General features: G+C 35.8%; 1 pseudogene across 1 annotated transcript; it reads left to right on the top strand.

Annotated features, from left to right (window-relative positions):
- Positions 1-41,101: 41,101 nt before the first annotated feature.
- LOC309845011 (UMP-CMP kinase-like) lies at positions 41,102-63,496 on the top strand (annotated as a pseudogene). Its single transcript has 4 exons — positions 41,102-41,152; positions 43,503-43,872; positions 61,150-61,225; positions 62,995-63,496. The product of its transcript is annotated as a UMP-CMP kinase-like (transcript).
- The last annotated feature ends 8,593 nt before the right edge of the window (positions 63,497-72,089 follow it).

Raw genomic sequence — 72,089 nt, 5'->3', positions numbered from 1 at the left:
ATATGGAAAATAAGTCCCCAATTACCTATGTTTTTGTCCTTTCTAACTGTCCTCCATTGTACAGCCATTTTGCTTTCATTGACATGCTTAATACCAGCCTCAGCTTTATTAATTATAATAACTGAAACTATTGCTTTGTCCCTTTTCAGCGTCAATTTTCTCCATATGCGCTGTGGTGTCATATCACTTTTTGTAACTTTGCAGGAAGTTTCATTTTTGTTGCTTTGTTTTTTGTTTTGTGTCTTTTTGTTTTTGCTTGTTTTTTGTTTTGCTTGTCTTTTGTTTTTGCTTGTTTGTGTCTTTTATTTTTTTCCCTTAGGAAGGTTCTTTAGCTTGTATGTTCTGAGTTTACCATATCTTTGCCTTCTGATGACTTTTTTCCTCAAGTAATATTTATCTGGTTTTAGAATTATAAAGCCACAACAATTTTCAAATCTCTGTGCAGGGATTTTAGTGCGATTTTTGTTAGACATATTATTTCTTAAGTTTAATTTTATTCACTCATACATTCAATAGACAAGTATTTATATTTATTGGGTGTCTACTATTGCCAGCCAGTATGCTCTGGCAATATGGGAGAGAACAAAACTGAAACTACATTTTCTAATAAGGTGTTCTTTTAAAGTTTTTTTTTTTTTTATTTTCATTCTTGAAATTGACAATTTTCACCAAGTTTTGTGTTTTATGATTAGTATACTTTTATTAATATTCACCATTCTTTTTCAAGTGTGAATAGCTTTTTCCTACTCTGTAAAGGTTGTACTTTTTCCATCTTTTAAAATTATATTTTATACAGATTAGCACTGCTTTATTTTCAGATATTTTCTGCCATTCTGCAGGTTTTCTTTTCAATTTCTTTATAATACCCAACAGCTTTTAATTTTTATGAAGTCCAACTTATCTATATTTTTCTTTTATTGTTCATTCATTTGATATCAAATTTAAGAATCCATTGACAAACCTGAGATCAAGATTTATTCTTATATTTTCTTTTAATAGATTTATAATCCTAGCTCTTAGATAGTGATCAATTTTGTGTTAATTTTTGTACATGAAGTGGAATTAAGAGATGTAAGGGGGGTGCCTGGGTGACTCAGCTGTTACGCATCTTTCTTCGGCTCAGGTCATGATTCCAGGATCCTGGGATGGAGCCCCGTATTAGGCTCCCTGCTCAGCAAGAAGCCTGCTTTTCCTCTCCTTGCTTATGTTCCCTCTCTTGCTGTGTTTCTCTGTCAAAAAAGTAAAATCTTTAAAAAAAAAAAAAAGGGTTCAGTTTCATCCTTTTGTATTCTATCTCCCACTGAATAGTCCTGGCACCCTTATGGAAAATCAGTTGACCATATATATGTGGTTTTATTTCTGCACTGTTCTATTTGAATGCCAGGCAATGCCTACCAATTGTTTCTTTTGTAGAAATTGGTAGCTCATTTATATGGAATTATAAGGGTTCTCAAATAGACAAAACAATATTGAAAAAGATAAAGCAGATGCCTAGAACTGAGAAAATATTTGAAAATCATGTAACTGATAAGGATTAGTATTAAAATAATTAAAGAACTTTTACAGCTCAACAACAAAAAGACAATTCTACTTAAGAAAGGACAAATGACTTGAATAAACATTCTGTAAAGAAAATATCCAAATGACTCACAAGCACAACAAAGGATGTTTAGCATCATTGATGAATAAGGAATTGCAAATCAAAACCAAAATCAGGCACCACCTCAACTTATTAAGATGGCTATAATCAAAAGAGTGTAAAATAGTAATAGTGACAAGAACGTGAAGAAATAAGAACCTTATGTATTGTTGTTGAGAATGCAAAATGGCTCAGTCACTAAGGAAGAGGCGGACAATTGTTCAAAAACTTAGATGTAGAATCACCTTATAACTCAGCAATTCCTCTCCAGGGTATATACCAATGAGAAATGAAAACTTCTGACCATACAGACACAAATAAATATACATATACACAAATGTTTAGAGCGGCATTAGCCGTAACAGCCAAACAGTTCTAGACATCCATGCACAGATGGATGGATCAACAAATTGTGTATACAAATGCAATGAAAAAGTATTCAGCCACAGAAAGGAATAAAGAACCGACTGATGCTACCACTTGGATAATCGTGGAAAACATTAAGCAAAGTGAAAGAAGATTTACCTAAAAGGTCCAATATTACATGATTCTGTTTATATAAGATATCCAGGGTAGGCAAACCCACAAAGACAAAAATCACATTATATTTTGCCAAGCAGTGGGGGGAGAGAGGACTGTGTGATCATTTAATGGATACAAGATATTTCTCCAGAGTGATGAAAGCATTTGAAACTCAAGAGAAGAGTCAATGCACTAAATGCCACTGAATTATAAATTTTAAAATGGTTAATTTTATGCTTTGTCAATTTTGTGTCACATTACAAAAAGTGTTAAGAGACCAAAAAAAATTTCAAAATTTTTCTTCTAATTTCCTTTGCTAAGTATATATGCTGACATATTGAACATGATTAGTTTTCAAAGACAAGCTAATTTCTTTCAATGTAATGACTATCATTACAAGAAAAAACTTTGCTATTAATAGTAATATAATTTTCAATCATTATTATTTTTTATTTTCAAATCACTTTAAAAGCAGCAAATTAGTTTGTTAACATAATTTCTTTCTCAAATAAGAGCTTTACTCTGTACAAATATTTCTGGTTGCTATGGCCTATCAATATCTGTAAATAGTTTTAATATGTGAGAAGCTTTAATGATGCAAAAGTAATAGTAAATTTTTCTCCTAAATGTTTACAATATAAAGTAAAATTAGAGACACCAAACTTTTAAAGTAATTTTAAATCAATGAAATCCTGATATAGAAGTGACCATTAATTACATCTAAAGATATTTTTGCCCACTAATAACCACAGTGAATATGTCAAGTAATATAAAATCATCTAATTGAATTATTCTTCTGAATCTGCCATACAATGTGGGAAGGCACTTGGAAGAGTGCAAAACAAAAATTAAAAAAATATATATGTTCATATTTTTTAGAGGATAAGAAAATTCATCTCTCTCAGCTCTGACTAGAGTTACTTCAAATATACACTGCCTAACAGAATATTCCTTTTGACAGAATTCTACTTACTCGGTCCTTTGCAATTCAGGGATTCTCCTGGTACTGAATCAAAGAGAAGGAACATAATGTACTCCTGTTACTTGCTATGGACGATTGGGAACTTAGCAGCTATGGGAAATTTCAGAAGGGAAGCTATTGTAGATGATCTCCTTTGTGGACTTATTTTGAACTGTGATTTTACTTAGAGTACATACATTATCTCCGATACAAATAAAACAAAGATATTCAAAATAATGAGGTGGAGTTTGAGTTATATTATTTACCTTTATTTCTTAAAAATAAGGTCAGGAAAAGTAGCTCTTTTCAAGGTTATTTTTGGAAACTTATTTACAAGTATATATGAGAGAACACTACTATAAAAATAAGAAATAAAGTATGCTATGGTCCTAAATGATTTAAAGTTTTTCTAGCAAAAGTGTGTACATTTTATAATTATCTTTTTTGGGAGGTTGGGAAAGTCCCTTCTTTATAGTGTTGGAAGTCTTTTGACCTTGAAAATAAAGTCACCTTATTGAAAGTAATTTAATCAACAGACATTGAAGCACTTGAAAATGAATTTCATCCTTTAATTTGTGAAACATTTCCCTTTTGCTATTAAATCTTATCATATGACATTTGCACAAAAATCAATTGTAGTGTTTTAGAGGTGACTTTGAACAAGTTTCATTTGAATAACTGTGTATCAGTATGTAATCCACAACCGTTATCTTCATCGAAACTTGTGTGTATTGAGAAAAAAAAAAACATATTGTTCTTAATTCTGAAAACAAATGTATCTTTTTTTTTTTTTTAGAAAGGACATCTGAAAAATTTAATAAAATTGCTCATACAAGTATTCCAGGATAATGACATATGGTACAAGTATTTTTACATAATCAGTCCTAAAATAGGATTAGCTAGTCATGTGTAACCAACAGATGTGTGCTTACAACAAACATACTTTGGGAACTATTGCCTCTCTGTTAGATGTGCACAGATTAAATATTTCTAGACACTTGGCTTGAATTCATAATGACAGTCAAGATTACAAACTTGGTAAATGGAATGTTTTTGAAGAACTTAATCTCTGTTAAATGTCAAACTTGCCTTTTTATACTTTTAGCAGATATATTCCTACTTAGTACAATATTTAAGTGGTTAAATAGAATTAAATAAGAACTAAGGTTCCAATGTAAAATTTGTTGTCAGGATCATAACCCTCTGCTTATTGGGAAGTGTTATCAATGTCTCCTCAGTTGTCAACTTTGACCTTAATCTAGCAGCAGTGGCAAATCCGACAGATACTTGAAACAAGCAATTGCTTGACAAATATTAGAGAAACATTTTGATTTGACAGAAAGGAACAAAAGACATTTTCCTTAATAATGTGAGCTGTCAGTGAACACAGGGTAATACTGACCCCCGAGGATTCATTATTCATTCGAGAAGGTTTAGGGCAGTTTCTGGGTTCTGGCAGAAGCTATACTTTTATAAGCCAACCACTTGGATTTAAATAATAGAACTGGTGTATTTGCTAGAAAAAATAAAAACTAGCATTGCCACATATAAAATGTTAGGTGAGTTGCTGATTGATGGATATTTCATGATGGCCCATACACACAAACTATGTCTGTGCGAAGTTACCAGTTTTACCTAATACAACAAATGAGCCGTGGCTACTTCTTTTCAAAGAGGCTAACCATCCTACCACTGCCCCTCACTGCCTCACCATGGGTAGCTGAGCACACAGGTAAAGCCCAGATGCCAAAGGCAAGGCAGTTTCCTGTGCTCTAGTCTTATATACAGATTGGTGGATCATAATCTAAATATTTCCTCCTTCATGAAGAAAAAACAGAATTACCTGACACTGTAAATAAGGGTCTTGACAGAAGTTAACTTCTATCCCAGTTTCATCTGAGGAACAAGAAAAGAAAGAAAGTTAGACTGAGCAAGATTCTAGCCACTGTATTGAAGAAATATCATTAGTCCTTTAATGAGAACGAACTAAAGGCACACATTTCAGTCTACTTTGAATCCTTTACAATTTGACTTATGAGTCTTTATAATAAATTGTCTGGAGTATTCATCACAGGATGTTCAGTCATTCTTTATTTGTTTTTATAGAATTCTAGTTTAAAGAACCCTCCTATGTTGTGTCAGTATATATGGATAGATACTGGACTAATATCCTATCTATCTATCTATCTATCTATCTAGATACATATATATATATTAATATATCATAATAGATGAAGTAGAATCACATTGTGCAAAATCAGGAAGTACCATTTCATTATTAATCATTTATGGTGGTCCCTGAGCCCAGTGACATTCTCATTTCACTGTGTATGTCAAGATGTCAAATTTGTTTATTTGTTTATTTCTCCACTTACTTGTGCTTTTTTGTTTTTGCTTTTTAGATTTATTTATTTATCTTGGGGAGTGCAGGGAGAAGGGCAGAGGGGAAGGGAGAGAAATCCTCAAGCAGACTCCCTGCTGAGCACAGACCACCCCTGTCCCCTGCAACGCGGGGCATGATCCCAGGACTCTGAGATCATGACCTGAGCTGAAACCATGAGTTGGATGCTTAACTGACCGAGCCACCCAGGTGCGCCTATCCACTTACTTGTTTTGATCAAACCTCTAATGAGTGGAGGGAAATACAGTAATTCCCTGCCCCCTTACCCAAGGTTTTACTTTCCAAAGTTTCAGTTACCCCTGCTCAAAAGTGGTCCAGAAGCATATTAGGTCATCAAGTCAGAAGTACTCTAACACTATGTCACGACCCCTAAATCAGTCACCTCTCTTCACCTCATCATACAGACATTTTATCACAAGAAGGTGAATACAGCACAAGATATTTTGACAGAGATCACATAGTCACCTTTTATAACAGTATATCATTGTTAACTGTTCTATTTTATTATTAGCCATCGTTAGTCTCTGACTGTGCCTAATTTATAAATTAAATTTCATCATAGATATGTATGTATAGGAAAAAACAGTATATAGGATTTGGTAGTATCCATGGTTTCAGGCATCCACTAGGGGTCTTGGACTGTATCCCCCACAGATAGGGGGAGGCTACTGTATCAGTGAGTACTTTCTTGTGTCTAAAAGTACCCTTCAATACACAGAATTGACTAAAATGAATATTATTTTTATCATACCATAAAGATAGCACTTATGTAGAGAGAAAAATGGATGATTCAAACAGTAGTTCTATATTGAAAGGCTGTTTAGAAAAAATTAAGCAAAAATAGTCAAGGGACTCCATGTTTCAAAATATAGAAAAGGAGTTAAAAGCATTTAGCAGTGAACCATACACAATGATGTAAGGTGCCAATAAATACTTTTGTGGGTTTGAAGCTAAAAAAGGCTTGCCTAAGAATATCAATAGCAAAACCATATATATTGTATGTCAGAAATTGCCATTAGCATGACATGGTCATGTGACAGCCTTGGGAGAATGCAGCAGGTATACAAAGATGGTGTCTTTAATATGATTCTCACGAACCACTGAAGAAGACAAATACCGCAACAAAACACAGGCAGGGACATTAGCAAGTTGTGCTCTAAAGAAGCACATTGGCTGGTAAATTGTTTTCAAGTAAGTATTCAAATTTCGTAGTAACTAAAGAAAATCCTTGAAGCTTTGCGAATTTTTCCGCAGTTACATTGTAACATGTACAAAAATCTTCTCATAAGTCACTTCTAAGAATTCATCTTAATGGGGGCACCTGGGTGGCTCAGTTGGTTAAAGCCTCTCCCTTCAGCTCAGGTCATGATCCCAGGATCCTGGGATCGAGCTCTGCATCAGGCTCTCTGCTCAGTAGGGAACCTGTTTCCTCCTCTCTCTCTGCCTGCCTCTCTGCCTGCTTGTGATCTCTGTCAAATAAATAAATAAAATCTTTTAAAAAAAGGAATTCATCTTCATATACTCTTGTAGGTATTTGTGGCTTAGTAAATCTGTGTACATCCAGATAATAGAAAAATTAGAATTACTGGAAACATGCATAAGATTATAATGGTAGTTGTTTTACAATGATAATAGCTGTTTGCATCTGGGACTAACAATAATATTTATCTTTTTTCTTTATCTATATCTAAGAATTTATCACAATAACCTGGATTATGAACGCAAGCTTCCATGTGAAAGTTTCAACTTTTTACAATACACTATTAATATAAAGTGTGTTCACTCATTCATGCACACATACTCACATTTAGATAAATATTATAAAGAGAAAGAGAGCTACCTGGGTGGCTCAGTTGGTTAATTGTTCCACTCTTGGTTTTGGCTCAGGTCTAGATCTCATGGCTCTGTGCTCACTAGGGAGTCAGCTTGAAGACCGTCTCTCTCTACCCCTGCCTCTCTAAAATAATGAACACAAACAAATACATCTTAAAAAAAAAAAAAAACAAACAAAAAAAGAAAGTCTGAAATATACAACACAGTTTTAGATGGGGATATTTTTGAGCCCATGAGTTGGGATGTTTTTTCAACATTTCTTTCTACTTTAAGTACTTTCTGAAATTCATACAATAAACCTTTATACCCAAAAATGTTATCGTTCCCCAAAAAAAGTGTCTACTTTTTTTAATGTTGCATTTAACATGCACACTATTAGGTTAGGTTTGAAAAACAGACCATAATTCTTTCTGTACAATATAATCAAATTTATATATAACTTAATATGAAGATTAAAATATAGCATAATTAGGGATGCCTGGGAGGCGCAGACAGTTAAATGGATGCCTTCAGATCAGGTCATGATCTCCTGGGATCAGCTCTGAGGCAGGATCCTTGCTCAGTGGGGAGTCTTCTCCCAGGACCTCTGCCCCTCCCCCCTATTTGTTCTCTCTTATCAAATACATAAATAAAATCTTTTTAAAAAGAAAAAAATATAACATAATTTTAAAAGATTAACTTCTTTATATTCTTTAATTTTCCACATTACTAACTTAAAATTAAGAAGATGCTATGAAATGAAATCCATCAGAAAAGTTTTTTTAATTACTTAGAGTTAAAAACTCAATGTAAATAGTCTATATTTTATCTGAGGTCCATAAAATATCTCACTGTCACCACATTAATTTGAAAGTAGATACATAAAGGATTTTGTGATGCTTTGGAAGCATTGCCAGATATTGATTTTTAGGGTCACATGATGACAAATCTTGCTGACATGATTTTTACTCTTTTATGACAAGAAGATCATTATTCAGATCCTTGACATTTAGAATTACTAACATTTATTGGACGGTCCACTACATATAGTGTTTCAGGGATTTGTTGAAAATATAAAGCAATGGAAACCAAACAGCATATTAGATCTGACAGTTTTACTTAATGGAAATAAAGCAAATAAATTTCAAACAAAATGTGACTCATGGCAACATACAGACTGGTCTGCCTTAGTTTACTCTAATTCTGTGATGTGTATAGTGCTAATGGAATAACCAGTTCCCAACTTAGTCACAAGGTCTTTGGTAGATTACAGCATTCTTGTGTCATTGGACAAATGAAATGATTAGGATTAAAATATTTATAGTAGTCATTATTCAGTCTTGACGATTTGGAGCAGGATTGCATATAGGTTCACTTGGAATAGCAATAAAGACTTCTTTTTCCCTGAAATTCTGAAGCAGAGATCTAATGATATGAAACTAAAAGAATACACTAAACTTTATTTTTTTGTAATTTTTTCTTAAACAATAGTGTTTTTTTTCGTTCTGCATTATTTTTTTCTGAGTTAACATAGATCAATTGTGGTGAGAAGTATATAAAACTTTAAAACAACAACGACAACTTTCCTTGCTTTCTTTGTTTTATTTCAGACTATATGATTTATTTATGTAATGATATTTTGTTTAGAAGATTTGATGATAACATATTCTTTGAAAAACATTTGACATGGATCATACAATTCTCGTAAGCTTTATGTAATTATCAGCAAAAGAAAGAAAGCAAAATTGTTATTTTTGAACTTTGAAACAAATATTTTTCTGTTCAGATTTTTTAGGGTTTTTAACAATTATTCATGCTTTTATTTAAAGTTAAGCTATTGGTAAATCTGCCAGTTTTTCTCATTAAAAAACCTCATTGGAAAGTCATTCAAATTTTTTCCATTTGGCATATATGTATTAAGATGTGTTGGTGAAGCATGAGGAAAAATAAGTTAAAATTATTTATATAAAGAGTATTATTTCCTGTGGGTTTGACTGTATGAGGAAGCAGGCTTTCTGTATAGACCGGTTTGGTTTATGTGACAATCATAACTGCTGGGAAGAGGGAGAGGAGGCAAGGCGTGTGGGGGAGGGGAGATTTGAGACCTTCCAACTTCACTGTGGTAATGAAACGCTGTGCTAATATTCAGCTCTTAAGAGATCAATACTTGTTTGAGTCAGCCAAATCTCAAACTTCTTATTTCAAAAACAGTTTCCTCTATTCAGTACCTGACTATTATTTAGTGGAAAATGTGGATTTTAAAAATAATTTTACCAAGATAGCTGGTTAATCAGGTGGGGAAAAATATGCCATTTCAATATTAGAATTTAGAATAAACTACAGATCAATTTTATTAACTTTAAAGAGTATTTGCTGATATAGGAAAATAGTTAATTTTTACATATTTATTCTATAATTACCACCTTAATGGACTCTTATCTATGGTTTTTTTTTAACTTTATTTTTTGGTATTTGGCTATGCAATCGTATCATGAGTAAAAAATGAAAAAAAAATGCTCCTCTGTTTTCAATTAAATTAAGTTCAATTAAATTTCAATCTCTTCTTTTTTTGTCATATTGCTTTGCTAGAACTCCCAGAAAAACATTAAAAAATATAAACAAATCCAGACATGCTTTCCTTAACCTTTATTTTAGGGAAAATCTTTGGGGGAATTTTGGAGTTAAATGTAAGGCCAACAGTAGTTTTAAATTTATGTTTTATAATTAAAGAACTAATTATTGGAAACTAAGTGTGCTTTGGTCAGAAATTGATTTGGACTTTTAGTTGTATATCAAAATTTTGAATAGTTAATTCTGTTCTATTCTTAACAAAACGCTTTTTTTTTTTCTAAGCTAAATTATAGAGATTTCTATAACCAACATAGGTTTCAAACTCATGACCCCAAGAATAAGAGTCCCATATTCTACTGACTAAGCCAGCTAAGCATGTCTTAACAAAATGCTTTCATTTCTGATTTTAACATTAGTTTGTATTCACTGGAGAACATAAAATATTACAAAAAAGTTAGGAGGAAGCAATACTACTTATAAGCTCACTTAAAAACAAATTGACATGATAATGTATGGATTTTAATTCTTTTCTATGAAATGTCCACCTACATAAGACTTTCTAAAAATGGGATTTTAATATTCAAGTTTTTTACACACTGCTGTTTTAATAACACTGTATATTATAGATCCATAGCCATACAAGTGAGATATACACTTACATCATAATTTAATTACTAAATAGTAATTTAGTAATAGTAATTCATTTATGTGGCTATAATCTGTTTATTTTTTAAGTCCCACATTTAAATATTTACGTGGTTTAACATCTGGCTTTGGTTCCTAGAAAATGTATTTATATTTCCTTTTCATGTTGTCTGTCTTTCTCCAGACAAGGCTGCAAGTGTGCATATGTACATACACACACAGAGTGAAAAGGAGATCCCCAAAGTTTAGAAAGAACACAAATAAGGGTAATAGTTTGATTGTCTACCCCACAGTGACCAGGGTGGTGGATAGAGGGGGCAGAGCCTAAGATTAACTATCCCCATAAACTGCAGGAAAAAAAACTCATGAATTCATGAGTCTCTCATAATAGACAATAATAGTTGAATTTGACCTAGAGCAAATGAGTATATTTAGCAATAATAAAATATAATTAATCACCCTAATGCCTGAGTTTCATTTCCACCTATATACATCTAAAAGACATAGGGTTGCCTTTTAAAATTATGGCTACAATCCCTCTATTTTTTGTACAGTAAAAAATATTGGCATGATCATAGATCTTAAATTCAACCTATTTGAACTAAACTTATTAGAAAAAGTATCAAAGGATTCAATAAGTTCTAGAACACAATATATATATTACGATCATCGTGTTGTGTAATTACTACTACATAACTAAAACAAATAAAAAAAAGCTGGATGATTAGGATCGGGGAGAAAAGGAAACAAGAAGAACTTTGTCACCAGGGGCGCCTGGGTGGCTCAGTCTGTTAAGTGTCTTCCTTCAGCTCAGGTCATGATCCCAGGGTCCTGGGATCGAGTCTCACACTGAGTTCTTTGCTCAGCGGGGAGCCTGCTTCTCTCTCTGCCTCTGCCTGATTATGCTCTCTTTCTCTCTGACAAATAAATAAATAAAATCTTAAAAAAAAAAACCAAAACCCAAAACTTTCCCACCAGATATTTGTTAAAACCAGTCTTAGATCATAGTGGTAAATGTAAAGAAATAATGGAAAATAAAATAACAAGACCATTAAAGAATAAAATTTGCGGATGAGCACAAAGCTATCAAAGAAAAATTAATTCCATGGTGCTATCATTGGATAGGAAGGAAGATAAAACAACGTGAGGCTGAGCTTATGATAATATAAACAGAAGAAAAAGTAAGGTTATGTAAAGAAAGAGAAATTCAACCGTTTATTATATAGACTGTTCTAGATTCCCTATAGCATTCAGGTGGATTCTACCCCTGATCAAGGACCCAACAATGAGCAAAACAGACAATAGACACAAAGTCTTCCCCACAGAACTTACAGTCTGGGTGAAGGAAATACACAGTTAGCACATATCCCACAACATATGCAGTGATAAGGCTACAGAGAGAAAAAAGCAAGGGAAAGGGTAGGGAGAGGTATTGGGCAGTGTATGAAGAGAAGGAGTGGCTACTTTTCACAGGATGGTCAGAGAAGTCTTCTGCTAAGGTGATGGCTGGGTAGGAATCTGAGGAAAGTAAGGGTCATGCTGACAGAGTTCAAGCAAAATGCAAAGAGCCTGGGATGGAAGAATGCTTGAAGTGTTTGAGACACAGTTGGGAGACCAGTGTGGCTAAATAGGAGTAGCCAATGGAGACAGGTTGGGAAATGTATCAGAGAGGTTGTGGCCCTTGAAAACCACTGGGTGTGGCAGATAAACAATGAATTTTGGAACACTGAAAATAAAATAAAATAAAATAAAATTAAGAAAAATAAAGGAAAAAAGAAAGAAAGAAAGAAAGAAACCCACTGGTGGTATCTCTGACATTCCTCCTCCTCACAGTGATTCCTAGCTTTAGCTACACACTGGAATCCTGTGCAGAGTTCATCAAACCACAGATGTCTTGGTCTCGCTTTCAGAAATGGGTCTTAGGTGTAGGTTGGACATTAAAAATAAAAGAAAAAGTCCCCAGATGATTATAATTTGCAGCCAATGAAGGATCACTGGTTGAAGGTAAGGAAAATGAAAGGGATCCAATAAAGTGAAGCATGGTGAAGTAAAAGAAAAATCAAGGGAGAGTGATGTTCTGGAAGTCAAGATAAGAAAGTGACTTGAAAAAGGAGAAAAATTCGTGTTTTGACAAGTGCTGACTTTCTTGGGTCCACAAAATAAAACCTGATTCACCTATTGGAACTGACATTTTAGGGATCATTAGAGATTCTAAGAGTTGTTTGAGTTATGGTGATGAAGTCTTGATTGGCATGGCTTCAAGGGACAAAATGAGGACAGAGAAAATGAACATGCTCAGTATATATAACTATTTCAGAGACTTTTCCTGTGGAGCTCAGCAGAAGAATGTACCATTTCTAAAGCAGGATTTGTGCTGGAGAAATGCTTATTGGAGATGAGGTCATGCTTTCTAATAGAAATAATTTAGTAGAGAAAAAAATCTGATAATTAAATGAGTTAATAATTGTAAAGCATTTTAGAACATTGCCTAGCTCATAGTAAATGCAATATAAATGTTTGTTTAATGGATGAAATATTCAAGAGAATGGATTGGTGGGGGATCTTAGCAGAGGAAAATCAGTGAGAAGCCTGAGACAGGTGACTTAGCTCAATGATGGGGAACTGTCTTTAAATGGTTGTTCAGTCTTCCTACTTGGTAGAGTGTTAGTTATGTGATTAGATTTGATGGAAAGAGTGTAGAGAAGTAATATTCAAAGTTTCTTAATCTAAGTGAAATAAAAAGCAATGTCATCTGTTGAAAGTAACGGGGTAGGAAGTTGAGTTTGGGGAGCCTAGAAACTGAGACAGAGAATGATTTGAGGTTCTGGTCTGGAAGTTAATGTGAGACCACCCAACAAGGTGCATACCTCTGTCTATTAGTTACTGATCTGTATGTTTTGTTTTTTGCAAATATATATATGGTGTTCTTCCCAGTTTCATCCTAATAAAGTATGTAACACTTCCCAATTTCATCCTAATAAAGTATGTAACACTTCAAGTTAACTTGTGTACACTTCATAATAAAAATGGATACCACTGTATCAAATGTAGATAATTGAGAACCTGTTTCCAGTATTTTGATATAAAAATATGTATAAAACTGATAATTTTATACATATTTCATATTTTCACTAGAATTTGAGAGCTTGTTGGGTCAAAGGATAAATGCATGTATCATTTTGCTCATTTGTTTTTATTGATATTTGTACTATAAAAGAAAATTAAGCACACTGTTTTAGAAACTCTCATAGAACTGAAGACAGGTATTTCCACAAATATACGATCATTAACTTCCTATATGTTCTCAGCCCTACCCAGCACTATTAACTTTCTCTGTCTCCCTTTAGACCTACTCTTCCCACTCCTTCCTGTCCCTCACTGGTCACACAGCATATTCTCCAGATGGGAAGTTCTTGCTACGGTACCTACAACCCACCTCCATCTCTAATCCCCTTTTCTTCTTTTTAAATTTAATAGGAGAGTCTGGTCTTTATTACCCCTTCTGCCTTATTGGAAACCACTCATTATTGATTATCTCTTCAGTATGTAGTAAACATGGTTCAGTGGAGTAAGTCTCATTAACATTTAAGTTTCTTGAGATTTTTACTTCTTAAATATACTCTCCATTTTTTACTTCTATGATCCCACATTCTTAGTGTTATCTTACCACTTCTTTGGGTCTGAAAGCTTCTCTTCCTCTGCTAGACCATTATTCTTAGAACTGACTCTCCTCTCTTTTCATTCTATGATTTCTCCCAGGGCAAATATATCTGTATCTGCCGCCTTATCATAAACACTCACTGTTAGTACCTAAGGCTGAAAATTCATGTTCCTAGCTCTGATGGCCTTCTTTTCACTCTACACACCTATATTTGTTGCTAAAGACCACTGCCCAAATCTTGGCCCCATTTTTCTATTTTCCAGGAGCTAAGAATGTTTTCTTTAATCTTTTTAACGAATTCCAGATATACAAAAAGCAAGTAAGTGAATAAACAGAAGAATATGTACTACGGACTATATGTGACCTGCAGAACCCCAAATATTTACTACTCTGTCCTTTACAGAAAAAATGTGTTAACTACTATTTTAGAAGATTCAAAGTCCTGTGAAATCCCATGAACTAAGACAGAATTCATAGTCTGGATATTCCACATTCTTAAACAATTTTTCTTCATCGAATGACGTCATTATTCACTGAAGCAGACTCATTTAAAACCTAGTGCTTATGCTTGTACACCTTTACCTCCCATATCCAGTCTGTTATTATGCTTTATATTCTAAAGCATTCTGAAGTCAATCTACTAACATTTATTTCAATATTATCATCCCAGTCCAATATATTATCATCTTGTACCTACCTACCCTCTCCTTTGTCCAGCCCACTCCTCCAACTGCCCTTCATACTCTTACTAGAATCACCTTTCCTTAGTGAATTGCTAATCATTCAACTCCTAATTAATATTCTTCAGTGATTTCTGAATGATTTTAGGATTATAAAGATTTATTACATTGTCCCGTAGGGTTCTGCGTGGTCTGATTCTCGTCCTATTCAAGCCTTACTCTGTATCACCCTGTCTTTCCCTTTCCCAGTCCAGTCACACTAGCTTTCTTTCTACAGTTTAGGGAGGCCAGCTCCCTCAGAATACAGGGCATTTCTACAGGTGGTTCCCTATGCTTGGTACCTTTATTTGTTTATTAAATCCAACCCTACTTCTCCACTAAACTGTACCTCAACATCACTTCTTTGGAGAAGATGTCCTTTATACATTATTTATGGCAGGTTCCATTTTAATATGTTCTCCTACAATAACCCTTTGTGTGATATTTGGCTAATACATCTTCTCCGCTCATGATGATAAGGATCATGAGAGGATATCTTTCTGTTGCTTGCTATTGTGTTTCCTGAACTTAAAACTGTGCCCGTTAACTATAGCACTGGAAATAAACATGTCATCAATGAATGGATTGAGACTCTATTATAAAAATTTGTTCTATAAAATCAGTGGAGAAATGACATATTAATTCAAGGAACAATTATATATACAATGGACCATTTTTAAAACTTATTTAGTTATTTACTTAAAAATTACTTTTAAAACCTTTACCCACATTATTAATAAAAACAAGTGCAGGAAGATAAGTTATTTTATGTGAAGGAAGCAATACATTTACGGAAAGACTTTTTAAGCAAAATTCCAAAGGTTGAAATGAAAAAGGAAAAAATGAAGAGATTGACTGCATTAAGGAATTAAAAAAGCCAACACATACCCACATTCAAAAATTCTCCATGGGAAAGATTATAACCAATGTTAAAAACGGAAATTAGAAAAATAATCTATAAAACAGATTGTTTCTAGTCTGCAATCGTGTGAAATTCACTCCATTGCCATTGTTTGTCACATACATTTCAGGTGAAATCCCAGTAAATATGTATTGCTATGTTTATTTGTATAGCTTTGTGCCTATCCAGCATTCATTTGGACCCATTTATAATACATTTATCAATGACTTGTTAAGAATCAATAATGACTGATAAACAGTAGTAGTCATTAATGTGACACAAATTTAAGGCTACTTCCTCTCACTCCAGCTCCCACTGGAGTGCATTATTATTATTATTATTATTTCTGAGAGAAAGCACTGGCTGCAGACAGAAAAAGAAAAATTGTACTCCACTCAGTCTACCAAGACGCCTTATGTGAATGGAATGCTTCAAGAGACACCTTATGGGGCCTTCGTGTTTTACTTCCTAAGAGACTCTTCTTTTCCTGTCAAGTAATGATCCCATCTTTTGGCTTTGGATCATTAAATTTTCTGTGTTCTGTATCTTAAATTCACTAAAGAATTTCTTTTCTTCCCCCTCCTTGTGTGTAAAGGACTCTATATTGATTGGTTGAAAAGTGAAAACTCCCATCATTCCTTTAAACATTTATCATGCAATTTAAACATGAATTGATGGTTCAGTATTCTATAAGAAAACACACTTTTTGAACATGAAATAACTGCATTATGAAGATGATGAAATACGTTATTCTGCTATCATAAATATAAGCAGATTTAGCATTAAGACAGTTTTTGAGAATAATCTTTCCTTGTGCAATAATATTTTTTTAAATGAATGATGGGGCTATATATATATATATTTAGTGATTGGCACTTCAATTTTATTATTATTATACTTATTTTTAGCATTTTACTTTTTAAAATTTTTAAAATCAAATCAAAACTGAATATAGTACCAAATACCATAAGGAAAGTCATGAGCATTGAAATAAATTTCTTGGAGTGTTTCCAAAATCTCAGATGATATTGAGACTTTGGAGATCTATGTTACAGCCTCTTCTTACCTGTGATTATTAAAACAAAAACAAAAACAAAACAAAACAAAAACAAAAACAAAAAAACTCAGGCCCTCTTGAACTGAGTCCATGTTTTGTTGGCTAGATTAGGTTTAGGAAACATGTCATAAGAGTCAAAACTTATCATCATTTCATTAAATTTATAATGTAACTGTAACTTGAAAACTATGGAATTGAATAAAATAGTCCAGAGGCAGATAGATGGACAAATCAGACCCAGCACAAAATTATGAAGCTTATTAGGAAAGATGCTTATTAAGAAGGAGAATCATCTTAGTATATTTGTTCTGTCCCCCACTTTAGGAAAATCAGCTACATGCATGATGAACCTAAACCACCTCACTTTTCTCTCAAGCCCATCATCGTATCTTCGAAAGGAAGGACATGAACACATGAAGGAAGACATGATGTCACTGATTAAGATCTGCAGAAAACTGAATTTTTGTTAAAGGAAAATACAGCCTCAAATTTCAACCTTTGGGGCACTCCGGAATTAAAAGTGTATTGGCCCAAAGGAGAAAATGGCTGACCTCAGCCTTCTCCATACCAGTAATCAATGCCAAAAATTGCTGGAACTGTATCTACAGAATTCTAATAAGAAAAATATATGGCCCAAGAAATATATCTTTTGGGGGTGCCGGGGTGGCTCAGTGGGTTAAGGCCTCTGCCTTCGGCTCGGGTCATGATCCCAGGATCCTGGGATCGAGCCCCATGTCGGGCTCTCTGCTCTGCGGGGAGCCTGCTTCCTCCACTCTCTCTCTCTGCCTGCCTCTCTGCCTACTTGTGGTTTCTCTCTCTCTGTCAAATAAATAAAATCTTTAAAAAAAAAAAAAAAAAAAGAAGGAGAATCAGCTCCTCTCATACCTTTCTTTCCTCTATTTCAATAAAAGCTTTATGGTTAAGAACCCCCACCTCATCAGAAATTTTATATGACTCAATGTAACAATAAAACAGTAATAAAAATTACATTCTAATTACTGCAAAAAACCCAGAGCAAACAGTCAGGGAAATGGCTCCTATTATTGCCTAATTTAAACCACAGAGCTTCAGTAGTTTCTGTGGTTCTAAGTTCAAATCCCAGTTCAGTGCATCATGGGAACATTAACAGGTTAAGGACTGTTGGGGTTGATTCCATGTTAAAACATGTTAACCCCCTAGGGCCTGCCTGGGCCTACTTAGCCATAGTGACTCCATGTTGCCTAGGTAGACATTTTGTTGTCTAGAGCAGTTACTGCTCTCCGTTCCAGGTAACTGTTACTAAAACACACACCTAAAACAAGGCCAGTTCCAGGTAACTATTACTAAAACACATACCTAAAACAAGGCCATTTTGTTGTTTAATAAACACCTCAACAGTTACTAGTATTGGTTCTAGGTAACGGTTACTAAAACACACAGGTAGGAGACATCTAATCAGTCAAAGCCACATATGCAGATGTCTGCGATTGTGCCCTATAAAAACTAGCCTGTAAGACCAAGGGGCGTCGCTCTCTTCCGAGGCGGCCCTGGCCAGTCAGTCTGACTTCTAATGCTTGGCATAGAATAAAGCTTTACATAACTTTTACTTTGTCTCAGCCTCGTTTCCCTGGCCGGTCAGTCTAACTTCTAATGCTTGGCATAGAATAAGGCTTTGCGTAACTTTGTCTCAGTCTCATTCCTTTGATAACAGACCCAACAAGGACCTAGTATTTTTGTTTCATCGACTCCATTTATGGACTGGCCAGCTCCACTTTAGCACTGTCTGTTACCAAGGATCTCTTCCCAGTCTGTCTTAAGTTAGCAATCTCCCTTGTAAACTTAAAGGGATAGGTCAACAATCTATTTGACAATTTTTCACTGTTATAAATGGCAATTTCATGTAGTTCAACCTAATAATGAGAATGCAGACAACAGAGGAATTTCTTTCTCATTTTTAAGGTTTTGTTTATTTTAGAGAGAAAGAGGGAACATGGAAAAGGGGAGAAGAGGAAGGAGAGGGAGAATCTCAAGCAGACTCCACACTGAGTGCCCAGCCTGATGCTGGGCTGCATCTCAGGAGCCCGAGACCAAGAACTGGACATTTAACTGGCTGAGCCACCCAGGTGATCCAGGTGAAATTTTTTCTTAAATGTTGTTATTCTGATAGATAGAAATACATCCATTAGACCAATCCACATAGGATACTGGGCTTTCCTTGAATTTCCTTATCTTTCCAAATGACTGGGTTTATAAAGCGCTGATACAAAATTTGAGGTAAAAAGAGCCTTGGAAAATATATACTTTACAAAATGCTTCTGTGTCAAATATCTCTTTTAATTTTTGTAAAAAAAACCCTAGGACCTCAGTATTATCTTCTGCATTTTCTAGCTGAACTAAGATTCAACTTTATTCAGATTTCTTTGTCCATGCTCACACCTGCTGAACTGTACTGCTATCATGTGCAAACCCATTGAGATAGACTTCTAATCTTAACTTCATTTCCTAGATGAAAAACAAACAAACAAAACTAAAATCAAAAGAGGTTATACCCTTAACCCAGGTCACATTTTCTACTCTGCTCCAGTTCTCTTCACAGCTGGGTCTAAAATAGATTAAAATGTCAGAGCAGTGTTCTTTCCCATAAATACATATTTAGCTCAAAATAGTCTTCTATTTATTCTTTCAATCACATCAGATGATAGTATCTTAATTATATGCAATTTTGTGGTTCCTATTTGTCAACTAGGGCTCTTTAATGTTACAAGGAGTCAAAAGCAATAAGAACAATGAAAAAGGTTTAAATAAACAAAAAAAAAAAAAATTGAATTGAGTCCCTCATCAAATTTTGAAGTCCATAGAAAGGACAAGCTCTGGGTTGTCTTGATTTAGTGGTTACAAGTTGACAAAGACCTAATTTCTTTCTCTTTCCAAGTATGGAAGATTTTTTGTTTGTTTTTGTTTTGTTTTGTTTTGTTTTGTTTTGTTTTTCTTTCTAAGGCTGTATTCTCACATATGCTAACAATAAGAGGCTTTAAATTCATGACTTCCATTAGCTCTTTCTGACGATCAAGGAATATTATTTCACTAGAGTCTCAACAAGTCTTCTTTCATGGTTCACTTTAATTGGGTCGATGCTAATTGCTGATCAATTCTTATAGCCCCAGTACTCTGTATGTTAAATGGCTTAGTCCTGATTAGGTTAGTTCAGATTCTAACTAAAGGCCTTACTGTGATCTGATGGAAGCAATCAACGTTCAGCTAAGGAACTGGGTCAATGCTATTTCCATCCCCACCCACCAAAAAAAAAAAACAAAAAACAGCAACAACAAAGAGTGCTTAACACTCTTAACAGAAGGATTGTTGTTGAGATGTAAAATGCCAACAAAGCCATGGCCCAGGAAATTCACAATGTGACAGTGACCCTTCTGGAATCTTTGTGTTATTGTTCTTATGTTTCAACCTTTTATTTTATTTATTTTTCAAGATTTTATTTATTTATTTATTTATTTATTTATTTATTTATTTATCAGAGAAAGAGAGAGAGAGAGAGAGTATAAGCAGGGAGGAGGGGCTGAGACAGGGAGAAGCAGGGAGAATCAGTCTCCCTGCCCAAGCAGGGAGTCTAATGGACTGGATCCCAGGATGCTGGGATCATGACCTGAGCAGAAGGTAGACACTCAACTGACTGAGCTACCCAGGCACCCTTTATGTTTTAAGCTTTTAACTGTGAAATATAATTTACACACTGAAAAGTCCCTTAAATATAAATGTATGACATCATTAGTCATTGTAAGTAGAACATTGGTATAACCTTTATCTAGGTCAAATAAAAACACACTGTCAGACCTGAAGACGCTTCCCATGGGCACCATCATAACCACAAAGTCCTTTCGACTTCCCTGAAGGTTACCATTATTACACGTTATGGTAACCTTGTCCTTGCTTTACTTAACACTTCTACTGCCTACCACCTTAGTGTGACTATAACTTAGATTTTCCCATTTGTAGCACTTTGCAGAAATCAAGTTGTACAGTGTGGGGACCTGCTCTGAAAGTTTGTAAAATTTCTTTATGCTGTTGTGGGTGTGTTTGCATTCCAGTGAGTAAAGTTATCACATTTGATCTTTATGTTTTACTCTTAATGAACATTCATGTTAGCTACCATGAACATTCTTTTTTTTTTTTTTTTTTTTTTAACTTTTTATTTTTTATAAACATATATTTTTATCCCCAGGGGTACAGGTCTGTGAATCACCAGGTTTACACACTTCACAGCACTCACCAAAGCACATACCCTCCCCAATGTCCATAATCCCACCCCCTTCTCCCAAACCGCCTCCCCCCAGCAACCCTCAGTTTGTTTTGTGAGATTAAGAGTCACTTATGGTTTGTCTCCCTCCCAATCCCATCTTGTTTCATTGATTCTTCTCCTACCCACTTAAGCCTCCATGTTGCATCACCATTTCCTCATATCAGGGAGATCATATGATAGTTGTCTTTCTCTGCTTGACTTATTTCGCTAAGCATGATACGCTCTAGTTCCATCCATGTTGTCGCAAATGGCAAGACTTCATTTCTTTTGATGGCTGCATAGTATTCCATTGTGTATATATGCCACATCTTCTTGATCCATTCATCTGTGGATGGACATCTAGGTTCTTTCCATAGTTTGGCTATTGTGGACATTGCTGCTATAAACATTCGGGTGCATGTGCCCCTTTGGATCACGACGTTTGTATATTTAGGGTAAATACCCAATAGTGCAATTGCTGGGTCATAGGGCAGTTCTATTTTCAACATTCTGAGGAACCTCCATGCTGTTTTCCAGAGTGGCTGCACCAGCTTGCATTCCCACCAACAGTGTAGGAGGGTTCCCCTTTCTCCACATCCTCGCCAGCATCTGTCATTTCCTGACTTGTTGATTTTAGCCATTCTGACTGGTGTGAGGTGATATCTCATTGTGGTTTTGATTTGTATTTCCCTGATGCCGAGTGATATGGAGCACTTTTTCATGTGTCTGTTGGCCATCTGGATGTCTTCTTTGCAGAAATGTCTGTTCATGTCCTCTGCCCATTTCTTGATTGGGTTATTTGTTCTTTGGGTGTTGAGTTTGCTAAGTTCTTTATAGATTCTGGACACTAGTCCTTTATCTGATATGTCGTTTGCAAATATCTTCTCCCATTCTGTCAGTTGTCTTTTGATTTTGTTAACTGTTTCCTTTGCTGTGCAAAAGCTTTTGATCTTGATGAAATCCCAATAGTTCATTTTTGCCCTTGCTTCCCTTGCCTTTGGCGTTGTTCCTAGGAAGATGTTGCTGCGGCAGAGGTCGAAGAGGTTGCTGCCTGTGTTCTCCTCAAGGATTTTGATGGATTCCTTTCGCACATTGAGGTCCTTCATCCATTTTGAGTCTATTTTTGTGTGTGGTGTAAGGAAATGGTCCAATTTCATTTTTCTACATGTGGCTATCCAATTTTCCCAGCACCATTTATTGAAGAGGCTGTCTTTTTTCCATTGGACATTCTTTCCTGCTTTGTCGAAGATGAGTTGACCATAGATTTGAGGGTCTATTTCTGGGCTCTCTATTCTGTTCCATTGATCTATGTGTCTGTTTTTGTGCCAGTACCATGCTGTCTTGATGATGACAGCTTTGTAATAGAGCTTGAAGTCCGGAATTGTGATGCCACCAACGTTGGCTTTCTTTTTCAATATCCCTTTGGCTATTCGAGGTCTTTTCTGGTTCCATATAAATTTTAGCATTATTTGTTCCATTGCTTTGAAAAAGATGGATGGTACTTTGATAGGAATTGCATTAAATGTGTAGATTACTTTAGGTAGCATAGACATTTTCACAATATTTATTCTTCCAATCCAGGAGCATGGAACATTTTTCCATTTCTTTGTGTCTTCCTCAATTTCTTTCATGAGTACTTTATAGTTTTCTGAGTATAGATTCTGTGTCTCTTTGGTTAGGTTTATTCCTAGGTATCTTATGGTTTTGGATGCAATTGTAAATGGGATGGACTCCTTAATATCTCTTTCTTCTGTCTTGCTGTTGGTGTAGAGAAATGCAACTGATTTCTGTGCATTGATTTTATATCCTGACACTTTACTGAATTTCTGTATAAGTTCTAGCAGTTTTGGAGTGGAGTCTTTTGGGTTTTCCACATATAGTATCATATCATCTGCGAAGAGTGATAATTTGACTTCTTCTTTGCCGATTTGGATGCCTTTAATTTCCTTTTGTTGTCTGATTGCTGAGGCTAGGACCTCTAGTACTATGTTGAATAGCAGTGGTGATAATGGACATCCCTGCCGTGTTCCTGACCTTAGCGGAAAAGCTTTCAGTTTTTCTCCATTGAGAATGATATTTGTGGTGGGTTTTTCATAGATGGCTTTGATGATATTGAGGTATGTGCCCTCTATCCCTACACTTTGAAGAGTTTTGATCAGGAAGGGATGCTGTACTTTGTCAAATGCTTTTTCAGCATCTATTGAAAGTATCATATGGTTCTTGTTCTTTCTTTTATTGATGTGTTGTATCACATTGACTGATTTGCGGATGTTGAACCAACCTTGCAGCCCTGGAATAAATCCCACTTGGTCGTGGTGAATAATCTTTTTAATGTACTGTTGAATCCTATTGGCTAGTATTTTGTTGAGTATTTTCGCATCTGTGTTCATCAAGGATATCGGTCTATAGCTCTCTTTTTTGGTGGGATCCTTGTCTGGTTTTGGGATCAAGGTGATGCTGGCCTCATAAAATGAGTTTGGAAGTTTTCCTTCCATTTCTATTTTTTGGAACAGTTTCAGGAGAATAGGAATTAGTTCTTCTTGAAATGTTTGGTAGAATTCCCCCGGGAAGCCGTCTGGCCCTGGTCTTTTGTTTGTTTGGAGATTTTTAATGACTGTTTCAATCTCCTTACTGGTTATGGGTCTGTTCAGGCTTTCTATTTCTTCCTGGTTCAGTTGTGGTAGTTTATATGTTTCTAGGAATGCATCCATTTCTTCCAGATTTTCAAATTTATTGCCGTAGAGTTGCTCTTAGTATGTTCTTATAATAGTTTGTATTTCTTTGGTGTTAGTTGTGATCTCTCCTCTTTCATTCATGATTTTATTTATTTGGGTCCTTTCTCTTTTCTTTTTGATAAGTCGGGCCAGGGGTTTATCAATTTTATTAATTCTTTCAAAGAACCAGCTCCTACTTTTGTTGATTTTTTCTATTGTTTTTTTGGTTTCTATTTCATTGATTTCTGCTCTGATCTTTATGATTTCTCTTCTCCTGCTGGGCTTAGGGTTTCTTTCTTGTTCTTTCTCCAGCTCCTTTAGGTGTAGGGTTAGGTTGTGTACCTGAGACCTTTCTTGTTTCTTGAGAAAGGCTTGTACCGCTATACTTTCTCCCCACTCACGATTTTGGATCTCTTCTAATTTAGTTAAAGCATATTTTTCTGGGGTTGTTGCCACCCTTTTAGTATTTTACTTGCCCCTTCATTTACTCTTATCTGGCCAAAATGACAAGACGTAAAAATTCAATGCAAAAAAAAGAACAAGAGGCAGTACCGAAGGCTAGGGACCTAATCAATACAGACATCGGTAATATGTCAGATCTAGAGTTCAGAATGACAATTCTCAAGGTTCTAGCCGGGCTCGAAAAAGGCATGGAAGATATTAGAGAAACCCTCTCGAGAGATATAAAAGCCCTTTCTGGAGAAATAAAAGAACTAAAATCTAACCAAGTTGAAATCAAAAAAGCTATTAATGAGGTGCAATCAAAAATGGAGGCTCTCACTGCTAGGATAAATGAGGCAGAAGAAAGAATTAGTGATATAGAAGACCAAATGACAGAGAATAAAGAAGCTGAGCAAAAGAGGGACAAACAGCTACTGGACCACGAGGGGAGAATTCGAGAATTAAGTGACACCATAAGACGAAACAACATTAGAATAATTGGGATTCCGGAAGAAGAAGAAAGAGAGAGGGGAGCAGAAGGTATACTGGAGAGAATTATTGGGGAGAATTTCCCCAATATGGCAAAGGGAACGAGCATCAAAATTCAGGAGGTTCAGAGAACGCCCCTCAAAATCAATAAGAATAGGCCCACACCCCGTCACCTAATAGTAAAATTTACAAGTCTCAGTGACAAAGAGAAAATCCTGAAAGCAGCCCGGGAAAAGAAGTCTGTAACATACAATGGTAAAAATATTATATTGGCAGCTGACTTATCCACAGAGACCTGGCAGGCCAGAAAGAGCTGGCATGATATTTTTAGAGCACTAAACGAGAAAAACATGCAGCCCAGAATACTATATCCAGCTAGGCTATCATTGAAAATAGAAGGAGAGATTAAAAGCTTCCAGGACAAACAACAACTGAAAGAATTTGCAAATACCAAACCAGCTCTACAGGAAATATTGAAAGGGGTCCTCTAAGCAAAGAGAGAGCCTACAAGTGGTAGATCAGAAAGGAACAGAGACCATATACAATAACAGTCACCTTACAGGCAATACAATGGCACTAAATTCATATCTCTCAATAGTTACCCTGAATGTGAATGGGCTAAATGCCCCTGTCAAAAGACACAGGCTATCAGAATGGATACAAAAACAAAACCCATCTAAATGTTGCCTCCAAGAAACTCATTTTAAGCCCGAAGACACCTCCAGATTTAAAGTGAGGGGGTGGAAAAGAATTTACCATGCTAATGGACATCAGAAGAAAGCAGGAGTGGCAATCCTTATATCAGATCAATTAGATTTAAAGCGAAAGACTATAATAAGAGATGAGGAAGGACACTATATCATACTCAAAGGGTCTGTCCAACAAGAAGATCTAACAATTTTAAATATCTATGCCCCCAACGTGGGAGCAGCCAACTATATAAACCAATTAATAACAAAATCAGGGGCGCCTGGGTGGCTCAGTGGGTTAAAGCCTCTGCCTTCGGCTCAGGTCATGATCCCAGGGTCCTGGGATCGAGCCCCGCATCGGGCTCTCTGCTCAGCAGGGAGCCTGCTTCCTCCTCTCTCTCTGCCTGCCTCTCTGCCTACTTGTGATCTCTGTCTGTCAAATAAATAAATAAAATCTTAAAAAAAAAATATTAATAACAAAATCAAAGAAACACATCAACAACAATACAATAATAGTAGGGGACTTTAACACTCCCCTCACTGAAATGGGCAGGTCATCCAAGCAAAAGATCAGCAAGGAAATAAAGGCTTTAAACGACACACTGGACCAGATGGACATCACAGATATATTCAGAATATTTCATCCCAAAGCAACAGAATACACATTCTTCTCTAGTGCACATGGAACATTCTCCAGAATAGATCACATCCTCGGTCCTAAATCAGGACTCAACCGGTATCAAAAGATTGGGATCATTCCCTGCATATTTTCAGACCACAATGCTCTAAAGCTAGAACTCAACCACAAAAGGAAGTTTGGAAAGAACCCAAATACATGGAGACTAAACAGTATCCTTCTAAAGAATGAATGGGTCAACCGGGAAATTAAAGAAGAATTGAAAAAAATCATGGAAACAAATGATAATGAAAATACAACGGTTCAAAATCTGTGGGACACAATAAATACCATGAACATTCTTGAATGTGTCCCATGGGACACACTTGACTTCATTTCTGTCAGATATATGCCTCTAGATTTGGGTAATGAAAAATATATCTGTTTAGCCTATTAGATACCGCCAAAGGGTTTCCCAAAGTAATCTAACCATTTTATTGTCCTGCTAGCAATTATGGAGTTTCTCTTCTTCCACACCCATTGCTAAATCGTGATACTCTTGGGTGAATTTCAGCTGTTCTGGTTGTAGCTTTACTGTGTATATTCCTGGTTAAAAAAAGATCTGTTGGTCTTTTCTCTGTTCTTTTCTGTTAAATGACTGTTAAGTACTTTGCATGATCTTTTTCTCAATTAGATTATCTGATTTCTTTTGTACCTTGAGGTTTCATATATTCTGATATGAGTTACTTGACGATTTATTTTTTGTATTGCAAATATCTTCTCCTGCTCTTTCATTTTCACTTTCTTGATGCTTCCTTTGACAAAGAGTTCTTAATAATGTAGTCAAGGGGTGCCTGGGTGGCTCAGTGGGGTAAGCTGCTGCCTTCGGCTCAGGTCATGATCTCAGGGTCCTGGGATTGAGCCCTACATCGGGCTCTCTGCTCAGCAGGGAGCCTGCTTCCTCTTCTCTCTCTGCCTGCCTCTCTGCCTACTTGTCATCTCTCTCTGTCAAATAAACAAATAAAATCTTTAAAAAAACATAATGTAGTCAAATCTACCAGTCTTTTAATTTATACTTACTGATTTTTGTGTTCTATGAAACCACCTATGATAGATCAAAAACTATCTCTCTAAATTATTTAAGTTTTATTGCTTTATTTTTTTTCTTTGACATACATAGTTACAACAAACAGAATTGTTACTTGTGTATGTATGGTATGCAATATTATTTTATATATCATTTTCTATTTATCTTTACATATTATCTCCAATGCCACAGCATCAGTTTATGGGGGGAAATCTGTTTCGGCTATTTTAGATAATGCTGCAATAAATATGCAGGTTCTCTTCAAACTAGTGATTTTGTTTCTTTGGGGAATATACTGAAAAGTGGAATTGGATCATATTGAAGTTCTGTTTTTAATTATTTGAGCAAAGTTCATGTTTTCCATAATGACATAACAGTTTATATTCCCACTAAGAGAGCACAAAGGTTCCTTTTCTCCACAACCTCACCAACACTTGTCTGTCATCTTTTTGACAATAGCTATTCTATCAGGTGGGAAGTGACTTCTTATTTTGGTTTTGATTTGCATTTCCCTGATGACTAGTGATGTCCAGCACATTCCCATGTACCTGCTGGCCATTTAAATATCTGCTTTGAAATAATGCTTACTCAAGTTCATTGCAGCATTATTTATAATAGCCAAGACATGGAAACAACCTAAGTATCCACTGATGGATGAACTGATGAAGAAAATGTGGTATGTATACAGACCACGGAATATTATTCAGACATAAAATGTAGGGACATCCTGCCAATTGTGACAACATGGATGGAACCTGAAGGCACTTTGAGTCAGACAAAGAGAGATCAAATAATGTATGATCTCACTTATATGTGAAGTCTAAAAAACAAAAACAAGAAGAACTCCTACAAAGAGAGAGCAGACTGGTGGTTGCCAGAGTGGGGGGAATTGGAGGAAGATGGAATGGGTCAAGGTGGCTGAAAGGCTCAAACTTCCACAGTGTGCCTGGGTGACTGAGTCAGTTAAATGTTAAACTTCTTGATTTTGGCTCAGATCATGATCTCGGGGTTGTGAGATGAAGCCCCTAAGGGACCCACCGTAGGTGGGGAGCCTCCTTGGGATTTTCTCTCTCCCTCCCTCCCCACCCCTGCTCCTGCTCTCCTGCTCTTTCTCTCTTTCTGGATGGGGGCGGGGAAGTGGGACGGGGTGGGCTGTGAAGCACAAAGTTCCATTCCTAAGATAATTAAGTCCTGGGACTTTAATGCACACTGTGGTGACTATAGTTAACATTACTGTGTTATGTGTTTGAAAGTTGTTAAGAGATTAGATCTTAAAAGACATCATTGTGAAAGAAAAAACTTGCAACCCTGTGAGGTGATAGAAGGATGTCAGCTAAGTTTACTGTGGTAACTATATTTATAGCTATATATACAATGTTATATGTTGAATTATTGTTATATGTTGAGTTATTTCTATAAAACTGAAAGAGGGACACCTGGGGGAATCAGTCAGTTAAATGTCTGCCTTTGGCTCAGGTCATGATCTCAGGGTTCTGGGATTGAGACCCCCAGCAGGGATTCTGCTTCCCCCTTCCTTGTCCCTTCCCCCAACTTGTGTTCTCCCACTCTCTCTCAGATAAATAAATGTTTAAAAAAACCGAAGAAACCCCGTTTTCCAATCTGCAATGCTAACAGTTCATAAATGTATATTCATATATGTGTGGATCTGTTTAGAGATCCTCAATTCTGTCCTGTTCATTTGTTTTTCCCTGGTTTGACACTTGGCCACTTTAAAGAATACAATTGTATAATATGATTTGATATTGGGAACACTGAGTCTTCCCATCTAAGTTTCTATCAAAGGTAACTTAGGTCTTCTCGGCCCATAGTGTTTTCACTGTGGTTTGTAATCAGCTCATAAGATTCTACCATAAAACTAAAAAAAAAAAAAAAAAGAGTCTATCATAAAACCTCTAATGATTGAAGATACATTGAATCTATAGGTCATTTTGGGGAGTATTTTCTTCACTATAATACTTGGAATTTCACTGCATGAATGTGATTTATTTTTCTTTTTTCTTGGGTCTTCTTTAATCTGAAAGAATTAAGTGTTATTTGGTAGTTTCCTTCATATTTTATACCCAACTTAAAAAACTCTTAGTACGGTTTTGATGTGTTTAAGCTATTGAAATAGTATACTTCTTGAATTCTCATTTTTGCATTTTGCTGCTAGCATATCCGTATGATTTATAAATTGTCCCTCTATCCGGTAGTTTTGCAAAACTCACTAATTTCGTTCACTCATCTGTAGATGATTTTATCAGTGCATCAGATGTGCCTCCTTAGGAATTTCATATATATTTTTTTTCCCCCCTGTGGAAAAAATCAGAGATGATTGCCTGATTTCTTCCCTTTCAACATTCATTCATCTACCCCTTCCCTCACTCACTAATTCATTGTTTTATTGTACTGGCAAAATCCTCAAACACAACTAGAGCTCAAGTATTGTAGCCAAACATCCTTGCCTTGTTCTGTGTCTCAAATGAAAAATTTTCAACATTTCACCATTAAGGAGGATAACGGTTTGAGGTATTACTATGTATGTTGTTCACATTAAGAATATTCCTTTCTGTTCCCAAGTTGCTAAGATGTTTTACTATGAGCGGATGTTTATTTTTTACCAAATATGTTTTATGCTTCTATCAGATAGTCATAAGATTGTTCTTTTCATTTTTTTTTTATGTGAAGAATTACACTTCTTGATTTATTACCTTTAGGTAGATATCCTCTTTATTGGATTTTTCCTCCCCCCAGAAGTAATAATCAAAATAGTAAACAACTGGCACAGCAGAGGTACCAATAAATCAGAATGGACAAAGTCTATACACATGTAGGGCAGGACTAGTAGGTCAGCACACCTCCACCTGTTAAGTACCATAACCTGTACCTGGGCCTGTGGTCACACCTCCTTGTTTATGACTGATTCCGTTTCTATCTTTGCTTTTTTTTTTTTTTTTTGAATATACTACCTTTTTTTTTTAAAAAAAAGATGTTATTTATTTATTTGAGAGAGAGAATGAAAGAGAGAGAGAGCCTGACAGGGCAGGGGGGGGGGTGGTCAGAGGGAGAAGCAGGCTGTCTGCTGGGCAGGGAGCCTAATGTAGGACTCAATCCTGGGACTTCAGGATCATGACCTAAACTGAAGGCCATACCTTAACCAATTGAGCCACCCAGGCACCCTGCATCTACTACTTTTAATCCCACCTTTCATGCCAGCATGCCAGGTATAGGCTGCTGAACTCGCTCGCTCACACTAATTTTTTTTTCTTTTTTGCTAATATTTGTTTAGAATTTTTGCACTTAAGTTTATAATGGTGGACTTTCATTTTTTAAAATATATACTTCCCTTTTAAAATTTTTGTGAAGCAAAGTGAAGATAATATGAACTGAGTATTTAATTGCTTTTTTATTATTAGAGGTGATTGTGTAATTTGCAGATACTTTGTCTTTGAGTGTTTGGTAGAACTTTTTTTTTTTTTTAATTTTTTATAAACATATATTTTTATCCCCAGGGGTACAGGTCTGTGAATCACCAGGTTTACACACTTCACAGCACTCACCAAAGCACATACCCTCCCCAATGTCCATAATCCCACCCCCTTCTCCCAAACCCCCTCCCCCCAGCAACCCTCATAGCCAAACTATGTTTGGTAGAACTTTTAAGGGAAGCCACCGGAAACTAGAAATTATGTGTGTGTGTGTGTGTGTGTGTGTGTGGGTGTGTGTATGCAGGTATATATGTGTGTAAAGGTTTTTGATGAACCTGAATAATTCAAATGAACAATTTTAAGCAAATGCAAGGTTGCTAAGTTTTTGCAAGTCAGTCTTGGTCTTGATAAATTACATTTTTAAAGAAATTTGTATATTTTATAAATATTTTAATTCATTGGAATAAACACATAAGTTTGTTCATATTGTCATCTTATTTATAATGGCTGCATGATCTGAAATGATGTATTCTTATTCATTTCAGACATTGTTTATTTGCATTTCATTCCACTTTCTTTGGGTTTTTTTCCTCCCCTAACATTTTGAGATTTTTGTAGCTTGTTTCTTATTCTAATATATGTATATAAGGTTATAAATATCCCTCTAAATGCTATTTAGCTGTGCCACTCTTTTTGATAGTGACATCTCTCTTAGTATTCATTTTAATTTTCTTTGACCTGAGGGTTATTTAGAGCTATACATTTTAATTTTAAAACACCTTTATTTCTTTATGTTATTTATTCTAATTTAATTAAATTGTGATCCAAGAAGTTAATGCTATGGTTTTAATCTTTTCAATATTTTGAAACTAGTTTTATTCTCTAATAAAATATTCAGATATTTTGCATGTGCTTGAATAGAATGTATATTTTATATTTATAGGTTCATTTGTGGGTTCATAAACATCTATACATTTTTATTAGGGGGAGTTGACTGCATTGCTTAAATTTTATATATTTCAGCACTATTTTTGACAGTTTACTTAATCAGGTGCTAAAAGAGGGAATATAAATTGCTGATATAATTCTGGATTTGTTTTTACCTGCTTGTATTTGGTCAATTTTATGTTTTATATAGTTTAAGGCCACGTTTTTAGGTGCATACTACTTCAGATTTGCAAAATACTTCTGCTGAATCCATTATGATAAATAAAACAATTCCATTCTTAATCTCTGATATGCTTTCAGATTAATTTATTTTTTGAATGAATATTTGTATTTTCCTGTAGTTGGAGTTTAAATGATGTATATCTTTCATTATTCTTTGACTTTCAAACTTCCCACTACCTTATGATTTAGGCATATTTCATTAAAATAGCATAGAGCAGCTTATTTTATTTTATTTTATTTAGTCTAACACCTTCCTTTTCATTAGAACTTTGAGCCCACTTTACATTCAATGTAAATATTTAGATAAATATTTTTTTTAATCTACCATTTTGCTCTCCATCTCTTCTTACCTCTTCCGGGTTCCTGTTTTCTCTCTTTTCTTTCTTCTTCTTTTTTTAATTAACTTCTTTTGGTTAATTTTTTTTCTTTCCTTTTTAAAAATTTAAAATCAATTTAATTAATATTTACTGTACTGTCGTTTCAGGAGTAGAATTTAGTGATTCCTCACGTATACCACCCAGTGTTCATTATTACATCACGTGCCCTCCTTCACGCTCATCCCCCACTTACCCCTCCCCCCACCCACCTCTCCTCCTGGAACCCTTAGTTAGTTTCCTATAGTTAAGTGTTTCTTATGGTTTGTCTTCCTCTCTGATTTTGTCTTATCCTATTTTTCTTCCCTTCCCCTATGTTCATCTGTTTTGTTTCTTAAATTCCAGATGTGAATGAAATCATATGCTATTTGTCTTTCTTTGACTGACTTATTTTGCTTAACATAATGCACTCTAGTTTTATCCATGTCATTGCAAAAAGTAAGATTTCCTTCTTTCTGGTGGCTGAGTAATATTCCATCCTTATCCATTCAACTTTATCCATTTTTATGGATATGAAATCTTTATCCATTCAACTGTCGGTGGACATCTGGCTCTTTCCCTGTTCTGGCTATGGTGGACATTGCTGCTAGAAACATTGGTGTGCATATGCCCTTTTGGATCACTATGTTTGTGTCCTCTGGTTAAAAACCTAGTAGTGTGATTGCTGTATCAAGGGTAGTTCTCTTTTTAAGTTTTTGAGGAATCTCCATACTGTTTTCCACACTGGCTGTGCCAGTTTGCATTCCCAGGTTTAAGAAGGTTCCTCTTTCTCCACATCCTTGCCAACAACTGTTGTTTCCTGACTTGTTAATTTTAGCCACTCTGAGTCATGTGTATCTCATTGTAGTTTTGGTTTGTGTTTCCCTGATGCTAGTGATGTTGATCTTTTGGCCAATTTTTGTATTTTGAAGTCTCCTCTTATAGTTTGTGAGAAAGAAAGAAGCCTCTCCCTTTATTTTAGGATGCAATAGCTAAAGGACGGGACCTTCAGTGATACCATCCCCTCTCTACACCCTACCCCTCCCTTCCCGGGGTGAGCTCCCTGCCCAGCCCTGTTCTGGATAACTGAAGGAAGCCGCAGGCCAGGAGGCAACATGGGGAGATCCCCCTCCACCTCAGAAAGCAGGGAATGGGCCTAAAAATTGTCTTCTTCTCTTAGCCCACCTTGCAGGGGCCAGGGGAAGGTCTGCACCCTCTTTCCTTCCTAAGTGAGTGACGTCGTTTAGTAAACCTGTCTTCATTTTGGAAAATATTTGTGAATAAGTAGTTTTATGTGAAAAAATAAAAAAAAAGAGATATAGATTTACAGTTGACCCTAGATCAACATTAGGGTAGGAAATGTTGACCCCCATGTGTTCAAAAATCTGTCTATAACTTTTTACTCCCCAAAACTTAACTACTAATAGCTTACTGTGGACCAGAAGCCCTTATCAATAGCATAAATGGTCAATTAATACATATTTTTTGTTATGTGTATTATATACTGTGTTCTAACAATAAAGTAAGCTACAGAAAGAAATATTAAGAAAATCGCAAGGAAGAGAAAATACATTTGCTGTACTATATTCATTTATAAAAATATTGCATATGAGTGGACGCACACAGTTCAAACCTACATTTTTCAGGGTCAACTGTATGTACATCTATATCTATATTTATGGCTGTCATCCAATATATATCTACATACTGTATATACAGACATAGATATGCACATAAACCCACATGTATCTATAAATACACATATTTATGTATGCATACATATATTTCCTCACAAGACATTTTACCTTCATTTTTAAGTATTTAATCAGTTACAATTTATATATATTTATATGTGCATTTACATTTTTTAATTATAATCATATTTTTCTATTTTGATTATACTTGTATTACTGAATTTCTTGCCTTTAATCCAAAATTATATTTTTCTCCCTTAAAAAATTATGTTTTGGGGGGCACCTGGGTGGCTCTGTGGGTTAAAGCCTCTGCCTTCGGCTCAGGTCATGAGCCCAGGGTCCTGGGATCGAGCCCCACATCTGCTTTCTGCTCAGCAGAGAGCCTGCTTCCTTTCCTCTCTCTCTGCCTGCCTCTCTGCCTGCTTGTGATCTCTGTCAAATAAATAAATAAAATCTTTTAAAAATTATGTTTTTGTATATCTTTTAGTATAAATGCAGTGATTAATATTTTCCTAGTGTTTTTTTTTTCCTGAAAATGTTTATATTTTACTTTCATTCTAGAAGTCTATTTTGTCCATGGTATTTATTTCTAGGTTGGCAATTATCTTCTTCACGTTTTAAAGATATTGTTAACTGTATTTTGGCGTCAACTATTTCTGTGGGAAGTCATTTTTGGTAATGATTGTTCCTTTTAAGCTCTTCTATACTTTACCTTTGGCTTCTTTAAAGATTTTTTTCTTAGTAATTTATGTCTTACAGTTATACTATAAGTGTCTCTAGATGTGCTTTTTTATATATTTTAATCATGCTGGACTACTTAGGGGTACTTGAATCTCTAGAACAGTATCTTGTGACCAGTTTCAAATGTTGTTTCTCATGTCTACAATAGCAAAATATGGAAAGAGTCAAGACATCCATCAACAGACAAATGGATAAAGAACATGTGGTATGCATGTGTGTATATATATATATATACACACATATGAATATATGTATATTATGTATACATATACCTACATATATACATACACAATGGACTATCAGAAAGAATGAAATCTTGCCATTTGCAACAACATGGATAGAGCTACAGGGTATGATGCTAAGCAGAGTAAGTCAGTCAGAGAATGACAAATAGCATATGAAATACTCATATGTGGAATGTTAAGAAACAAAACAGATGGATACAGGGGAAGAAGAAAAAATAACATAAAATAAAATCAGAGAGGAAGGCAAACCATGAAAGACTCTTAACTATAAGGAAACAAACTGAAGGTTTGTTGCTGGAGGAAAGGAGAGTGGGGGATGGAGTAGCCGGGTGATGGGCATTGAGCACGGCACGGATATGATGAGCACTGGGTGTTATATGCAACCGAAGAATCACTAAATTCTACCCCTGAAACTAAAAATGCAGTATATGTTAATTAAATTGAATTTAAATAAAAACCTAAACAAACAAAACCAAAACAAAAAATAAATGCTCCTTCTCCCCTCATTCTCTCTGGCCTCCCAGTGAGACTCAGTCCAACTAAACAAAAGTCAGTTTTTCTCACCTTTTTCCTTTTCTTGGTTCTTTTACAATAAATCATCTGTTTTTCCCTTGTAGTCCTTTAGTCTAAATAGTTTTTTTTTTTGGATCTAGTTATTAATTTTCAGTTACATTTTCTAATCTGCAGTCAACCCTACATTCTGAAATCATAGTATAAATTATTGCAAATTTTTTGTAGACTTTTTATATATAGATTTGCCTGTTCTGTGCTCTTTTCCAATAAATTACTTGAATTTTTTTCTATATTTGAACTTATAGTAGCAATAATTTTAATATAAAAATGTACAAGTAACATAGTTTGCCCAATTATTTAAAATTATGTTCTTCATGACTCCAGTATTAGAGGCTTTCTTGGTCTAATTCTATGGCAGAGCCATTTCTGTTGATTGGCATTTGTCTCACTCTTGTTTTGGTTATTTTTAATTGTGCGCCATTTATATAAGTTGCTTATACAAATTGCTTGTAGAAGTAACTTTAAGGCCTAGGTTGATGGTATAGAAAATAATCTTTGAAAGGGAAATTCTGCATTTCTTCTAGGTTTATGGTTATCAAAACATTAAGTAAAACTTTATTTCAGTTTTAGGCATTGATTCAGCTTTTCTCAGTTAGATGATTTGAAGTTTGAATATAGTCTTGGCAAGTGCTTGCTTCACTTTTATCTCTTCCTTATCATACTATTCAAACCTTTGGCATTTTACCTCAAAATATACAAACACTCATCTCCTTCTGCTAGCAGACCCCAAAATGTACATTCATATCTCTAGTACTTTATGCCAACACACATTCACAGTTCCTCATTGCTTTCACGAAAAAATAGCCTTTCCAGATGCTGAGCTCACCATTCTGAAGGTTTGCTTTCTCTTGTTTCTTGACTCAGTAGTTCATCCCTAATTTGTTAACTGTCTGATGCTTTTGATTCTTCTGTGCACGTCTTATTTTTATTTTTCAGGTATATTAACCTGAACCAAAAAAGTGTGTGTGTGTGCGCAGAAGATATATACTATAGAAATTGACTCACGTGATTACGGAAGTGAGAAATCACAAATCTTCAGTTGGCAAACTGGAGACCCAGGAGAGCTGATGGAGTAAGTTTCAGTCCAAGTCTGAGTCCCAAGACAGAAGAGGACTGACATCCCAACTCTAAAACAGGCAGAGAGAAAGAGAAAGAATTCTTTACTTGAAGGAGAGAGACACAGTGAGAGAGGGAACACAAACAGGGTGAGTGGGAGAGGGAGAAGGAGGCTTCCCATCCAGCATGTGGAGCTTGACCCCAGAACCCTGGGATCATGACCTGACCTAAAGGCAGATGCTTAACGCTTAATGACGGAGTCAACCAGGTGCCCCAGAGAGAAAGAATTCCTTACTAACCTTTTATTCTATTCTGGCCACCAAAGCATTAGATGAGGCCCATCCTCCTGCTTTACTTGATCTACTGATTCAAATGTTAATCTCATCCAGAAGCACTCTCATAGACACACCCAAAAAAATGTTTAGTGAAATATCTGGGCATTCCATGGTCCAGCCACATTGCCACATACAGTTAACCACCACACCAAGGTTTCCAAGTTGTCCTGAGAGGGAGTTTGTCTAAATTACCTCATCTGTCATTACTAGAGTTGGAAGTCTTTACAGAATCCTTTAAAAATATGGATACACTCTGGGGTGCCTCAGTGGCTCAGTCATTAAAGGCTGGACTCTTGATTTCAGCTCAGGTCATGAGCTCAGGGTCCTGGAATGAAGCCCCACATGGGGGTATGGTGTACCCTGCTGAGTGGGGAGTCGGCTTCTCCCTTTTCATCTCTCCCTCTGCCTTCTCATGCTCTCTCTCACTCACGCTCTTAAATAAATAAATAAATAAAATATCAATATGCTCTGTTTTCAGGAATTTGTTTTATGGACTGAGACACACTGATACAGCCATGGCAATCTCCAACTATCCAGCATAAATGAAATAAAAATGTCATTATCTTCTACCCTTTAAATGCTCCATAAAATAAACATCTTTTTTCTCTTTCAAAGCTCTCCTGAGACAAAAGAATTCTCAAACTATGATCTATAAATCTTGTTTGTAACATTTCTGCTTAAACAGATCATTATTACTTCATAATCTTTGAAGGCTGACAGTCAGGCAGAGCTCTATGTAAAAGAAGTATATTTCAGTACATATTTTTTTCCTTAAAAATACACTATGCTCTTAAGTTTCATTTACCTAATAATGTTTCTAACAAATATAGGCGATTTTGATGTACTCTATTCAGAGGTAACATTGTCCTTTAACGACTAATCTTAAAAAATAATTTGTACTTTGATCTCGGAGGCAGGAGTCCTTGATCTTGACCTATCGGTTATTATGAAAATCCACTGTTTTTATCACTTGCCACCTAAATCCTTTTTACTCTCTGTTCTTTGCCTATGCACTCAGAAACTTTGAAAAGTAAGTCAAATTTAGAGTCATGAAATTATAGTTAAAGTTTATCGCTAATGATGAGAAGGTAAATAGACATCTAATTTGCATTCTTTAAATATTAATGTGTAGTGGAACTAAGTTCTATAACTTTAAAATGAATAATAAATCGACTTTCACATAATATTTTAGTCAACCTCTGTAAAATATCTCATCATGTAATTATAAATTGTTAGCCATGTAACACTCATTATAATTTACAATGGGAATACTTCTTCCCTGAGTGTCACTTTAAGGCTTTAGAGAAAAAAAGTATACTATCAAGAAATAAATTTTTCCATATATTTGAAATATGTACACAAATATTTATAATATGGATATTTACTGTATTCCCAGATAGACACACATCTTCAATAGAAAACACATATTTTAAATAATACTCTGCAGAGTATTTTCCCTGCAGTATGCTTTATCATAAGCAAAGTAGCTTATCTGACATTGAGAATCACTACCATTTTGTATGTGTGGGTCCTATCCCTCACTTTTTTAGCACTGGTAAAGAAAAAGAAAAAAAAAAAGATTTGGACTATTGTTCTATAATTGCAGTTACACTTCTGAGGACTTAAGTCCCAAAGTTTGAGTTGATCAAGAGGTGTTTCATTTAAAATCAGATCACAATCTGACTTGAGCGTACAAAGTCACAAATACATATATGGGTACATATTTTCTTGAATCATTTCAACAGGAAGTGAGAAATGAAACAGTGTTGCGAGGTTGCGTGCATCGGTTGCAAGCAGCATCTATTCTTATGACCTGGTTGACCTTCTGTGCAGAAGCAAGTGTGTAGGCTGAGGAGACTGGGTGGCACACCACCTCACCTGGCTGACCAGAAGAACCCTGTGGTAATTGCTACACTGACTCTGTAGCCTCCAGCTACATTTACCTCAATGGAAATCTTTTCTGAAAGTGTTGGTTCACCCTGAAATTTCATCACAGAAATCAAACTGATCTAAGCTTTACCATTTGGAACAGGCTACTTTGGTTCTCATATTGCGTTTCTAATTAAATTACTGATGGTGATTTATAAAGACACTAAGAACTTTAGTGGGAGACTTCTTTATGTAGTAAATGCCACTTTTATTCTATGGGAAACACTGCTTTAATTCTTAGTGGGACAAAAAAGACCATACAAATGTCAAGATGTTACCCTGAGGTAAAACATTTGTTTCCATTTCTTCCAGATTACTGCCTCGTGGATCTTTCACATAGAAAATCGGTACCCGTGCATTATGTACCCACTTACCATTTGTGGAATTTTTGTGTACATTTTGAAGATATTTCTGAGTATGCACTATGTATCTGTATTTTTTTAAATTTTTTTAAGAGTTTATTTATTTATTTGACAGACAGAGATCACGAGTAGGCAGAGAGGCAGGCAGAGAGAGAGAGAAGGAAGCAGGCTCCCTGCTGAGCAGAGAGCCCAATGTGGGGCTCGATCCCAGGACGCTGGGATCATGACCTGAGCGGAAGGCAGAGGCTTTAACCCACTGAGCCACCCAGTTGCCCAGTATCTGTATTTTTATTCTCTAAGGATTATTCATTGTTTCCACTCATCTTTAGGTAACCAGTAACTGATTGCTAAGTAGTCAACTGGCATTTCATTAGTTTTAATTAAAATGATTTGATAAAACCATGAAAAAGTGCCGCATGAAATTCTTTCATAAAGATGGCTCCATGATTTCAACTGAAAATTAGAACATTCTTAACAACCATTCCCATCACCCACCCTCACTCCCTCCTAAACAGTAAATTAGCTATCCAGTGTAGCTGTGCCCAGAAACCAGATATATCTCTATGAAGCAGAAGCTTAGGGCTGGAGTTAGAGGCCACCTGGACACTGGGACTGACATAGGAATTGCAAGAACAGTTCACCTCTTTGGAAACAATGGGTTGCAAAATGGGGAAGAGAATCAGAAATCCCTGTGTAAAGGAGGAAGCTGGAGCAGGTCCCTCAGTCTGTGAAAGAAGGCTGGAAATGATGGTGACCACACTTTGGCTCACCCTTGGATGAGAAACCGCTATCGTGAAGGTGGTATAACACAGGGAAGATTTACACAGCCCTCAGATTGACAGGCCAATTCAGGGGGTGACAGGTCTCTGTTACCATCATATTATCTGGTGCTTTACTGGTGGCTCTGAAAGTCTGGATAAAGGTAATGCAAAACTCCAAGAAATGAAGACATGAACAAAACAAGAAAAGAGAAGTTCCACTCAAGGTTATAACCAATTAAAATTTAGAGACAAACTCATATTATATGAAAGTCAAATACACACACACATATATATATGTGTGTGTATATATATACACATTAGTTATATACATTAGTTATGTATATTATGTAAGTAGATATATATATATACATTAGTTATTTATATTAGGTAATATTTCATATAGAAACCATATCTACAATCTATTTTAGTTTATTTTTTTAAAGATTTTATTTATTTATTTGACAGACAGAGATCACAAGTAGGCAGAGAGGCAGGCAGAGAGAGAGGAGGAAGCAGGCTCCCTGCTGAGCAGAGAGACTTGATCCCAGGACCCTGAGATCATGACCTGAGCCGAAGGCAGAGGTTTAACCCACTGAGCCACCCAGGCACCCCTCTATATCTATTTTCTATGCAAAATCCAAACCAAGAGAAATTGTTCCCTAGGAAAAACAACTAATGGACATAGAATATGACTCTAAAATCATGTTTACAGTCTTTAAGAAAATCAAGGCAAGCGCAACTTCCCTTAAAAAAGAAAAAAGAAAAAAAAGACAACGGAATGGCAAAAACAGCATAGTTTAAAAATCTTTCCAGATCCCTACACACTATGTTAGGCCAGACACCTTCACTATGCACTCTAAAATCATGTTTACAGTCTTTAAGAAAATCAAGGCAAGAGCAACTTCCCTTAAAAAAGAAAAAAAAAAAAAAAAAAAAAGACAACGGAATGGCAAAAACAGCATAGTTTAAAAATCTTTCCAGATCCCTACGCACTATGTTAGGCCAGACAGACACCTTCACTATGCACAGGATAGTAAAGTCAAAGACCCAGGAATGCGGCCTACAACAGTATGCTCTGATAGGGTAGCCTTGCGATCCCCAAATCACAAGAAGGTAGAGACAAACCTGGGATAACATGAATCATTTCTGCAACTATGAGCCAAGAAGTGGATGGAAAGTAAAGTGACTTCTAATGTTCCTGTGAGCCAGAAGACATAACATCCAGTGACAGTTAATGTACAAAAGGGAAACATGAAAAGATGAGGAAGGCAGAGAAACTGGCCGTGAAATACGCAGGCTCCCGTGTGCAGGTGAGTGAAGGATTCTATAGACAGTTGGTGCTGGGGCAGTCTGGGCTCTAAACTGATCGAGTTAAAATTCCACAAGGAAAAGCCCATGGGGAGGTGAAATTTCTGTGAGTGGAATCCATATAAAAGGGACAGAAATAGTATGGGCAAAAGAGAAAAAATGGATCCAGACAAAAGTTGGGAGAGAAAACTGTGTTCGAATATTTCAAAAAAGTTTGAAGTCATATTTTTGGTAACTGTATTGTGACAATAAAAGGAAATTCCAGAATCTAGAACTATAAGGTGGTGAAGCCAGAAAAATTGCCGAGATCCATGTCATTTTCTAAGAATAGAGGAAGTCACCTCACTTAAATGTGAACAAGTGAAAATATTATATTTGGATCCCACAAAAGTTTCATCTAAAATATATGAAGAAGAGAGACTATAAGAGTTCTAAAAAAATGACAATGCTTTACCGGAAAGACAAGACTTCAAAGCAGATGCAAACTTGTAACCTAATATGTCAGAATGAGTTAGAATAAATTATACAAACAGTAACATGTATGAAAACAAAGCCAATCTTAGAAATACTCAGAAATGAGAAGATTGAAGAAAAGAGAGGTTTGAAAAACAACTAAGGAAGAATTGCTAATGAAATAAGTAAAAACCATTTTTGAATAAAGATTTAACTAGATGGAACAAGAGTGAATTAACACGAGGATAATGCCTTAAACAAATACTACACTATATGTTAACTAACTTGAATTTAAATTAAAAAAAAAATCCCTTCCAATGTGATATTCACACTTATGTGCACAGAAGTCTTCAAAATATCTTGATTTAAAAATACATATATTTTCTTCTGTATCAATGGTTATTTGCCCTTGCAATAGCAATGCAAGATAGCATGTGAGTGAAGGGGCACACTAAGAAAAGAAGGAAAGCAATGGAATGGGACAAGAGGCAAAAATTATAATCCAAGGAAAGTTTGCTGACATAGAGATGACTTGGAATTAAGCGTGTATTGAAAGAACACATGTCATACTTGGGAAAATCAACTCTGAGTCGCCAATGCTGAAGCGTATTTTGGTAAAATTTTTGAATTCTAAGGTAAAAGGGAGAACTCAAATCATCTCAGGAAAAAGTCTAAATTGCTTTTGATTTGAGTGACCAGATAATTTATTATCTGGAGAGTAAGAGGAATGAACACACAGGGCAATTGTTGTAAAGCAGGAATGTCCTGGAAGAAAGGAACATTTGATCCTCCTGTACAGAAAAAAAAGAAAATGGAATCGACATCAGCCTTTTTGACAGCTATAGTTCATTCCCCAAGAATATAGCGTAGTGAATTTAAGCTCATCAAGGAAATAAAATAATAACTAAAGATTTCATATCCAGTCAGATTGACTTCAAAATGTCAAAATAAACATGAAGTGAGCAAGTAGTTTTCCCTTGACTCACTTCTGATATACCAAAAGATCTTTACAGAAGAGACAAAACAAATAGTTCACATAGACTATAAAAAAAGAAAAACACGAAGCATTTGATCAGATAAACATGAATTTTGCAGTTTAAGTCACCAATTCCAAAGATTTTCAGATAGCTAACAAAGTGAAGTCTGACATTTCACCATGTATAAGAGACACGCAACTCATAAAACAATACTTAGAAAGCTTAAGTATAAAAGCATGACAAATACAAACCAAGACTAGGTAAATGAATAGGAAAGCAGGAGTCTCACACTTGATGGTAGAATTCAGACCGGAAGACCTGAAAAAGCAAAGGTAACTTTATAAAGCTTAAAGGTGGGGCGCCTTGGTGACTCAGTGGGTTAAAGCTTCTGCCTTCAGATCAGGTCATGATCCAGGGTCCTCCGGTCGAGCCTCGCAAAAATCTTATAAAGCTGAAAGGTATGGTTCACAACGAAACCATGACAATTCCTATCTTAGTTATTACCGCTCTCATATCTTCCCTGCAACACCGTTCTTCGTGGAGAGAATACGGAGCTACACATGGTAGGAGGAATAGAATCGAACTCACAATAGAAGAAATTAACACGTCTCTCAGTCCAATACAGATCAAGGAATATAGATCTAAACAACGGAATGGACAATGCAGGTTTTATAAATACATATCAAAACTGCAATACAAATAGAGAATATCTGTCCTAAGTTTACAGGAATGATTAGCCTAGTTTTGACTGCAAAGAAAACCTTAATGAATTCTAAAGGATGCAAATCTTCCAAAGACCATTCTCTGACCAACATACAGTACCATAATCAATTTTAAATAAAAGGCCTTTTTCTTAGAAATTAAGGGGTGAGGACTATTAAATCTATTGTGGGAGAGCTCCCACCTCTCGGGTGCGCTGCAGGCTGTGCTGCCAGGCCCCTGTCACCGGGTGTCCACCGCGAGACGCAGAGACGAGAGAGCGTCCGAGGGTCCGTGCAGTGCCTGGGGGAGTGGGAAGAGGAGATGCTGTGAGCCCTGCGCCCTCCCGCCAGCGCCCCAGCCTGGCCCGAAGCAGCAGGAGGGGCACTGCGCGAAGGCTCAGTGGATGGAGGTGTCCCTGAAGGGTTACCCACACTTCAAAGCACTTCTAGGGCTCGTGTCCACGCAGATGGTGATGATCGACTGGAAAATGTTCAGTATCCCTAGCAACTCTGCGCTGCTCCTTCTGCCCGCAGCACAAACGGCCAAGTTCACATGGTCCACACAGAGCTTTTCAGTGTCCCGCTTGTGGGGTAAGAGACAGGGTATTCAGGACCTAAAAAAAAAAAAAAAAAGCACATGCTTTTGGGTTCAGGAATTAACCCATTTCAGTGTGACCGCTAAGGGGAAAACTTCTCCTTGGAAAACACAGCTTTGAAAGCAACTGCTCTGTTCAAATGCCGGTAATTGGCCAGGTCTTCTCCACCCAGAACTGTGAAAGCACTTTCCCCTTGGGGTCTCTTGGTGGGCTGGCAGAGAAAGAAGAAAAAGAGCCAGAGCAGCCAAAGACCTGTGTTTTTGCCAAGTCAATCAGAGATGACACCCCGGAAACCTAATCAGAGCTGTCTTCTATAAGCATTGAGTGATTTCCTGATTTGGCTTCATTTTTGGTTTTTGGAAAGTGCCTCTGCTTGGTCTTAAATTTAATTTAAATTAAACTAAAAATTATAAACAACAAAAAAAAAGTTTGGGAGAGAGTTTTTCATGGCTGAGAGACTGTTTCTGTAAGTTCACAATAACATATTGTTGAACCGTAATTGAAACTAGGAGACTTCAGGAGAAGCAGGGGACTTAATCCATACATCAGTTTCTTATTCCATTGTTAAAAGTAGGCTGAGGAGATCCGTGGATAAAGAGGAATTCAGATGATTATTGACCTTCCTGAGATGGAAGAGTTGAACACAACTAGTTACTGCACAGAATTCGACAGATGGTCTAAATAGATGTTTACTCCCATACACAGGGCATTGTACAGTATTTTGTAATGCCTGAAGGTTTTGGAAATACTTATGATAAACTTTCTTAAAAATTATTAGGGGAGGTCGCCTGGGTGGCTCAGTGGGTTAAGCTGCTGCCTTCGGCTCAGGTCATGATCTCGGGGTCCTGGGATCAAGTCCCACAGCAGGCTCTCTGCTCAGCAGGGAGCCTGTTTCCCTCTCTCTCTCTGCCTGCCTCTCTGTCTACTTGTGACCTCTCTCTCTGTCAAATAAATAAATAAAATCTTTAAAAAAAATTATTAGGGGAGGTACTTCTGAAACCCAACCCATTCTTTTTCTTTCTTTCTTTCGTTTTTTTAACTTTGTCATTTCTGTTATTTTTCATGGCAAAAACTGGCTATTGGGATAGGCATTTCCTCCACTGTTTTAGGACCACTCCAAATAATCTTTCTTCTGTGAAAGAAGGCAGAGAATCATGATCAAGAATAGTCAGTCTGCGCATGAAATATGACAGTGAGAGGAAAATGAAGTACATATATCCTGCTTTACAAGAACTCTTGCAATACTGATTTTCTTTTTTTTTTTTTTTTAAGATTTTATTTATTTGACAGAGAGAGAGAAATCACAAGCGGCAGGCAGAAAGAGACAGAGGAGGAAGCAGGCTCCCCGCGGAGCAGAGATCCCGATGTGGGGCTGGATCCTAGGACCCTGGGATCATGACCCTAGCCGAAGACAGAGGCCTTAACCCACTGAGCCACCCAGGCGCCCCCAATACTGATTTTCTGACTGAGACTGTGGTTTACCTGGTCTTTGGATGGTAATGCCTAACTAATTAGGTCATTGCCCAAATCATTCTTCTCTTGCCCCATGAACAATACTTTCTCTTACATATACTGGCATGTCATATGAAGGAAAAATTTTGGATCTTTTCTATATTTTATGTATAGTTTTATGTATTGTTGGAGATGTTTTAATTGTGCTGACTTAGACAAAATAATCCTCTGTTAAGGCTAAAACCCAAACAAACACAAATCCAAAATATATTCTAGGGGGAATAGAATTCAATTATCACAGAAGAAATAGAGAAAATGTTTTACGAGCTTCTTCATAAAACCCAGCATGATCCAGTTGCTTTCACAGGGAAGTGTTTTATACAGATTTTCCTCATGTCTGTGGTAGATGCATTGTTGGAAAAATGAACTGGTTTCTCTTCAACATGCTATTAGTCCTGGACAGTACCTAACATTATTATTAAACTTTTTTTTTTTACACTGAAAAAATTTAACTTTTCTGATTTCTGATTTTGTGAATTTGTTGAAACTTTGATTCTCTAAGTGGCCATGTCTCTACAGTAAAATTTGGAAATTACTCTATTCTTCAGTGTCCCAGTGACTGAAAAGTATAAATAGGTTTAGTGTATGGATGTGAGGTTCTAGGTGGCCCATGATATTTGAGAAAATGTTTCCCATAGAAGAATTTTCATGCATCCTGCATAACAGTAAAATGTCTCCAGAATATTCATGTATGTAAAAAACTCCCATAATTATCCCATTTTTGATATCAATAAATGATATTTTGAAGCATTTATTATACAATAGATATGTTATTGGGGAGATATATTTTTGCTTGGAACTTTTCTAAGAATTTACTATTTTGGAAAATTGTGTCAATAACTGAGTATTTGAACCACCAACTCAAGAAATCCACGTTAGACTTCATTTTCTGTTGTCACATTTGTGATTATTCTATATATAACTATATTTTTGAAAACTTCTTTCATAAAGTTTAAGATTGACATTCTATGAATAATTAAATTTATTTTTATATCTTTATGCACAGTTCTTCCTATGCCAAAACACTAGTTTTAATGAAGCAAGGAAACTGTCAAGATTAAGTAAATATTTTGCCCACATTTATCAAAAAATGTTGAAAAGGCTTATCTTGCTTCTGACATACAGAGGGAAACTATTGAATATTATCTTTTAAATGTTTAAAAGTCTTCTAATCAGCAAGACAAAAGCATTAGTTTTATGTAAAAAAATAGCAAAAAGTAATAACCCTGATAAACCATGGAATACTGGAGGAAAATTAACCTTACTAAATGTGAAAAGGGTTATTAATACACTAATAAAAAATTCAAGTGAAGTTATATCTCTGTCCAATCAAGCAATGATACTGTTTTTAAGAAGAATCAATGAGATGTTATTTTACAAATAACCATGTAACAGTCTATAGTACAACAAATTTTTATTACAACTCAGTGAAATCATCTTATGTTACAAATGAAATTTAACTAATAGCATATATAAGTTGTCTGAGGAATGAAAAATTCACAGAGGAAATGCTATTTTAACATAATTATTTATGATGGATACAATGGGGTTGCTAGTATACACAGTCCTTAAAAATTATTTCTTAGAAAAATAATTCCTTTTACAAATGTCATTGTTTCTATAACAGAGGAAAGCAAAGTTATAATTGGTGAACAACATGAATTTACAGAACTTTGGGAGATAATATCAAATATTTTACTTACTTATGTCACGAAAGATCTTAGTACTTGACAAATCATGTAATGACATGACATGAATGCTATCCATCCTTTAAATGACAGATTATTTGGTAAAGTCCAGCGACAATGAGGAAGATGTTAAAAGCTTTTACATAGAAGTAAGATGGTCTATAAAGGAAATTGCTTAAATATATAATGTTTATTATATTATAACAATGACATTTTATGCCCTTAGTTAAAAATTAAGGATGCTATTTTCACTTCTAGTTAGAATGTAGTAAAATGTTAATAATTGCCACTTTTAACAAAAGAGAAAGAAAGATTAATGGATAAAATAAAGTCATACATTTTTTATGACACTATTGAAATGCTGTGGGTGCAAGAAAGGTTTGGTTGATTAAATACAGAGAAGCACAAATCCTTCACATGTTAGCAGAGAACCATGGCATCAACGATAGATTTGGTATGCAGAAAAGTGGGTTTGTCATCCACTGGAGATTGGAAGATTTGCAGGACCGAGAAGACATAGATCAAGCTTTGAGTGGCAGCATAAGCTAGAGGGATAGGTGGATATCTAGAGCGCCCCAAAAAGGAAAATAAATAGCTTAAACACAATGTTTCCCTGCCACTCTCTTGTCAGACTGTAACCAAGGAGGCAGTAGTGAAGAGGTAGTAAATCAAAGAGAATTTATATAATGTGTATTCTCCATGTGCTTGGATTCTGGGATCCTGACAAAATTGAATACAAAGTTGAAGAAAAACTATCTGAAACTGGAACAATTCCCTCTCGGCTCCAACTGTAGAAGATCAAAAATTTAGCCTTTTGGTGATGCTGGCATAGAATGTAAAGACTTCGTTCAGTTTAAATGTACTCAATAAAAGTGTGGCCAGTTCCAGATCAGATCAATCATGGAGGAATCAAAATAGTCAACTCCTTATCATAACTGCCAGCTACAGAAAAAGGCTTGTGATTTCTGTGAACACAATAAGTAAATTCAAAAATATATTCCATTCTGCACTTTTTAAATCTTTAAATAAAACCTGGAATAAAAAAATTAAAATAAATAGAAAGAAGATAAGAAATAAATAAAATAAAATAGAAAGAAAATAAACACAAAATAAACAGAAAGAAAACTAGCAAATTCTGAGTGTTTAGTCATTGGAATTAATGCAAATAAAAGGATTTTAAAACAAGTATTATTTTTTTTTTAAAAAATAGGAAGGAATAGGTGAAGAAATACAGAATTTTATAAGAGAAATGAAAACTCTAAAAAGGATCAAATAGAAGTCAAAAATAATAAAATACCTACAACTGCATCAGAACTGTTGGCGCCTTAGAGATATGGCAGAAATTGCCTGATGGACATTAAGGAGTGCACTTGCGATGAGCACTGGGTGTTATAGTATGTGTAGGTGTTGAATCACTAAATTTTACTCCTTAAACAAATACTACACTATATATGTTAACTAACTTGAATTTAAATTTTTAAAAAAAAATCCCTTCCAATGTGATATTCACACTTATGTGCACAGAAGTCTTCAAAATATCTTGATTTAAAAATACATATATTTTCTTCTGTATCAATGGTTATTTGCCCTTCTTGCATATTTCTTATCTTGTATTTTTGTGCTTTGGTAATATATTGTTAAAAATTAGGGGCGCCTAGGTGGCTCAGTGGGTTAAAGCCTCTGCCTTTGGCTCAGGTCATGGTCCCAGAATCCCCACACTGGGCTCCACACTGGGCTCTCCACTCAGCGGGGTACCTGCTTCCTCCTTTCTCTCTCTCTGCCTGCCTCTCTGCCTACTTGTGATCTCTATCTGTCTAATAAATAAAAAAAAAATCTTAAAAAAAAAAAAGGGGGAGGTGAACCATAAAAGACTATGGACTCGGAAAAACAATCTGAGGGGTTTGAAGCGGTGGGGGGTGGGAGGTTGGGGGAACCAGGTGGTGGGTATTAGAGAGGGCACGGATTGCATGGAGCACTAGGTGTGGTGCAAAAACAATGAATACTGTTATGTTGAAAATAAATAAAAAAACATATAAATTTAAAAAATTAACCAAGTTAGGCAGTGACTTATATATTTAAACATATTTTTCAAACACCAGGATTTTGATTCATTTGTTATTAGGTTTACTCTTTTTCTATTATCTGTCACTTTGGTTTTCCCTTTTACTATTTTCTATCTTGTGCCTTTTTCTGGTGTACTTTGTTGGTCCTTTTCTAGGTTTTTGTACTGGGAGCTTAATTCACTTATATTCATCTACTTTTTTTTTCTTTTACTTGCAAAAGTGTATAGTGGCATCAAATTTCCTCTGGTCAATGCTTTTAATATATCCTATAGGTTCTGACTTATTTATTTTCCATTATCATTTTTTATTAGAAATTCAATCATTTTTGGGGCACCTGGGTGGCTCAGTGGGTTGAGCCACTGCCTTCGGCTCAGGTCATGATCTCAGGGTGCTGGGATCGAGTCCCGCATCTGGCTCTCTGCTCAGCAGGGAGCCTGCTTCCCTCTCTCTCTCTCTGCCTGCCTCTCCGACTACTTGTGATTTCTCTCTGTCAAATAAATAAATAAAATCTTTAAAAAAAAAAAAAAGAAATTCAATCATTTTTGTACAAACATTGTTTAATAGAGGGTGACCATTGATAATTTTAAGCAAAAATTATAAATATGTGCTATGGTTTACTTGGAAGTAAACCATCTAAGATTGTAGCACAAATAATGGGAGGACATATAAATGGAATTATAATATTTTAAGATTTATTCAGTCTACAAAGAGTGATATGATATTAAGTCACAGCAGATTGTGATAATTTAAGGGTGGTTGTACAATTTCTACAGTACTAATACATAAGCAAACAAAAAACCCAAAGCTAAAAAGTAATACAGTATATAAAAAGAATATGAAAGTAAGCATTTGAATAATCAAAACAAAGCTGTAAAGGAGAAAATAAATAAAATAAATGGTATACAAACCACAAATACAACCACATATATAATTGCATTACATATAGTTGGACTGAACAACTAAAAAGCAATTAAAAGTCTAATTAAGAAGGTAGAGATTAAAAAAAAAAGAAGGTAGAGATTGTCAATCTGGGTGTCAAAAAAAAAAAGGAAGTTTTTTTTTTAAATTTTTTCAATTTATTTATTTTCAGAAAAACAGTATTCATTATTTTTTCACCACACCCAGTGCTCCATGCAATTCATGCCCTCTATAATACCCACCACCTGATACCCCAACCTCCCACACCCCTGCCACTTCAAACCCCTCAGATTGTTTTTCAGAGTCCATAGTCTCTCATGATTCACCTCCCCTTCCAATTTACCCCAACTCCCTTCTCCTCTATAACACCCCTTGTCCTCCATGATATTTGTTATGCTCCACAAATAAGTGAAACCATATTGACTCTCTCTGCTTGACTGATTTCACTCAGCATAATCTCTTCCAGTCCCGTCCATGTTGCTACAAAAGTTGGGTATTCATCCTTTCTGATGGAGGCATAACTCCTCAAACTTAACACACACGAAACAGGCAAACATATCAAAAAATGGGAAGAAGATATGAACAGACATTTCTCCAATCAAGACATACAAATGGCTATCAGACACATGAAAAAATGTTGATCATCATTAGCCCTCAGGGAGATTCAAATTAAAACCACCTTGAGATATCACCTTACACCAGTTAGAATGGCCAAAATTAACAAAACAGGAAACAACATGTGTTGGAGGGGATGTGGAGAAAGGGGAACCCTCTTACACTGTTGGTGGGAATGCAAGTTGGTGCAGCCTCTTTGGAGAACAGTGTGGAGATTGCTCAAGAAATTAAAAATAGAACTTCCCTTTGACCCTGCAATTGCACTCCTGGGTATTTACCCCAAGGATACAGATGTCGTGAAAAGAAGGGCCATCTATACCCCAATGTTTATAGCAGCAATGGCTATGGTCGCCAAACTATGGAAAGAACCAAGATGACCTTCAACGGATGAATGGATAAGGAAGATGTGGTCCATATACACTATGGAGTATTATGCCTCCATCAGAAAAAAAAGGAAGTATTAAGTAATATTATTTAAAGGAGAAAGACCTGATACATGAGGACACAGGCTGAAAGTGAAAGTTAAATGATTGAAAAATATAGACCAAGCATAAAAAAAGCTGGTGTACTAATATCAGAAATAATCATTTCAAGATACAGAGGAGCACTTTATAATGATGAAAGGGTTGATATATCAAACAAACATAATTCTAAATAAGTATGTACCTAGGAGACTCACTTCACATTAAATGAAACCAAATCACATCCTTTTATAATTATTTACAAAGATACTACTTATTACAACATTTCTTAGTTACATATTTGGTTGAAAACAGTTTCAGTACAGTTGTTTAGTTAATGCAGAAACAAAAAAATCTATTTGGGGTCCTTATGGAATATTTAGAACTAATATTAAGTTACCATCAATGAATATAAGAATCTCTTTCATTTTATTAGTAACTGTTAAATCAAAATTATGCTATTTTCAGCATATAAATTTTTATAGTTATTGAGGTGGAATGAAAAAATCCGTTTTGAAAATTAAATGTTATTATTATTTTTTTAATCTTAGGGTTGCCTATTGCTCTTCACGTTTATCCTGGTATCATCCATAAGGTTTCATATTAAATTGTATATCACCTCTTTTCTCCCCTATCACCTATTTAAAATATCACCCCCAAGATTAAATGTATCTGGATATGTGTTATAGGTTCACAAAATATTAAAAAAAAAATCCTCATATTTTGTTACAATCACACCTCAAAATATGTTAAAGAAATTTATTTTGATATCATATATATATAAAAGATTTTATTTATTTATTTGGCAGACAGAGATCATAAGCAGGCAGAGAGGTAGGTGGAGAGAGAGGAGGAAGCAGGCTCCCTGCCAAGCAGAGAGCCCGATGTGGGGCTCAATCCCAGGACCCTGAGATCATGACCTGAGCGGAAGGCAGAAGGTTTAACCCACTGAGCCACCCAGGCGCCCTTTGATATTATATTTTAAATAAGGTCTAGATCATATGCAAGAACATTTTGTACTCTCATTTTTGAAACTAATTAAGTTCTTACTTAAGTTAAGGTTATTTATCTCTTATCATATGCAAAAATGAATGGCTTATTCTTACCTATTCTCAAACTAATTTTGATTCTAATATCTAATATTCATTTGTTTGTTTATTATTTATTGAGAATGCATGCCTATGAAAGGGGCAGGGGGAGGTACAAAGGGTGAGAAGGAATTTTGGAGAACAGGCTCCAGGCCCAGTGCAGAACCCACTGTGGGGCTGGATCTCATGACCCTGAGAGCATGACCTGAGATAAAACCAAGAGTTGGGTGCTGAACTGACTGAGCCCCTCAGGTGCCCTTCTAACATCTAATTTAAAATCTGTCTGCTCTTTCATTTCTCTTTAATTTTTTCAAAAATTTGATGTATGGTCATTTTACTTCACTTAAATCTAAACTTACTCATAATAGATATAAACTTCTGACTATAATTTCTTCTAGTTTTGAAATAAATATTTTTTCCCGTAAAGTATTTCCTATAAGACCTTACATTATAATAAGGCCACTGTAAGTTATTTTAGAAATTTATGTGTAAATAGTTTATTAGTAAATTCTATTTAAATTTCAAAGATAAATGTTATGGTGTATTGAGTCTAATAAAGTTGACCTTTAATTTAGACTTTCTATCTAGCAAAACTTATGGCTGAGTTGTCATAGTTCTAAATTTTATTCTCATAAATTTCCTAAATATAGTTCTCTAATCCTCTACTATCACATATTTCAGTTTCTTTTTTTCTCCTTCTATATATTTTAATTAATTTATTTTTAACTCTTATTGAAGTATATTATGACTCATCGTTAAACAGTTTCATGTGAACAACATAATGATTCCACAATTTTATACATTACTCAGAACTACATTAAATAAGTGTAGTCACCATCTGTTATGAAATGACATTATGACTATCTTATTGATCATATTCCCTGTATTGTACTTTTCAGCTTCAGGACTTATTTATTTTGTAACTAGAAATTTGTACTGCTTACGCCCTGTATCTATGTCACCTATCTCCTGACCCACCTTACTTTAGTAGCCATCATTTTATTTTCTGTATTTTTGAGTTTTTTTCTCTCTTTTTCTTTGTTCATTGTTTCTTTTTAAAATCTCACACATGAGTGAAATCATAGTATTTGTCCTTTTCTACTTTATTTTATTTAGTATTATTCCCTCTAGATCCATCCATGTTGTTGCAAATGGCAAGATTTTGCTCTTTTTTATGGATGAGAAATATCCTAAGGAATATATATATATATTCATATATAAGTATGATAAAGAATATAGAATGGATAAAGAAGATATATATCTTTATCCATTCATCTATTGATGGACACATGGGTCACTTCCATATCTTGATGACTATAAATAATGTTGCAACATTCATGAGGGTGAATTTATCTTTTCAAATTGATGTTTTTGTTTTCTTTATGTGAATACCCGGTAGTAGAATTACTATATCATATGGTATTTATCTAACTCTCTACTATCACATATTTCAGCCTATGTATTTAATATAGTGGAAGGGAGTAGATGAAAAGCCACAACATCTCTTTCTTGTCTGATTGATTAGAAGAGCGGGAGTGTCCCTTGGTAAAGAACAATCAGACGTGTGGTTGGCTGCTGGGAGACTTGTTTCTGCCACCTATCCTGTTAAAGTTTGCAGTAGATGATAGACCAACAGACACTTTTTGTGAAATCAGAGTCGTGATAATTAACTCTTCATTCCAGATAATTACAATACCAAGTAGTAAATCTGAGGATAGTGTTTTAGAGATACCCTGGATTTCCTTGACCATTACCGTAATGGGGGGTGGGCAACCATGCCACTGAGAAGAGTCTAAAATTAGTTGAGAGAAAGAGTTGATGCTAAAATGTGGTCTTGACCAGAAGATATAGAAAACAGCAAGAAGCTTATTAGATGGAGTTCACCTGAATGTCAACAGAAACTCAGGTGAAGAAGAACTAGCTACTTCTTAAATGCAGTTGGGCTAGGCAAAGATCAGAAGGCACAACTGTACATGGCACAGTTGTTCATTGTGTGAGATAAAACTACAAGATGACCATCAACCAGATGCATTCTTTGATTCAATGTTACTACACAGGACTCCCAGAGCTGAGATGTCTTCTGGAGAAAAGAAAAGCAAGAAATGAGAAATACCTAATAATGGAATTAAACATGGAGTAACTCTAAAAACTCTTTTACTATAATTTGCTATTATGCAGAAATCAAGAGTCAAACTAAAACTTCAGTAAGGTTTTAGAAGAAAACAGTTATGTAATTTTTGTATTCCCAAAATTCTAGTCTAGGTATTAATTCTTATATTAAAATAAAAATAATCTCACCGGCATATGTGCTCCTTTCTAGGTTAAAGTAGACTCCTTTTAAAATCAATTTCATTGGGGCGCATGCGTGGCTCAGTGGGGTAAGCCTCTACCTTCAACTCAGGTCATGATTCCAGGGTCCCGGGATTGAGCCCCACATCAGGCTTTCTGCTCAGCAGGGAGCCTGCTTCCCCCCCTCTCCCTGCCTGCCTCTCTGCCTACTTGTGATCTCTCTCTGTCAAATAAACAAATAAAATCTTTAAAAAAAATCAGTTTCATTGGATAACACAGCAACTTGCTAGTGAGCATCTCAAGAGATCAGAGAACTCTCCAGAAGAGGCATGATAAAGGAAGGCCAAAAAGTTATGTAAAGACTAATAAAGGGCCAGGAACTCTAATCTTTAATTTGTGCTACTCTTCTTAAAACTGAGTTGTCATTGCACAGAGAGTCAAATCTGATGGGAAACGGGTCAACAAATATTATTTCATAAGCATTTGACATATTACATGTATTTGCTGTATTTCATAGCAAATCACTCCTCACTTATGGTACTTTTAATCTAATTTTTCGAAGTTTTGCTCAACAATATGTCTTGTAGGAATATTCTGAAATGTTGACTAAGACAGCTAATTTTTTCTTATCAGGTTGCACATGTAAATCTCATGCATTTAAATATATAAATATGTAATATACAAGTTGAAACTAGCAAATACAATTAATAGAGCTAATGGTAGTGTACATTATGTGAAAAGGAAAACTAATTTCACGTTCACCTCCCTAGATGAAAGCCTGAGATAGGAAGGTCATCTTCTCAAATTCCTGTTCACTTTTCTTGTGCTCTAGTTCCTCGATTATATATGATATAATAATAATGATGGATTTAAAAATCTTATCTGAAAAAGGCTTTTTACATCTCTTTGTGAACTATCACTCACGACACTATGAAAAAATTAAAGTACATAGGAATCACCCAGGGATCTTGTTACAAGGTAGATTTCTGGTTTCCAGCCGTAGAGATTCTAATTCAGTGGACCACATACTGCTAATGTTGCTGTCATGTGGACGAGCCCTTGAAGAATACTGGTCTAGTTCACAGACTAGATTTTTTTTTTAAAGGTTTTATTTATTTATTTGACAGAGAGAGATCACAAGTAGGCAGAGAGGGCAGAGAGAGAGGAAGGGAAGAAGGGCCCCTGCTGAGTAGAAAGCCTGATGTGGGACTCAATCCCAGGACCCTGGGCCAAAGGCAGAGGCTTTAAGCCACTGAGCCACCCAGGCGCCCCAACAGACTACATTTTATTCCTAAAATGATTCTCTCTACCTCTGATGGAACATGAACTTGGATTCCACTTTTGCTCATAGTTTTTGTAACCTCTAAGAACTGACTTCGTAAATTATGTCTCTCTTTAAAACTCTCCTTCTTGGGCGCCTGGGTGGCTCAGTGGGTTAAGCCTCTGCCTTCGGCTCAGGTCATGATCTCAGGGTCCTGGGATCAAGTCCCGTATCGGGCTCTCTGCTTGGCAGGGAGCCTGCTTCCTCCTCTCTCTCTGCCTACTTGTGATCTCTCTCTGTCAAATAAATAAATTAAATCTTTAAAAAACAAAACAAAAACAAAAACCCTCTCCCTCTTTTAGATCTTTCCTCTCAGACTGAAAGTGTCTTATTGTTTAACAACAATAACAATATCCCATTTCTCATTCCTCCTTCCTTTCTTGCTGCTGCTTCCCTCTGACGGCCCCATCCTACGTTTCTCAACCAATCTTCATACAGACATAGTCTGCTCGTTGACCTCCTCCCTCTCATTGCCTGATACCTCAAGACACTAAATTTGCCATAATTCACTCTGCAGTGCAATAACTGACGAAATCATTTGATGCTCAACACCTTGCCAAATGCAATGGGGTCTTGCTGTTCTTATCTTACTATTCCTAAGTTTGACTAAGTTATTGTTTATACTATGGGCCACTCACTTGTTGAAACTCTATTCTTTTGATGCTATTATTAGCTTCTCTCACAGTCCTTGTTACCCTTTAAGTTCCCACTTTTCTGCCTTTTCCACAAAATTCTCCACCTCCTCCTTTGTGGATAACACTTCAAATTCTTCAGCATTCTGTCTTTAGCTCATTCTTTTCCCAATTTAATGTTGTCTGACTTTCGCTTCTGTCCTGACATCCTTCCTGAGTTTTGGACTCTGATGCAGAAATGTTACTCTAGATTTCCATAAAAAGCTTAAGCATATTTAATAATTTCCTTTCTATCCCCTGTTCTTCCAGTCTCAAGGTATAGATCCATTTCATCCTAATTCTAACCATAAAAGCCAGATACATGGCATTTGGCTTCCCATCATCCCCATGTCTGGCCTCTCTTAGTTCTTTAATGCTTCCCTCTTCAGTCCTGTTCTCACCGGCTCTATGTTTACTGTTGAGTGGGCATCATCTCTCATTTGGACAATACTGTGCCTTTCTAATTGCATTCTCTGCCTCTTCTCTTGACTTCTCAGTTTTACCTAACACATCATAGACAGGTGAATTATCTAAAATAGGAAGCATGATCACTTACTAACATTCATCAAGGATCCATCTACCTTATATATATATTAGTCTGGCAAATGTTGAAATGACAGTATTTCTCTAGGTGCATTTGTGAAAACATCTTACTTTGCCCCCTACCTATGAGTAAGAGTGAACAAACGTTGTATTTTACCACTAACCCTCTGCTTACTTAGAATACACTTTGCTTCATTTCTTCTTATTAAAATTTTTGGTAGAGAAAAACTTACCAAATTATGTAACAGAAACATACACCAACTTTATTCTTTAGATTTTTTAAAAAATGGAGCTGTGTTAGATTTTTAAATTAGGTAGTGTTCATTTGGGGCACCTTGGGTGGCTCAGTCATTAAGCATCTGCCTTTGGCTCTGGTCATAATCCCAGGGTCCTGGGATAGAGCCCTGCATTGGGCTCCCTGCTTGGCAGGAAGCCTGCTTCTCCATCTCCCACTCTCCCTGCTTGTGTTCTCTCTCTCACTGTGTCTCTCTCGATCAAATGAATAAATAAAATCTTAAAAAAAAAAGAATAATTAGATAGTGTTCATTCCAGTTCTGCTTCTTACTTCCATTGTGATAGTAAGTAATTGTTAACCTTTGCCTGCCTGGTTTTATACCTTTAAAATGAACATGATCATTGTGAAATTTCAGAATGATGTAAGAATTAAATAAAGTATATTTTGTAAAGTACTTGGAAAAGGTGCTTGACACATGGAAGATGCTCAGTAAAAGTTGGCTTTAATTATTTTTTGTTTTAATTAATATTATTAATAATAATTTTATCAAAATTATATTTTCTTATTCATAAAATGGGCTCTCTCACTTTTTTGCTTCATCTTTTATGTATTTCCATAATGTTTTTACCATTTTTTTCCTAAAATTATTTTTCTAAATAGACTTTTTTGATAGAAAAGGTAAAACATCTTACTGGCATGTTTATTTTCCTAAGTGGCGACTGCTTTTACGATGCCGTTGGTATTCCCATTTTTAAATTTATCCAGCAAATCAGCATGCTCTACAATTTGTAGAGTCCTTTGCATTTTCTGGATAGATAAAGTAAAATTTTAAAGCAAGGAAAAATTAGCTTTTCTTTTCAAATCTTTGTTACTTTATTTTCTTACTTCATTGCTTATCTTGAATTTTTAATAAAATAAGGTGACAAGATGCTGTCCTTGGCCAAACTTCAGTCAGGTTGTTTTTGACAAGGTGTTGACCGTTCGCTGTCCTTGTTTGACATGCAAAGCTTAGTTTTAGCAAGAACCCTGCTGCTCCTTGAGATACAATCTACCTCCCTCTTAAGTGATTAGTCTCAGTATCTAGTCAAATTCCTTAACCTTCCTTCCTTATACTTGGTCATCCCGGCCCTCCTCAGCAAGAATTCCCTCCAACATTTGATGTCTCCTCCTTTTAGTAATTTTCCATACACTGAACCACTCCCCCATTCCTACCTATAAATCCTCAGCTGTCTTATTGTATTCAAAATTGAGCCCTGTTCTATACAGGGGTCTCTTTTCCCATACTGAAAGTTTCTGAATAAAATCAGTGTTTATCCTTTTAAGAAGAGTCTGGAGCTGGTTCTGTTTGGTAATAGAACTCTAAGTATTATGATGCTTATGACTGGTTTCCACCTAAATTTCACTGGAATACTTCTAAAACGGAATACTAAGTGTGAAGTTTACTGTAGGTTTTTGTAAAAAATATTTTTCATTTAAAGTTTTTTACTTTTTTTTCCTCTGCTCAGAACTTTTATCACTGGTATGCATTAAATATCTCAGATTATTTCATAACTAATGTTTGTTATTTTTATTTTTTATGTATTTTCTTGCATTCTCCTAATAATGTTTTTTCAAAATGGATTTTAACCATTAAATCCATTAATGGGGTGATTCAAATGAATAGATTTATAATGTTGAAATACTGTCTGCACACCTGGGGCCAAATTTGCCTAGTAATTTTTTTTTGCATGTTTAAATTTGCTATCTTTTTTTTGTTTAAGGATTTTTGTATCTATGCTTATAAATTAGATTGAGCCATACTTGTCTATTTTTTGTCTCTATTTGTCTTATTTTGGTATTGATGTTATAATACCTTCATAAAATGAAATAGATAATTGCATTCCTTTTCAATTCTCTGAATCATTTTGCAATTATTTCTTCCTCATCTTTCTTGAGGTTGGCAGAACTTATTAATAAAACCACATCTGTAACTAGATCTTTTTGGTGAAAAAGTAGAGGTGACAGCAATTTAATTTCTCTATTTCATTGTTTTATTTAAACATTCTACTTATTTAAAAATACTTTTTAAAAATAAAGACTTTTAATTTGTAAATTTCTAAAGATTCTTTTCATAACAAAATAAGTTCAAAATGATGAAAAATAGAATATTGGCATAATTTTTTCAAAGTATTCTTTAATAATTAACAGTATTCTAGATATAGTCATGCCCCAGTTTTCTTTATTATAGTGTTTGGTTGGGCTTTTCTATTCTTATTTAATTATTTCAGTCTGCACTTTGTCCTGTGGCTGCTCCTGCTGTTTTTGCTGTTGTCTTTTGAACCAGTTTTGGTTTGTAGAGGATGAGAAACATTGCAGTTTTCTACTTTGTATCCATTCCCCTTCAACATTTCCAAGGGAGCCCGAATTTGTCCGGTTGTCTATTCTTTTCCATGCAGTGGGACTCAGAGACACTGACCTTAGACTCATCTACAAGGATGGACCTTGTATGACGAAAGTCAATTCTATCTTCCCAGAGAGAGATTAATTCTAAAATAAGTATGTGAACAGTTGGCCCAAAGTGATGCCAGTTGATATTTGAAAGAAGTTTGAGCACATTCTTTTTTGTTTGTTTGTGTGAGCTCGTAAAAGCTATGTTTTTCTTCTTTAGGATTTGTCCTGCACAAATGAAAGGGTTCTGGGAATACTGTGGCATCTACCTGTCTAAAGATAAAGCCAAAACATGGATGGGAAGAACCAAGAGAACTGGAGAAAAGGCCCCGAAGTCACTATAAGAAGCAGCCTTGAATTCCATTTCAACTCCGCCTTTATGTGCAAGTGTGATGATTAATATTATTTCTCAATGTGGTGTTTGGTCAAACACCAGAAGCTGCTGAGAAGTATTTTTTAGATATGACTAACATTTCAAACATTTTACTTTAGCCGAAAGAGATTACTTTCCATAATGTGGATGGACTTTATCTAATTAACAAAAGGCTTTAAGAGCAAAGACTGAGGTTTCTCAGAGAAGAAAGAATTCTACTTCTAGACTGCCATGCAGAAACTCTGCATGAGTTTCCAGTCTTTGAATTTAGGACTGAAATCAACTTCTACCTGAATCCTCAGGCTGTCAGCTTGCTCAAGATTCAGACTTGCCACCAGCCCCTACAACTGTATGAGTCACTTCTTTAAATATCTTGCTCTTCTTCTCTCTCTTGTTTCTAATATATATATATAATCTATAACCACATCTATATTATAGAAAGAGAGAAGAATACATAAACTGTAGCATTATTACTGGATTTAAAGGATATTTTTATGCTAAGACCATTATTTAGAGTTTTAGGTCTTTGGTTTCAGTGAAGCTTTATTAGCCACTACAGATATTGAAAAACAATATATAGGAAAGCATGTCCAGAATAATGGGGTTAGTTACCTCTGAAAATTTTCTCTTCTATAAAAGCATGAGAACACTGGTAAAAAATATTAAAATTAACTTTTACAGAATTCTGTAAATTAACCAAAACCTGGCAATAATCCAAGGAATATTTATTCAAGAAAAATAACTGAATCTCAGTAAGATTGAGTTTTGTGAAATGTTAAATTGCCCTTTCCTCCTTCTGCTGTCCCTAACTCCAAGGAAGCCTTACAAACCAACAGTCTTGTAATAATGGTAGCCATGAAAACCAACAGCCAATACCTGTTGGAGAGAGGAGAATAGGTTTGGAGCTTTCCCAACCGCCCAAATAATTGTTATTATTTCATATATCTGGCAGTTACTTGAAATACATCACACCAGGCTTATTTGTATTAGAAGTGATTTGGAGTTTGTTCAATTCTCTTTCGTGGCATGTTTGGAAAAAAATCAGTGTCGACTGGTTTAACATTGCAGCTGCCTCAGGTGGTGATGTAGCTGCGGCCAACAAGAAACACACTGAAAAACTTAAAAGGAAAAGCTGTGGCATGAGGTAAACATAAAGGGCTTTGAAAAGTTTTGACATATTCTTGGGAATATAGAAAACCACATTCATGCTCAGGACTGGGCACATGCTGAAAAGAGATCTGAGACTGTCCTAATCTCGTTCCTCTGGCTGATCTTGAGGCTGTATGCAATGGGGACGTGAAGAACAAGGCAGTGTTGTAATGTATCTGTCAGAGCATTAAATGCATGCCACACAAGACTTCAGTCCTATTATTCTAAAAAAATCAATATCTGATCATTAGTTGATCACTGACCTAACTGAAGAGTCTCCAGTGGCTATACATGACGAAGAGTATAGACTTTGCAGAATTAGTATGAGAAAATCACTAGATAAACAAGCCACAATAACAACAACATGAAAAAAAAGCAACAATAGCAACAACAATAAACTCTGAGAAGAGGAGAATCTGATTTCCAGATTTATCCAACTTAGAAAAATATATAAAATATGCAAAGAAGCAGCAAAGTATGGTCAACACACACACAAAAAATAAGTCATTGCATATGGTCCCTAAGTAAAAACATTGAACTCACTAGCAAGAATTGTAAGTTAGCTATTTTAAACATGTTTTAACAACTAAATAACTAAAAGAACCATGGCTATAGAATGAATGGAAAGTATTGAACGATATCTCACTAATAGAGGATACTGATACAAATGCAAATTGTAAAAATAAACCAAACAAATATTCTGGAGTTGAAGAGTACAATATATGAGATACAGTGTCTTCTGAATAGCAGAAGAGTTGGTGAACTTGAAGGAAGGTTAATTGAGATTATCTGCTCTGAAGACCAGAAGATAAAAAATGAAGAAAAAAACTTAAAAAAATAAAGCTTGGAAATCTACAACACACCGTTGAACATATCCAAATACAAATTGTGGGAGTTCCAGAAGGGCGATAGAGAAAGAATACTTGAGGAAATTGTGGCCAAAAGTTCTCAAATGTGATGAACACTGTTACTCTACTCATACAAAAAAACTAAAAATATATTTCCAAGTAGAACAAATTTAAAGAGATTCAGTCCTAGACACTGATAAAACCATCAAAAGCCAAAAATCAAGTAGAGAATCTTGAAAACAACAAGGACAATGAGACTCTTTCTATACAAGGATCCCTAGTAGGATTAACAGATGATTTATCATAAGAACCCATGGAGGGAGGGATGCCTGGTGTCTCAGTCGTTAAACATGTGACTTCCACTCAGATCATGATTGCAGAGTCCTGGGATCAAACCCCACATCAGTCTTTCTGTTCATCTGGGAGCCTGTTTCTCTTCTCCCTTGGCCTGCCCCTCTGTCTGCCAATCTGCCTACTTGTGCTCTCTCTATCATAAAAATAAATAAAATATTTTTTTTAAAGAAGAAGCCATGGAGGGGAAAACAAAAACAAAAACAGTAGGGTGGCATATTTAAAGAGCTGAAAGAAAATGACCAGCAATGAAAAATTTAATATCCAGCAAATCTGTGCTTCAAAGATGAAGTAGAAGATATAACAATCCCAGATAAACAAAAACTGAGAGGAATTGTCTCAGATTTGGCTTATAAGAAATAATATAGGGAGTTTTTCAAGCTGAAATAAAAGAACATTAGATAGTAATTTAAACCCATATAAAGAAATAATAACACCAGGGGGTGGTGAACATGTGGAGATTTAGGGGGAGATACTTGCCTAGAGAAGGCACGGAAGCTCTGTGCTCTAGAGCGATGCATCTATCTGGCTGTTCCTGAGTTATATCTTCTGTACAGTAAATCAGTGATCTAAAATATGGCTACATATGTCCTTCTGCAGGAGAACTTCATAATGAAAGGAAGAACCCAGATTCTCAGTATAGTGAGCTCACTGAAAAGTACATTAAAGATGGAAAGATGGTGCCAGTTGAGATAACCATCAGTTTAAGAGGGAAATGGATCAGACAATGGCTGCCAATGCTCAGAAGTATAAATTCTTAATTGATAAGATTCCAAGAAATCAAGACAACCTCCAAGGTTAGAAGAAGACCATGGATGGGAAGGCAGATATGTCTTTCATTCTGTTTTTTGACTGTAATAATGAAATCTGTATTGAAATACGTTTTGAGAGGGGAAAGAGGTAGAAGTGATGACAACAGAGAGCTTGGAAAAAAGCCCTATCTTTAGTCAACAAAGCTGATTATTGACTCTTATGAAGAAATGAGGAAAGTCAAGAGAATAGATGCCTCTAAATCTGTTGATAAAGTTTTTCATGTAATTGTGAAGATTTTTGACAAAGAAGGCTAACTATAAACATGAAAGCATCCTCAAAATCATGCTTGAATATTGCTTTGATAGCTGTGTCACCACCCCCTTTTAAAGCAAATTTAGATCTTTCATAATTACATCTCAATTAATGGCTGGAAAGAATGTAATAAGATAAATTAAATTTTTTTCCCAGTTTTTTTTGGGGGGGGGGCTATACGAGTAGACAGTGAATTCAGGTCTAACTTTCTATTAGCTATGGTGCTCACAAAACAAAGAAAGATATCAGCTAGTTCTTGGTTTTCACTTAGAAAGCATATCCTCCTTACAGTTTGTGCCTTCTGTGAGTGAAGCTTTTTAGTATGTGTGTATATCCCTTTAATAATTACAACATGTTAGGATTAGGGATTACCCACTTCCCCATTTTCTTGCAGGTTTTAAATTTCCAAACTGTTAAGTGAATTTGTGACCAAATTCCAAAGGAACTTTTTGTATAGTTGGTTCTTGCTGAATGTGTTTGGTAAACAAACTCATAAAATGAATTTCTAGAAGTGCTTTAGTACTTATCATATAACTAACCATTTCCTATAGAAAGGTAAGAAAACTCAGGTTTTGTTTTATTACAACTTATACAAAGTCATTGGGGGTTCAGAAGAACCTGGCAGGTTTGTCAGTTTTATTCTGACATAAATTTGAGGGTAAGGGGCAAGATCACATCTAACAACATGTGTTCCTGTGTTCTCTTATGTAATGTTATTAATGATTAAACTGATCTTAAAATTCCCAGCAGTGGAATTTGAAATGAATGTACTAGCCAATGATTTGGTTAGCATTTTAGTAACATTCATTCAAAGTGTTTTTGTTTGTTTTCTAGACTAAATGCAGAGTTGGTATGAAATAAAAACATCTAATTATTAATTTTCCACTGTGTTTTATTTTTTTTGAATACTTTTTTCAGTTATTTGTTTCAAGATATTTAAAAATAATTGCACTTTGGTCAGAAAAATAATGAGTATACCTTATAAATGCTAGAAAAAAAAAAAGAAATAATAACACCATAAAGGTAACTACAAAAAATAGTTTAAATGCATTTTTGTTTATGATGGTCTCTTCTGCCAATTTAAGAGACAGCTGCATAAAACAATAAATATAAAACTATGTTGATGGATTTATTATGTATAAATATGTAATTTTTATAACAATAACAGCACAAGGGGAAAAAGAGGGGACGGGGCTACATAGGAAAAGATTATTTAATAATGAAATAAAATTGTATTAATCTAAACTATGTAAATTTAAAGTAAGTTGTTTACTGTAACCTCAAGGTCAACCACTAAGAAAAAACTAAAAATTACATTGTAAAACAAATGGCAAAAAGATTAAAATGGTACACTAGAAAGTATTTGACACAATAAAAAATAGTAATGGAGGAATAAAGAACAACAACAAAACCCAATAAGATACATACAAAGTAAATAACAGTGGCAGACATGAATACTGCCTTATCAGTAATTACATTAAATATAAATCAATGAATCCTTCCAATCAAAAGGCAGATAGATTAAAAAATAAACATGACTCAATTATATGTTGCCTGCAAGATTACACATTTTATGTTCAAAGATACAAATCGGTTAAAAATAAGAGAATAGAAAAGATATAGCATGCAAACAAAAACAAAAGAGAGCTAGAATAGTTATATTAAGAAGAGAAAATAGACTTTAAGATTAAAATCTGTTGCTAGGAAAAAAAGGATAGATTATGATGATAAAAATGTCAATCCTTGGGGTGCTTAGGTGACTCAGTGGGTTAAAGCCTCTGCCTTGGGCTTAGGTCCTGATCCCAGTACCCTGGGATCCAGCCCTGCATAGGACTTTCAGCTCAGCAGGGAGCCTGCTTACCCCTCTCTCTGCCTGCCTCTCTGCCTACTTGTGATCTCTGTCTGTCCAAAAAAAAAATCAATCTATGGGGTGCCTGGGTGGCTCAGTGGGTTAAAGCCTTATGCTCAGGTCATGGTCCCACAGTCCTTGGATTGAGCCCTTCATCAGGCTCTCTGCTCAGCAGGAAGCCTGCTTCCCCACCACATTCCACCTCCCCTGTGCCTACTTGTGATCTCTGTCAAGTAAATAAATAAAATCTTTAAAAAAAAGTCAATCCATAGGAAAGACATAATAATTATAAATATATATGTATCTAACAATCAAGACCCAAAATATACAGAATGAAAACTGATAGAAATGATGGGAAAAAGAAACAATTTAACAGTAATAGTTAAGAATTAAATTTCCCACTTTCAATAATGGTTAAAACAGTTAGACACCAATCAACAAGAAAGATCTGAACAACCATATAAATCATTTAGTCCTAACAAATATCCGTAGAACACTCCACCCCAAAATAGCAGACTATACATTTTTTTTCAATCTTATGTAGAACCTTACCAAGTATAGATTATATATTAGGCCACAAAACAAGTCTCAATAAATTTAAAGTGATTAAAATCATATAGAGTATCTTACCATGATCAAATAAAAGTAGGAACTAAAAACATTTGAAAAATGAGAAATTTAGAGGAGGAGTCAAGATGGCGGAGAAGTAGCAGGCTGAGACTACTTCAGCTAGCCGGAGATCAGCTAGATAGCTTATCTAAAGATTGCAAACACCTGAAAATCCATCGGCAGATCGAAGAGAAGAACAGCAATTCTGGAAACAGAAAAACAACCACTTTCTGAAAGGTAGGACCGGCGGAGAAGTGAATCCAAAGCGATGGGAAGATAGACCCCGGGGGGAGGGGCCGGCTCCCGGCAAGCGGCGGAGCAACCCCGCACAAAATCAGGACTTTTAAAAGTCTGTTCCGCTGAGGGACATCGCTCCAGAGGCTAAACCAGGGCAAAGCCCACGCGGGGTCAGCGTGGCCTCAGGTCCCGCAGGGTCACAGAAGGATCGGGGGTGTCTGAGTGTCGCAGAGCTTGCAGGTATTGGAACGGGAAAGCCGGCTACAGAGACAGAGCCGACAGTAAGCTCGCAGCAGCTCGAGGTGACCTTGAACCGGTCGCAGGCTCGGTGAGCTCGGAGCGCGGCCGGAGGTCAGGCAGACGGGAGTAACTGGGCGCTGTTCTCTGAGGACGCACTGAGGAGTGGGGCCCTGGGCTCTCGGCTCATCTGGGCCGGAGACCAGGAGGCCACCATTTGTATTCCAGTCCTCCGGAACTCTATGGAAAGCGCTCAGGGAACAAAAGCTCCTGAGAGCAAAACCGAGCGGATTATTCACCCCGGCCCCGGGTAAGGGCGGTATAATTCCACTTGGGGCAAAGACACTTGAGAATCACTACAACAAGCCCCTCCCCCAGAAGATCAACAAGAAATCCAGCCGAGACCAAGTTCACCTACCAAGGAGTGCGGTTTCAATACCAAGGAGAGCAGCAGAATTCCAGAGGAGGAGAAAGCCAAGCACGGAACTCATGGCTTTTTCCCTGTGATTTTTTTTAGTCTTGCAGTTAATTTAATTTTTTTCTTTTTCATTTTTTGTTTTTTTTTTTTCTCGCCTTCGGGTAAAAATTTTTTGTCTTTTTTTAACTGTTACCTTTTTCTTTTTTAATGATTTTTTACTAGTTTTTCTAATATATATATATATATTTAATTTTTCTTAGGTGTTTTCTTTTTTTTAAATTCTTTTATTTCTTTTTTTTTTCTTTTTTCTTCTTTCTTCCTTTTTGAACCTCTTTTTATCCCCTTTCTCCCCCCTCACGATTTGGGATCTCTTCTAATTTGGTTAAAGCATATTTTCCTGGGGTTGTTGCCACCCTTTTAGTATTTTACTTGCCCCTTCATATACTCTTATCTGGACAAAATGACAAGACGGAAAAATTCAACACAAAAAAAAGAACAAGAGGCAGTACTGAAGGCTAGGGACCTAATCAATACAGACATTGGTAATATGTCAGATCTAGAGTTCAGAATGACAATTCTCAAGGCTCTAGCCGGGCTCGAAAAAGGCATGGAAGATATTAGAGAAACCCTCTCGAGAGATATAAAAGCCCTTTCTGGAGAAATAAAAGAACTAAAATCTAACCAAGTTGAAATCAAAAAAGCTATTAATGAGGTGCAATCAAAAATGGAGGCTCTCACTGCTAGGATAAATGAGGCAGAAGAAAGAATTAGTGATATAGAAGACCAAATGACAGAGAATAAAGAAGCTAAGCAAAAGAGGGACAAACAGCTACTGGACCACGAGGGGAGAATTCGAGAGATAAGTGACACCATAAGACGAAACAACATTAGAATAATTGGGATTCCAGAAGAAAAAGAAAGAGAGAGGGGAGCAGAAGGTATACTGGAGAGAATTATTGGGGAGAATTTCCCTAATATGGCAAAGGGAACGAGCATCAAAATTCAGGAGGTTCAGAGAACGCCCCTCAAAATCAATAAGAATAGGCCCACACCCCGTCACCTAATAGTAAAATGCAAAAGACTCAGTAACAAAGAGAAAATCCTGAAAGCAGCCCGGGAAAAGAAGTCTGTAACATACAATGGTTAAAATATTAGATTGGCAGCTGACTTATCCACAGAGACCTGGCAGGCCAGAAAGAGCTGGCATGATATTTTCAGAGCACTAAATGAGAAAAACATGCAGCCAAGAATACTATATCCAGCTAGGCTATCATTGAAAATAGAAGGAGAGATTAAAAGCTTCCAGGACAAACAAAAACTGAAAGAATTTGCAAATACGAAACCAGTTCTACAGGAAATATTGAAAGGGGTCCTCTAAGCAAAGAGAGAGCCTACAAGTGGTAGATCACAAAGGAACAGAGACCATATACAGTAACAGTCACCTTATAGGCAATACAATGGCACTAAATTCATATCTCTCAATAGTTACCCTGAATGTTAATGGGCTAAATGCCCCTGTCAAAAGACCCAGGGTATCAGAATGGATAAAAAAAAACAAAACCCATCTAAATGTTGCCTCCAAGAAACTCATTTTAAGCCCGAAGACACCTCCAGATTTAAAGTGAGGGGGTGGAAAAGAATTTACCATGCTAATGGACATCAGAAGAAAGCAGGAGTGGCAATCCTTATATCAGATCAATTAGATTTTAAGCCAAAGACTATAATAAGAGATGAGGAAGGACACTATATCATACTCAAAGGGTCTGTCCAACAAGAAGATTTAACAATTTTAAATATCTATGCCCCCAACGTGGGAGCAGCCAACTATATAAACCAATTAATAACAAAATCAAAGAAACACATCAACAATAATACAATAATAGTAGGGGACTTTAACACTCCCGTCACTGAAATAGACAGGTCATCCAAGCAAAAGATCAGCAAGGAAATAAAGGCCTTAAACGACACACTGGACCAGATGGACATCACAGATATATTCAGAATATTTCATCCCCAAGCAACAGAATACACATTCTTCTCAAGTGCACATGGAACATTCTCCAGAATAGATCATATCCTCGGTCCTAAATCAGGACTCAACCGGTATCAAAAGATTGGGATCATTCCCTGCATATTTTCAGACCACAATGCTCTAAAGCTAGAACTCAACCACAAAAGGAAGTTTGGAAAGAACCCAAATACATGGAGACTAAACAGCATCCTTCTAAAGAATGAATGGGTCAACCGGGAAATTAAAGAAGAATTGAAAAAAATCATGGAAAAAAATGATAATGAAAATACAACAGTTCAAAATCTGTGGGACACAACAAAGGCAGTCCTGAGAGGAAAATATATAGCGGTACAGGCCTTTCTCAAGAAACAAGAAAGGTCTCAGGTACACAACCTAACCCTACACCTAAAGGAGCTGGAGAAAGAACAAGAAAGAAACCCTAAGCCCAGCAGGAGAAGAGAAATAATAAAGATCAGAGCAGAAATCAATGAAATAGAAACCAAAAAAAACAATAGAACAAATCAACGAAACTAGGAGCTGGTTCTTTGAAAGAATTAATAAAATTGATAAACCCCTGGCCCAACTTATCAAAAAGAAAAGAGAAAGGACCCAAATAAATAAAATCATGAATGAAAGAGGGGAGATCACAACTAACACCAAAGAAATACAAACTATTATAAGAACATACTATGAGCAACTCTATGCCAATAAATTTGACAATCTGGAAGAAATGGATGCATTCCTAGAAACATATAAACTACCACAACTGAACCAGGATGAAATAGAAAGCCTGAACAGACCCATAACCATTAAGGGGATTGAAACAGTCATTAAAAATCTCCAAACAAACAAAAGCCCATGGCCAGACGGCTTCCCGGGGGAATTCTACCAAACATTTAAAGAAGAATTAATTCCTATTCTCCTGAAACTGTTCCAAAAAATAGAAATGGAAGGAAATCTTCCAAACTCATTTTATGAGGCCAGCATCACCTTGATCCCAAAACCAGACAAGGATCCCACCAAAAAAGAGAGCTATAGACCAATATCCTTGATGAACACAGATGTGAAAATACTCAACAAAATACTAGCCAATAGGATTCAACAGTACATTAAAAAGATTATTCACCATGACCAAGTGGGAATTATTCCAGGGCTACAAGGGTGGTTCAACATCCGCAAATCAGTCAATGTGATACAACACATCAATAAGAGAAAGAACAAGAACCATATGATACTCTCAATAGATGCTGAAAAAGCATTTGAAAAAGTACAGCATCCCTTCCTGATCAAAACTCTTCAAGGTGTAGGGATAGAGGGCACATACCTCAATATCATCAAAGCCATCTATGAAAAACCCACTGCAATATCATTCTCAATGGAGAAAAACTGAAAGCTTTTCCGCTAAGGTCAGGAACACGGCAGGGATGTCCATTATCACCACTGCTATTCAACATAGTACTAGAGGTCCTAGCCTCAGCAATCAGACAACAAAAGGAAATTAAAGGCATCCAAATCGGCAAAGAAGAAGTCAAATTATCCCTCTTCGCAGATGATATGATATTATATGTGGAAAACCCAAAAGACTCCACTCCAAAACTGCTAGAACTTATACAGGAATTCAGTAAAGTGTCAGGATATAAAATCAATGCACAGAAATCAGTTGCATTTCTCTACACCAACAGCAAGACAGAAGAAAGAGAAATTAAGGAGTCCATACCATTTACAATTGCATCCAAAACCATAAGATACCTAGGAATAAACCTAACCAAAGAGACACAGAATCTATACTCAGAAAACTCTAAAGTACTCATGAAAGAAATTGAGGAAGACACAAAGAAATGGAAAAATGTTCCATGCTCCTGGATTGGAAGAATAAATATTGTGAAAATGTCTATGCTACCTAAAGCAATCTACACATTTAATGCAATTCCTATCAAAGTACCATCCATCTTTTTCAAAGCAATGGAACAAATAATGCTAAAATTTATATGGAACCAGAAAAGACCTTGAATAGCCAAAGGGATATTGAAAAAGAAAGCCAACGTTGGTGGCATCACAATTCCGGACTTCAAGCTCTATTACAAAGCTGTCATCATCAAGACAGCATGGTACTGGCACAAAAACAGACACATAGATCAATGGAACAGAATAGAGAGCCCAGAAATAGACCCTCAACTCTATGGCCCACTCATCTTCGACAAAGCAGGAAAGAATGTCCAATGGAAAAAAGACAGCCTCTTCAATAAATGGTGCTGGGTAAATTGAACAGCCACATGCAGAAAAATGAAATTGGACCATTTCCTTACACCACACACAAAAATAGACTCAAAATGGATGAAGGACCTCAATGTGCGAAAGGAATCCATCAAAATCCTTGAGGAGAACTCAGGCTGCAACCTCTTCGACCTCAGCCGCAGCAACATCTTCCTAGGAACAACGCAAAAGGCAAGGGAAGCAAGGGCAAAAATGAACTATTGGGATTTCATCAAGATCAAAAGCTTTTGCACAGCAAAGAAAACAGTTAACAAAATCAAAAGACAACTGGCAGAATGGGAGAAGATATTTGCAAACAACATATCAGATAAAGGACTAGGGTCCAGAATCTATAAAGAACTTAGCAAACTCAACACCCAAAGAACAAATAATCCAATCAAGAAATGGGCAGAGGACATGAGCAGACATTTCTGCAAAGAAGACATCCAGATGGCCAACAGACACATGAAAAAGTGCTCCATATCACTAGGCATCAGGGAAATACAAATCAAAACCACAATGAGATATCACCTCACACCAGTCAGAATGGCTAAAATCAACAAGTCAGGAAATGACAGATGCTGGCGAGGATGCGGAGAAAGGGGAACCCTCTTACACTGTTGGTGGGAATGCAAGCTGGTGCAGCAACTCTGGAAAACAGCATGGAGGTTCCTCAAAATGTTGAAATTAGAACTGCCCTATGACCCAGCAATTGCACTATTGGGTATTTACCCTAAACATACAAACGTAGTGATCCAAAGGGGCACGTGCACCTGAATGTTTATAGCAGCAATGTCCACAATAGCCAAACTATGGAAAGAACCTAGATGTCCATCAACAGATGAATGGATCAAGAAGATGTGATATATATACACAATGGAATACTATGCAGCCATCAAAAGAAATGAAATCTTGCCATTTGTGACAACATGGATGGAACTAGAGCGTATCATGCTTAGCGAAATAAGTCAAGCAGAGAAA

This window comes from Mustela nivalis (genome assembly GCF_964662115.1).
Source record: "Mustela nivalis genome assembly, chromosome: 12".
NCBI lineage: Eukaryota > Metazoa > Chordata > Mammalia > Carnivora > Mustelidae > Mustela > Mustela nivalis.
The sequence above is the reverse complement of the archived record's forward strand: the minus strand, read 5'-3'. Positions and strand labels throughout refer to the sequence as shown.